General features: G+C 42.9%; 1 protein-coding gene across 2 annotated transcripts; it reads left to right on the top strand.

The window, feature by feature from the left end:
• Positions 1–32394: 32394 nt before the first annotated feature.
• On the top strand, positions 32395–71694 carry TP53BP2 (tumor protein p53 binding protein 2). Of its 2 annotated transcripts, XM_063444045.1 has the most exons (19): positions 32395–32523; positions 37023–37153; positions 50054–50201; positions 52853–52966; positions 54503–54582; positions 54990–55091; positions 55728–55902; positions 57219–57400; positions 57827–57991; positions 58733–58958; positions 60550–60657; positions 62554–62699; positions 62833–63259; positions 63975–64777; positions 65368–65505; positions 67094–67227; positions 68292–68458; positions 70039–70238; positions 71082–71693. In XM_063444045.1, the coding sequence occupies exons 2-19, from the start codon at positions 37127–37129 to the stop codon at positions 71121–71123; spliced, it is 3384 nt and encodes a 1127-aa protein (XP_063300115.1). In that variant the 5' UTR covers positions 32395–32523; positions 37023–37126; the 3' UTR covers positions 71124–71693. The 2 variants fall into 2 exon arrangements, with proteins under 2 accessions (XP_063300115.1, XP_063300116.1); XM_063444046.1 differs by lacking the exon at positions 60550–60657 and having other exon boundaries at positions 71082–71694.
• Positions 71695–72089: the final 395 nt, after the last annotated feature.

Raw genomic sequence — 72089 nt, 5'->3', positions numbered from 1 at the left:
AAAAGGATTTACCTATGGATTGTGTCATTGCTTCTAATGGCACTACGGTCTGTAAAAAAGACCTAGAAGTGTTTGAAAAAGCACTGCTAGCTACGAGCACTGTTCCTGCCGAAGTTGTGGAAGTTCTTGCCACCCCTACCCGGAACCTAGACAGATCGTCAGCCGTACCAGAAGCTGGTACTGGGAAATCCCGAGCTAATAAGGGATTCCATACTGAGGACTTTCACTATGGGGACTCGATGGATTCTGAGAGTGACTCTGGAGAGGCGGATTATTTCAATGAGGAACCTACTTACGCCCAGAGGTCGTTTTTAAAGGGGGAGGTACTGTCAGGGTACTCACCTGTTAGACAGACAGCCAGACGTGGTCGCTCCTGGAGTTCCCAACAGGGGACTTTAACCGGGGAACTTATCAGTCCTAGTCCTGATTTCTACCTCTGAGCCACAGCAGCTTTACACAGAGACTACTGAGTCCGGTCCTGTTCATCCTGGCATGGCTTATACACTGGGGGCTGCACCTTGACTTGGCTGTGTCTCACCTGACTCTCATCGGTCATCAGCAGGGTATTTAAACCCAGCCTCTTCCTGTGCTCAGTGTCAAGTCTTTGATCTTGTGATCCTGTTTCGTACCAGTGTTCCTGTTTCAACAGCTTTGTATTATTGACCCCGGCTTCTGACTCGTTGTTCCTGACCTCTGGCATCCTTTGACCTCGGCTATCCCTCGACTATCCTGCTGGTTCAGTCCTTGCCTGTACTGCCTATTGGTACTTTATCCTGCACAGCCCCCGTGCACAGACCCACAGGCCAGGTGAATTCTTACCTGACCACCTCGGCCTGTGGCTATCTGCAAGGGTGAGCAACATATCTGCGCTACAGACTCCCAACTCAGGTAAGACCCTGACAGTGTGCACCTATTCAGGCTGGGTAGAAGCATGTCCTACTCGTACACAGAAAGCAGGAGAAGTTGTGAGATTCCTGCTACGAGAAATAATACCCCGATATGGACTACCCTGCTCTATAGGATCGGACAATGGTCCAGCTTTTGTTCATCAATGCCTACAACAACTGACTCATATGCTTGGTATAAAGTGGAGGCTTCATACGGCATATAGACCCCAGAGTTCTGGTAAGGTAGAGAGAATGAATAGAACTATTAAGAACCAGTTGGCAAAAATGTGTCAGGAAACCCAACTTAAGTGGAACGTTCTTTTGCCCATAGCTCTGTTACGAATCCGCAGTACACCTACCAGAAGGATGGGCCTCTCTCCTTTTGAAATCATGTATGGGCAACTACCTCCCGTACTTGGTAACCACCTCCCGTACTTGGTAACTTAAGGGGGGATTTGACTCAGTTGGGAGAAGGAATTACTCGGCAGCAGGTTGTAGAGTTGGGTAAGACTATGGAGGAGGTACAGAAATGGGTACAAGATAGATTACCTGTGAATATTTATCCCCCTGTTCATAGTTATCATCCAGGAGACCAAGTGTGGATTAAAGAGTGGAATAATGTACCGTTAGGGCCCAAGTGGAGAGGTCCTTATGTTGTTCTTTTGTCTACCCCTACAGCGATAAAAGTGGCCGAAGTGACTCCGTGGATACATCACTCCAGGGTTAAACCAGCAGCAGTCGATTCTTGGCAAGTTACACCAGATCCAGAGAATCCCTGCAAGATCCGGTTAAAGCGCACGACTCGTCGGAGTGACGAGGAACCTTGTGGATTACAAATTTTATTGTTTCAAAGATTGGTAAGTGAGTGAGAAGGCCATAATAAAGCCTGTCCGCTCACCGACGTGTAGTTTAACCCCTTAAGGACCAAACTTCTGGAATAAAAGGGAATCATGACATGTCACACATGTCATGTGTCCTTAAGGGGTTAAAAGTCAGGGAAGTCTCGAAGGGACCCCTGTAAAGACGAGCAGAACTCCATTCCCTGCAGCCCTTACATCCTGGAAGCTGAGGTGCCATCGCACGGACGAAGACTGAGGATGCCGACGAAAGATGTGCTTATGATAATGTTTATTTATATGTATTTTTATATTCAGGAAGGTAGAGGTACCGACACTCCTAGCTGTGAGGTATGTTAAGACTACAAGAACAGGTAATCATATTTCCCAGACCCTAATTTGGCATTCGCAATATGAGTGTAAAGGTGATGTGTCTAGGTGTAGATACTTAAATGTAGAGTATAGTGTATGCCATTTAGGAGTAGGAGAACCTAAGTGCTTCAATCCAGAGTATCAACCCCGTACAATTTGGTTGACTCTCAGGAATGGAGATCCTCAGGGGACCCTAATAAATAAAACGATATTAGAAACCGTACATTCTTCGGGTGTTCTGCTATTTGATGCATGTAAAGCAATATCAAGTGGTAGAAAGCCGTGGAATGTATGTGAGGATCTTAGATGGGAGAGAACGTATGGGTCTAATGATAAATATATTTGTCCCAGTAGTAAAAATAAGTATGTGAGTCCTAGATGCCCAAATAGAGAATTTAATTTTTGCCCATATTGGTCTTGTGTGGGGTGGGCAACTTGGGGACAGACAGCAGACAAGGATATGATTGTGACTAAGTTGCCTACCAATCCATACTGTAAGTCTATGGAATGCAATCCAGTCCATATTCTTATAAACAATCCTGACCAGTTCTTAGATAGATATGGTAATTTATTTGGGTTTCAAATATACGGGACGGGTTTAGACCCTGGGACAGTATTGTTTATAGGGATAGAGACCGATACGGTAACCTCCCAAACTCATCAGGTATACCATTCCTTTTATGAAGAGATGAGTATAGATAATAAGATCCCCCATAACGCTAAAAACCTGTTCATTGATTTAGCTGAAAGTATTGCCGGTAGTCTTAATGTTACCAACTGCTATGTGTGTGGAGGTACTAACATTGGAGACCAATGGCCTTGGGAAGCAAAGGAGGTAATGTCCGGTTCTGAGGCAGTTGAACAATTAATATCTTCACAAGCCGATTATCAGATGAGTGTTAGAGGTAAATCCGAGTGGAGATTAAAAACCTCCATCATAGGTTATGTTTGCATAGCAAGGAAAGGAATGATGTATAATACTTCTATAGGAGAGTTAACTTGTCTAGGGCAAAAAGCTGATGATGATACAAAGAATACAACTTGGTGGTCGGCTTCAAATGTCTCAGAACCATCTAACCCGTTTGCTAGATATGCCGATTTAAAGGACGTGTGGTTTGATTTATCCATCACATCTAGTTGGAGAGCCCCAGCAAATTTGTACTGGATCTGTGGTAAGGCCTATTCGGAGTTGCCACAGGACTGGGAAGGGGCATGTGTGTTGGGTATGCTCAAACCATCCTTCTTCTTGTTACCTATTGAAACAGGTGAGACTTTGGGTGTTAAAGTGTATGATGTGAATCATAGGAAGAAAAGGGGACCCATAGAGATAGGCGCTTGGGAAGATGATGAATGGCCTCCCCAGCGGATTATAGATTATTATGGGCCAGCCACGTGGGCAGAGGATGGTACATTCGGATATAGAACCCCAATTTATATGCTCAACCGCATTATAAGGTTACAGGCGGTGGTTGAGATAATTACTAATGAGTCCTCACAAGCGCTCAATCTTCTAGCGAAGCATAATACCAGGATGAGGACAGCAGTATACCAAAATAGATTAGCCTTGGATTACCTATTGGCAGTAGAGGGAGGTGTATGTGGGAAGTTTAACCTGATCAATTGCTGTCTTCAAATAGATGACGAAGGGCAAGCAATAGCTGAGCTTACTAGCCATATGGTTAAACTAGCGCATGTGCCTACTCAGGTATGGAAAGGGTACAATCCAAGTAGTTGGTTTGGTAGCTGGTATGAGCAGTTTGGAGGGCTTAAGGCATTGGTAGGCGGAGTCCTACTGATTTTAATGTTGTGTCTACTCCTGCCATGTCTTATCCCTTTAGTAGTTAGGTCTGTGCAAAGCCTGATAGAAAATATAGCAGAAAGGAAGGCTGCAGCACAGATAATGGCTATATATAAATATGAGGCTCTAGATCAGGGAGAACCAATGCAGGAAGAGGAGTGTTGAGGGATTCACATCATAGGAAAAGTCTGGTCTGGTTCATGGTAGCCTGAGGTATATGCAAACTAAGGTTAAGTGATGCCTCAAGTAATTGTGAAATATCAAGAGGCATCAAAGGGGGGAATGTGGTGGAATCTCGGTAAAAATAAATTTAGTAGGCCGAGATTACCACGTGGCATGTGTACGTGCATATGCTGACGTATCGATCAGTTAGTTGCACGTGGCAAGATACGATCAGTAGTGTACGGAGCATGTGCGAGAATACAGGATGTAGTATTCCCCTCCTCCATTGTGCTGGACAAGCCATGCGGTCAAGCAGGAAGTTAATTCTTATTTGTATTGATTGGTCAAGAGAATGTGCGGGTGGAGCTTAATATGGGAGGAGTTATATGCCTATATAAGGAGCCTGCACTATTGTCCGGGGCTCAGAACTTGCTGTATTTTGGTGACATTAGTCCCTCTGAGTCCCGATCGGTGATCCAATAAAGAATCTCTTCCTTCCTGAAGAAACCTGTGTCCATCTCTCTGTGCTTGGCTTCCGTCAGTTTCTCCGGTATCAAAAGGATCTTAACATGTATAGCTTGGAGGAAAGACGAGACAGGGAGGATATGATAGAAACATTTAAATACATAAAGGGAATCAACACAGTAAAGGAGGAGACTATATTTAAAAGAAGAAAAACTACCACAACAAGAGGACATAGTCTTAAATTAGAGGGACAAAGGTTTAAAAATAATATCAGGAAGTATTACTTTACTGAGAGGGTAGTGAATGCATGGAATAGCCTTCCAGCTGAAGTGGTAGAGGTTAACACAGTGAGGGAGTTTAAGCATGCGTGGGATAGGCATTAAGCTATCCCAACTATAAGATAAGGCCAGGGACTAATGAAAGTATTTAGAAAATTGGGCAGACTAGATGGGCTGAATGGTTCTTATCTGTCGTCACATTCTATGTTTCTATGTTTGTGACTAAGTGGCTACTAAAAAAGACTGGACATGTATTTATATTCAATGTTTTATATATATTATTTAATTGTAATAATTAATATTTGATGTTATTATATAATATTTGATGTGAAATGAAATCCCTATTTCTTGATATGAAAAGGTAACCCCTTAAGGGGTTAAGGATGGAGGCAATTGTACAAGTTCCAATCAAAACAAAGCCTTGAATTTAAACTATATGTTTGTTCAACAATAATTTACCTCTGCACCAGGGCCGACCCGTCCATAGACCATGCTGGAGCCACGGCTCCAGGTAGCACTCTGCCAGGGGGTGGCATTTTGCCGCCCCTGTCATAATCTAAAACAGAATTTCTCAACCCTTGGCAGCGGTGCAGCACCACCGCACGGGTTTGGAACCTGTGTGAGGGTCCATCGAGTGACCCATGCCCTTAGGGCCATCCGATGGACATGTGCAATGAGGGGACCGGTCATGCGCTGCGGCGCTTTAACAGCACAACCGGGCCCCTTCCTATCCACACTGAGAGCTGGGAGGAAGTATCACTTCCTCCCAGCTCACACAGAGCCAGCTGCGCGGGAGGAGGAGGAGGGAGCAGCTAGGATGGGACCGGATACCAGCCACAGCCAGCAGAAGGTAAGAACCTACTGGGTGGCTTAATTTTTTTAATGTGTGTGATTGTGTGTTTGTGTATCTGTTTGTATGTGTGTAATGTGTGTGTATCTGTATGTAGTGTGTTTATCTGTTTGTACGAGTGTAATGTGTGTATCTGTGTATGGGTAGTGTGTAGTGTGTGTATCTGTGTGTAGTGTGTGTGTGTATCTGTGTAGTGTGTATCTGTATGTAGTGTGGGTATCTGTGTGCTTGTATGTGTGTAATGTTTGTAGTTTGTGTTTGTATGTGTGTCCCTGTGTATGTGTAGTGTGTGTATTGTGTGTATGAGTGTGTGTGTAGCGTGTATTTGTGTATGTGTGTCTGTATGTGTGTAGTGTGTAGTTTGTGTATACTGTATGTGTGTAGTGTGTAGTTTGTGTATACTGTGTATCTGTATGTGTGTGTATCTGTATGTGTGTGTATCTGTATGTGTCAGTGTCTGTACGTGTCTGTGTGTATGTCTGTATGTCTGTGTATCTGAAGGCGTATCAGTGTGTCTGTACATCTGTATGTGTGTCAGTATCTGCATGTGTGTCAGTTTTTGATACATATACTGACACACATACAGTTGCACTGATACACATGCAGATATACAGACACACAAACACTGACACACATACAGATACAGACACACAGATACAAACACTGACACACATGCATATACACAGACAGTGGTGTATCCTGGTTTTGTGCTGCCCTATTTACCCCCCCCACCCCCCCACCCCCCCCCAGCCTCCTTACCTTTGGGAATTCGGGGGGGGGGGGGGATTCTCTTTCTCCATGGGGGTCCAGTGGCTGCAGGGCGGGCGGCGCTGGCGGGCGAGGGAGCACTCCCCCTGAGCACTCCCCCTGAGCACTCTGTTCAGCTCCCTCGCGCGCAGCAGGGTGAGACTGGGAGCCGGAATATGACGTCATATTCCAGCTCCCAGCCTCACCTGCGGCGCGCGAGGGAGCTGAGCAGACCGCTCAGAGGAAGTGCTCCCTCGCCAGTCGCCCGCCAGCCCAGCATGTCAGTTAGCCGCAAGGCTAACAAGGCATTTGCCCTGGGCATTTGGGGGCAGCGTTTTTTGCCGCCCCCTGGAAAATGCCGCCCAAGGCAAATGCCTTGTTTGCCTCGCGGCTAAAACGTCCCTGTACACAGACACAGTGTATAGGTAAGTGTATAGGCTGCACTGCACACACAGACACACGCTACATCCCCAGCACACACAGACATATACTACATCCACAGGACACATAGAGACACTACCATTGCAGAAGCATATATGTTGTTGTTGTTTTTTTTTTTGGGGGGGGGGCGCATTTCATACTTGGATCCAGGCAGCACAATGTCTTGGGCCAGCCCTGCTCTGCACCCACACCTATTATATATAATTTTTATTTCACATCAAATATGTATATATGAAACAATTTAAGATGTATAAAATAAAAACAATCAAAAATAGAGAAATTAAGAAAGTTTGTTATTTTCCAAGTTCTGCATGGTATTTGAACCGTGAATGTCATAGTACTGTTAGCTTTTACTGCAATAAAATACAAATACGTGTGTTCAGGGATGTGTCACAAGTACAACAGTACCCTCCATGTACAGGTTCTATGGCATTTTGGAAAGTTACAGGGTGAAATAAAGAGCTTTCCCCCTTTTCAGTTTTTACACGCTAACATTTGTCAGATTGGTTTGCTGGGCCTATGTTGCCATTGAGTCCGTATGGCAGCCCAGGAATGAAAATTACCCCCATCATGGCATACCATTTGCAAAAGAAGACAACCCTGGGCAGGGCTGCCCTCAGGGCATGACAACCATAACGACTGTCATGGGCCCGGCGGTCCTGGGGGGCCCGGACTACTTTTTTCTTAAGGGGTTAAACTACAATAAATATGTTTTCATATTAGACAATGTATATATTGTTCTTATTCTAAATTACATTTTCGTTTAATATTAACAAATAACCTAAAATTTCTCAGAACAGCTCCACCCTGGCCACACCCCCACCCCACACCTAAAATTAAAGTGTCCCTCTTTGTCCATTTAAAATGTTGGGCGGTATGAGTAGTACTACTCACCCTCTCGGACAGTGGATCTATTCTCCTTTAATTCTTATTTTCCATATTGTCTCCCCTTCTTCTATTCACTGCTTTGCATTCATCCACACGTTTACATTGGTATTGATCTTTTAACCCATGCTTTCTTTTTTTATCTTGAATCCTTTTTTACTATTCATATTTTAAAGGGACACTCTAAGCACCATAAACATGTCAGCTTGTTATAGTTGTTATGGTGCTCTAAGGCTAATGGCATCATTAACTGGTTCAAGAGAAGGATTTAATCCCACGGGCCCTAGACAGGTTACTAGTTTCCCCCCTCAATTCTTCACATAGAAATGGTTAATGGGATCAAGCACATTTATGGCCACTGTCAAACCCCTGGGCCCTAGGTGGCCACCAAGGTTAGCTTTATGGTTAAAGGGACAGTATAGTCACCAAAACAACTTTAGATTATTGAAGCGATTTTGGTGCATAGATCATGCCCCTGCAGTCTCACTGATCAATTATCTGCCATTGAGGAGTTAAATCACTTTGTTTATGCAACTCAAGCCACAACTATCTGCATGTGACTTACACAGCCTTCCTAAACACTTCCTGTAAAAAGTCATCTAAAGTTTATACTTCTTATATTGAAAATTCTGTTTAATTTAAAATGTATTATCTCCTGCTCTGTTGATAGTTTGCTAAACCCTGCAGGAGCCCCCTGTATGTAATTAAAGTTCAATTTACAGAGCATGAGATTAAAAAAACTATAAAATAAAATACATCTGGTTGAAAATGAAACTTTTTTTTGTGTGTGTCAGTCACAGCCAGGGGAGGTGTAACTAGGCCTGCAAAAGCAGAACCAAAAGTTATTTAACTCCTCAGAGGCATGATCTGTACACAAAAACTGCTTCATTAAGCTGAAGTTGTTTTGTTGACTAGTGTCCCTTTAATCCGGCTCTCCCTGAATCTGTATCAAACCATTTTTAGTTGTTTGATACAAAACAAGGTTTCCCCAAGGCACATAAAGCCTGTTTTTCTGTCTCTCTATATTGCTATTGAAATGTTTATATTTCCAACCAACCCACTGTGCAGTGCTGTGTGCTAAAGGGTCATGCCCACCAAGGTATTAACTGTCTTTCACCTGAAGGAAACCATCTGCTCCAAACCCTTCTATGGGTAGCCCCAATGCCTACTCTACCCTGAAAGTGTCTACTACAGCATTTCTGTATATAAGAAAATAAACTCATAATAAATCATATCTCCTAAATAAGCTGCCTAAGGCTAAGCCAACCGTATATAAATGCCGTCTTTATTTTATAGATTTGATAGGCACTGCGCCTACCATTTATAGAATAATCTATGCGTTGGAAACTGGGTGAAGGAAGGGCGATATGGTCTATATAAAGATTCTCTGTCCTTGGGGAAATCCAGCAGCTAAGTTATAATGAGTAGCAGACTGAGGAGATGGCTGATGATTAGTGGATTGGAGCAGGACTTGCTCTGTTTATGCTCAATATATAGATAGGTGGAGAGAGTGAGACTGACAATGATCTCAGGTAGCACAGTACTAAGGATTCTACCATCGGAACATCTGATAGCAGCCAGTTGTCAAAAAAGGGGGTTAGTCACTAAACTGGAAACTGCGGAGGACCGGCAAATGAATTACACATTTTTGGCTAAAATTGCTTTTATGAAAAAATTCACCAACTCAGATTTTTATTACAGATTTCCTGTTCTGGCATAAATTAACAATTTCCTTGTCAGTTCTCCCTAATTAATAGTTTAAAAGATCACTTCAACCACCATGACCACTTAATTGATTCAGATTGAAACACTACACTGCACATCCTGAGATATTGGCAATTGTGTGCTGGTGCTGGGGACAAGTTGCACACATGACTTTGGCAGCCCAGAATTCTGTGCATCATTTCTGTCAGTCGTCAGCACTCACTGAGCGCAGCCGACAGATGTAACTGCTTGTTCCTTGAGTCAGAACCTGCCTGTCCTCCCTCCCATGCTGAATTTAGCCCTCCCCACCACCCTGCTGCAATATTAGTTTAATCACACCCTTCATACTCTTTCATTCTCTCTCTCCCCCCCTTCCCCTCCCTTTGTGGGCGCAGAGAGCAGGCATGCACACTGAGCCTCTAAAATCCTCCAATCAAAAGCACTGCCATTCAGCTTCTCCACGCTCTGCGTGAAGACGCTGAATTTTCCTCATAGAGATGCATTCATTCAATGCATCTCCATGTGGAGATGCTGATTGGCCAAGCCTGCGTTTGGCCCTGTCCCATCCCACCTCTTTGCTAATTTCAGCTAATCCAATGCTTTCCAATACATTCAATCCACTCACATATTCTGATGATGACAGCAAGGAGGTGGATCGGGGTGGGACCGGCACTGGAAATATGGTAAGTTGTATTACCTTTTGAGGGGTAGGACAAGCTATCTAAATGGTGATATTAACGCTATAGGGTCAGGAATACATGTTTATGTTCCTGATCCTATAGTGTTCCTTTAAAGGATCACTGTAGTGTCAGGAAAACAAAGCGATTTTCCTGACACTATAGTGCCCTGAGGGTGCCCCCACCCTCACAGTCCCCCTCCCGTGGCGCTGAAGGGGTTAAAACCCCTTCAGTTACTTACTTTAATCCAGCGCCGGGCTCCCTCGGCGCTGGTGACCTCTCTTCCCCCGCCGAAGTCAGCTCACTCGTCCAACGTCAGCTGAGCCGAATGCGCGGCAAGTGCTGCGCGAGCATTCAAAGTGTCCATAGGAAAGCATTTCTCAATGCTTTCCTATGGACGGTCTGCGCGATGGAGGCGAAATATGCCTGCAGCGTCGCAGATGCGCCTCTAGTGGCTGTCCGGAAAACAGCTACTAGAGGCTGGCTTAACCTCAAATGTAAATATAGCAGTTTCTCTGAAACTGCTATGTTTGCATCTGCAGGGTTAAAACCTGAGGGACCTGGCACCCAGACCACTTCATTGAGCTGAAGTGGTCTGGGTGACTATAGTGTCCCTTTAATGTCAACATTTTGTATTATTATTAAAATAAACATTAAAGGAACAATATAGCATTAGGAATACAAAACTTTTATTCACTAACTCACTCTCCTACTACTTAGTTTACAAATGTGGTTTAATGCTCTGTTTGCTTCAGTAAGCACGTTTCCTTTTCTCTTAATTAGAGATAAATTATATTGAAATGTCAAAATTGAGAAAGCAGAATTACAAAGTAATGGCTAAAGCGAGATATGAGACAGCTGTAACATTTTCAATTTGTCCATACTTCTGAACATTATGATTCCTCTGTAACATATTAAACAGGTTTCCATACATGTAAAATGAGTAAACATCCTAGGGCGTAGGAAGAACGATAGATACTTTACATGCAAATTGTTTCTAAATATAAATTCACCAAACTGCAAGTTTTTCCTGAAGTTTTGTCACAAAGTGTGCAATTTCAAAATGTACGTTCCTCAGGTGGAAATGTTATGACACGTTCGTATCTCTCAGAATACAAAAATGTCAGCCTAATTAATTGTTCTGACTAATTAGCACTTTCTTAGTAAGAGAACGTTTCAGAACAGATGGGAGATGACTAGAAATAATTAGATGAGATGATACGGTACGTACGGAGGGATACAGCGTGATTGTTTATTATTGGCAAGAATACAGGTTTGTGTATCAATATGCAGTCATTTTGTTTGGGGTGTGTTCGGGTGGGCCGATTTTGGCAGATTTGGTAGGAGCTGAACTGTTGGAGTTGAAAAAAACCATCAAACATTTTATTCTATGAAACAAATTCAATGGGTCTATGAGTAGTACTATCTGTCTGTCTGTCTGTCTGTCTGTCTGTCTGTCTGTCTGTCTATCTATCTATCTATCTGTCTGTCTATCTGTCTGTCTGTCTGACACTGTAGTTCTAAAATCATCACCATTTCGGTGGTCAATCCAAAATAATAATAATAATTTACTCACCGTTTTCAAGCACAGCACATGGCTCTTCGTGCCTGGCTCAAAACGATCTGCCTTCTTGGATGACTTCATCTGATTTGATAACTTCAGCCAATCCAATGCTTTCCCATACGAAAGCATTGGGAGGCTATTGCGCATGTGCATCAAAACACTGCGCCAATCAGCATCTTCTCACAGAAATGTATTGATATAATACATCTCTACGGGGAACGTTCTGTGTCTCCACGCAGAACGTGAAGACGCTGAACGGCAGTGCTATACATTGTGCAGCACAGCCCCAGGAAGCACCTCTAGTGGCTGTCTGAGGGGTGGCCACTAGAGGTGTTCCTAGGCAGACTGTTGGAAACAATGCCCTTTATAAAACCATACTTCCAAAGTGCCCTATTTAGGAGAGACCGTTCCTATTTTGAGCCTTAATTCCTCTGCCCTCTTTTCTATCCTAATGTCCCTTTTTTTCTAGAAGCTCAGAATTCCCTGTAAGTCCGAGTATATCAAAGCTCTTCAAAACAATACTATTTACAGTAACTACAATACATGTGTTTAGAAATGAGTCTGTGTAAATATGTACATTTTAGTTACATAATGTGTTATTAGTAAGTTACCTATTGTTTCTCAGAACCGCTCCTACCTGGCCACACCCCCACTCACCCATAAAATTAAAGTATTCCTCTTTGTCCATTTAAAATGTTAAGAGCTGTCATCATACTCTCTTCAGTCACAGAAAGAATTCTGACATTGAGTACACAGGTAAAAGAATGTGTTCTTGAATCTAAATTCCGGAATGCGTTCGTGGCGAAAACACAGTTTGGTTAAATTGTTCTAAAAACGTCGCTCTGCTTACAAGGATATTGAATAGCGTAGGTGGTTTACTAAAAAACACATTTTTGCTAGTCTCGGCTTCTTGTCTTTACACTCAGCTACGGACACTATAGTCACCAGAACTACTGTTGCTGCTCGCTTTTTAATGTAAACACTGCCTTTTCAGAGAAAAGGCAGTATTTACATGCTGTCTAGTAACACCTCTAGTGGCAGTTACTCAGACGATCACTAGAGGTGCTTCCTGGGTCAGTGCTGCACAGTGTGCAGCACCAACATTCAGCGTCTCCACAGTCTGCATGGAGGCACTGAACGTTCCCCCTAGAAATACATTGATTAACAGGCGTGGGGAAATATATGAGTTAAAAACACCTTTCCAAGTGATATAAGGGGTGCCGAGGACCTAAATAGTTTTTTAATTACTATAGTGTCAGGAATAAATGTTAGTATTCCTGACACAATAGTGTCTTTTAACAGTAAGGAATTGAGTGCACTAAAAGGAGATAAGTAAACACTTGCCTTTTACAATTTTTTTTAGAAGAATTTATTGAAAATAAATAGATCCATATTGATCCTCTCAGAGTCAGGTGCCACATATTCTGTATAGTGCCAATGGCAACATGAATTGTGAACTGGATTTCATTGACATTGTATTTGGCAGGGGTTCAGGAATGCATTTTGCTGCAGGGATACTTGCCTTCTCTCCCCAGACCAGCGCTCCTATCCTATTAGACATTCTTGAAGAATGCTACAGTTGGTGACGTACAATAAACAGGGTGCATTTTACAAACTTGTAGCAGAGAACACGTTACACAGACTAGGAGATACACCCACCCAAAACACTGCCGACATGCAAAATGTAGAGTATTTTGGAATTGGCACCCAGAGTCTTTTGTAAAAACTTTTTTATAGCATGTCTAATGATAGTAACTTAGCAAAAGTAAAGGAATAGTTCTATCTTATCTCTATCTGTTATACATATTATTCCCTAAAGCAGTGCTTCTTATTTTTGTAAGGAACCTCAATTATGTGTGTAGCATCATCTTGGCAACCCATTCAATATAATAAATAGATACATTAAGTTTTAAAACACCTTAACTTGATTCTACCTTGAACCAAAGTGGTCTTCACTGCACTGTGGAAGGCAATCCATAATCTGGGCAGTGCCTTGTGGGGGACAGCTATGGTCACCGTGATATGGGTGCAGCCCAAATTGTAGCCATCACTGGTGCTTCCCAAATTGGAGGATCCACCAAGAGAGTGGACAGACCCACCCAGAAAAGGAGTTGGACCTGAAGAATGGGCATGCCAGGTTGGTTTGAATGCACACTGGGCTGACTATCATTGGGGGCAGACCATGCGTAGAGTGCAGTTACAGTGCTCTGTTTATGGTCCTATGGGACTTAGAATAGTGTGAGCACATCCAGTGATGAGCTTGCACTATGCTTCCTAGCTACAGTTCCCAGGTGTCCCTAAAAGTGGACATAGAGAACAAATCCAGAAGAAGGAGAACAGACAGACAGATCCTTTTACTCCCGTGCTTCTCACCTAGAGGACAGGCGCCAACAGTACTGAATTTGCAGGGACAGTCATGCTTTTTGGGGTGCAGTCCTGCATTTTGAAATCTGCAGTAAGATTTTATAATGCAGGAGGGAACTGGGCACTACTAGTAGCCCTCGGCTTGAGGGAGCAAGCTGTCAGCGGAGCAAAAATAAAAAAAATTCATCCCTGCAGAGAGTAAAAGTTTCAAGAGAGAATAATGATATTCAATGTATTAGAAGGCAGTTCTGAGTAGATCTTAGGTGCACCAGTAGATATTAAACCAGTGGTGACCATATTGACAAAATCGTGATGAGATAGGGCTCATCACATTAAAGAAAACACACCAGACTTCATTTGATGCAGTAAACAAAATCTGCATCATTTAGACATGCCAGATCTCCGTGAATGCGCTGTCATTGCTGTGCATATCGATGAAGAAGGGTTTAGGGGATAAATGAGGTCACAGCTTCTTCAGCAGCCTCCATCTGTCAAACCCATATTATGCATGCTCTATGCGAGTAGGACCATCCACACAATGATCTGTAAAATGGTCATTCATTGGTACCTTGTTCCACCCGTCAAGAGTAGCCAGCCCTCCACTGGTTGTCTCCGACCAAGCATAATAATATTAAAGGGACACTATAGTCACCAGAACAACTTCAGCTTAATGAGAACTATAGCTCCCTGCAGCCTTTCTCATGTAAACACTGGATTTTCTGAGACAATACAGTGTTTACATTGACAGCTAGGAACACCTTCAGTTGCAGTCACTCAGAGTGAACCAGAGGGACTTCGGAGTTGATGGAAGCATAATATGCCTCCATCCACTCAGATCTGCTGTCAGCAGAGCACAGGGCAGCACTGTGCACACCATCCTGTGATTCAGTATCTCCTCCCTCTGCATGCAGACACTGAACTTTCCTCATAGAGATTCATTGATTCAATTAAGAGAGATGCTGATTGGCCAGGGCTGTGTTTGAATCATGCCGGCTCTGCCCCTGATCTGCCTCTTTGTCAGTCTCAGCCAATCCTATGGGGAAGCATTGTGATTGGATCAGGCTACCACATGTCAGCAGACTGCTTGTTTTTCTGAGTCTAACAGCATGCAGATCCAGAACTTCAGGCTTGAATACAGTAAGATTTTTACTATATTTATGGAGGCATGAGGGGCCATGGGGGGCTAGATGGGGGTGTTAACACTATAGGGTCAGGAATACATGTTTGTGTTCCTGACCCTATAGTGATCCTTTAACCCCTTAAGGACCAAACTTCTGGAATAAAAGGGAATCATGACATGTCACACATGTCATGGGTCCTTAAGGGGTTAAGTCATACATGTATTAAAAACGAGGCTGTTTTGGGAAACAAATTCGTGTATTGTTTCCCAAAATTACCTCATACAGGAACTAGTCTAAACTAGGGTAATAGATTTGCCTTAGCCATTACATATCTTCCGAAGAAGATAAATTCATACTCAACAAGAAAGGGTCCCATTGGATCTGTGTAGGATTTTAGGGACATTTAAGCAAAAGAAGCAGAGGAAGGTGTTTATTTATCTGTACGTTAGCATTCAGTATGTCCCAGAGCTATATTTCAGGAATGTCTTGAGTCCAGGATGTATGTCCCTATGTGTGGCAAGGTTTGGACTTAAAAGTAAAGAAAATAAGTAGAGTAGGGAGTGGATTGACAGTTATAGTTACCCAGTGGGTAGATTCTTGTGTTTCATTCTTTTTAAATATAAAACTGTAATCGAAGGTAACGCAAGTGATGTAGACTCCAGTTTTTGGGGAAAAAAAAACTTTTATGTAATTGTAGATAAAACTAACATTGATCTCTGTGTGCAAACTAATTTTATAATATAGCCTTTTACAGTGGGCTGGATTCTCTTAGCATAGATAGTAAGGGTGTACTCTGCTTACTGAATGGTAATTACTCATTGACGTCTATGGGAAAATTGTTATTCAGTAAATGCAGTAAAATCCATTATTTCCTAATTCAGAACACAGAGATAATGCATAGCAATGTATTAGTTTTTTTAAACAGAGAATTATTACACAGTATATTTAATTACTTAAATGACGAATTTTAAAATGGTAAACAGTATAATAATATCGACTGTTCTTAGTTCAGGAATAAAGTCCCAGATGACACGTCGTTTCGAGGTCGCCGTTCCCGTCTCCATTGTACAATTTGGGCAGCTGTCCAGAACCCGTCAAGTTTAGAACTGCGCATTAATTTGAGAGATGTAAATTGTTTCACTCCAAAACCAACAGAGCATTTACTACACATTCCAGTACCGTCATACGTTCAGTTACAGGAGTCGGATTGCAATTATAGTCTAATTCGTGTTTCTAAGCAATGAGATCTAAAAAAAAATCCTGGTGCAGAATTCTGCCAAAAAGGGAGACACACCAAAAACTGTGAGAAACCGATGACCTTCGCTCACACACATACTGCAACATACTGAATGAAGCACAAACACCGTAGGACCTCAAGGGCATTTTTATGTTTTCTGTTACTGTAAAACATGGCATTCTTTTAGAGGTGAGCTATATAACATATCATGTCTTCAGGTTTTGTCTTATTATTGAAAGGTTTTCAAACACAAAGTGGCAGTCATTGTAGACATTAAGGGGCCAAGCTCATTGTGTGAGCAGAACTCCGAAATGTCTATCATCAGTGACTCACAAGTAAATGTGGAGATTTAACCAGCAGACATGTGGACTTCTACTACCCAATAAAAATGCAGGCACTTAATAGGCAGGTAGCCCCATCGTCCCAGAAAAACCTTGTACTATTCCGCTAAGTACTTTGTATAAAAGAGCTTTAATAGCTAGATGTCAGCTTATGGTACGGGCCCTCTTTATCTTTTGTACTGGTCTGTGTATATTGTACTGTCTTTTTCCCCGATTTTACAGCGATGCGGAATATGATGGTGCTTCGTAATTACCAGTAAAAATAATAACAATCTGAGAGTTTACCTGGGAAACCTGCAATTAAACATCCATTCAAAGTGTCCAGGTAGGAACTCAAAGTCCCTCAAACAGCCATGAGCTGTGTCACGTCTAAACATTTGTTATGAAGGAACACAACTGCAGATTTCTTATAGTTTGAATATTTATTATAAAAAGTAAAAGGTATTGACTTTAATTCCAATTTACAGGTACTGTAGCTTTAAGTAGTAAACGATAACTGAAGTCCACAATTATATGCACTGTAGCTTTAAGTAGTAAACGATAACTGAAGTCCACAATTATATGCACTGTAGCTTTAAGTAGTAAACGATGACTGAAGCAGAAAGAGTCCTTTAGTAGTATTAATTAATTAGGTGATAAGAAGTTACAATAGCTGTTCCATAGACTTAAACTGAAGTAAGATAGATGCAGCTAACTGAGACAAAGTATGAGTTGAAGTTAGCTGTAACGAGGTTGTTTTAACGAAGGACTTTGGAGACAGGAAATAACAGCTTTGAGATGCAACGCTTATCACAGAGGTTTTACTTAGCTTCCGGCACATAGAACACTGGTTCCCGAGATCTCCTCAGAGGCGGTTTATCCTGAATGGTGAGAGTTCAGCTTTAGTCGTGGATGAGGGAAGGCGAAGGGAACTTGAAGTCTTCCAGTCCGGTCCGGTAACAGAGGGCTTTCACAACGATGTTGCAGCCGGTTCGTGAGTACGGAACGTAGTTCAATAATCCAGCGTCGATCAGCTGGTGCGGTCAGATTAAATAGGGAGACCGTGTCATGAAGAGGTGTGGCTAAGCTCCGTGGAACCAGGAAGTAAGAGGATATCATAATTAAGGCATGACAGTATCCCCTCCTTAATGAGCAACCTCTGGGTGCTATTGACTTGGCTTAGAAGGGAACGTTTGTGAAATTTGGAAATTAATTTGTCAGCATGAACGACAGAGGAGTTTTCCCATGTATCTTCATCAATTCCATATCCTTTCCATCTGATGAGGTATTGTAAGGAGCCACGATGGATCCTTGAATCCAGTATACTTTGAATTTCGTATTCTTCTTCACCCTGGACCAATATGGGATCAGGAGAAGTAGTGACATTTCTTTGGAAAGGGTCAGGATGATGAGGCTTCAACAAGGACACATGAAAAACAGGATGTAGCTTTAAAGTTGGTGGAAGTTTCAATTTAACAACATTACGGTTGATAACCGATATGATTGGAAAAGGACCAAGGAAAAGAGAACTTAACTTCTTTGATGGACGATTTGTAGAGATGTTCTTTGAGGAAAGCCAGACAAGATCACCGATTTTATAAGAAGGTGAAGGTTGTCTTTTTGTATCAAAAAACTTCTTTTGATTGGAGGAGGCCAATTCTAGATTCTCATGTAATTTCTTGAATAAAGAGGACATATGATTGGATCTTTGGCATTCAGAACAAGATTTGACATAAGATTCAATAGTTTGGTCTTGACGAGGCCACCAATAGTATCTCTTAGACAATTCAAGGGTCTTTTTTATACCTGGATGACCTGCCAGAGGAGAATCATGAATAAATTCGAGTACTTTAATTCTGAAAGAGGGAGGTACGTAAATCCGGTCTTTGAAATAGTAGAGACCGTTTTTCTTGGATAATTTAATTGATTTAGGAAGTTCGAGAGCATCTTCACTGAGATCTTTAATGTCATCAATAAGAGAAGATAAGATTCCAATGACTTTAGGCGAAGGAGGTTCAATTTTAGTGTCCTTATGGATCCTGGAAAGGGCATCAGCCTTTTTGTTTCTGGACCCAGGTCTAAAAACGATTTGGAAGTTGAACCGGGAAAAAAAGAGATTCCATCTTACTTGTCGAGCAGACAGTGTTTTATTGGAGTGAAGATATTCGAGATTTTTATGGTCAGTATAAATGATTAAAGAGTTCCGAGCGCCTTCAAGAAGGTGTCTCCAGGTTTCTAAAGCCACTTTGATACTTAATAATTCTTTTTCTCCTGTAGGATAATTCTTTTCGGCAGGAGATAATGATCGTGAGAAGAAGGCGACAGGATGAAGAGGTTCTTGAGGAGTTTTGTGTTGAGAAAGGACATAAAGATATGAAGGATTTGGAAGTTGAAGAATAGGAGCTGTTGTAAACTTTCTCTTTAATTCAGTGAAGGCAGTTTGAGCCTTCTCGTTCCAATTGAAGGGATGTTTTTTACTGTTAAGTTGATTGAGAGGGTGAGCTATCTCAGAGTAGTTTTTAATAAATTTTCTGTAGAAGTTGGCGAACCCTAGAAATCGCTGTAATTCTTTTACTGTAGAGGGAACAGGCCAGTTTATGATACAATCGACTTTTGAATTATCCATAGGGGCACCAGGTATGAGGTCTATAGGACAATCGTAGGAACGATGAGGTGGGAGCGTTTCAGCTTCTTTTTTACTGAATACGTCTGAAAAGTCTGAATAACAAGAAGGTATAGTTGGTTCTTTGGAGATCTGAAGAATAGGAATTTGCTGTAAACATGTTTCTTTACAATATTGTGAGTTAAAGGTGATAGAGAAAGGAGACCATGACATTTTAGGGTTGTGGTTCCTTAACCAGTTGATCCCTATTATAATGGGATAGAGAGGTGATGGAATAACATCAAATACTAGAAATTCAGTATGAATATGATTGGTGGTTACCTTTAGAGGGATGGTTTCATGAAGAATCGGTCCCGAGGAGATAAAGGAGCCGTCAATCACTTTAATAGGAACAGAAATGGCTTTTTGAACACAAGGAATTTTATTCTTTGTTACAAAGGTTGAATCGATGAATACTCCATTTGCACCAGAATCGATGAGAGCTTCAGTCACAATTCTCACCTTATCCCACTGTATTACAAGGGATATTGGTGTGAACGGAGTGGTCGATGTTGAGGGAAGTGCACTGAAGATCGCAGAGGTATAGGCTTGTCTACCGGCCTTTGTCCGTTTTAATAAGGGACAATCAGAGACCAGATGATCTTGAGAGGCACAATACATGCATAGGTTTAATTGACGTCTTCGGTTCTTTTCTGCAGGAGTGAGAGGGCTTCTTATTACCCCTATTTCCATAGGTTCACTTGGTAAGGAAGTCTTTTCTGGAGCTTTTGAGGGAGTAAAAGGTCTTCGGTCTTTAGAATGAAAAAGGGCTTTTTCTGCCTTTCTTTCTCTTAATCTTCTGTCAATGCTGATTGATAAGTGAATTAGAGCGTTCAAAGTAGTAGGGAGTTCTGTTCTAGACAGTTCATCTTTTACAGCTTCAGACAAACCAATTCGAAATTGGTTGCGCAATGTGATGTCATTCCATTGCGTTTCTACAGCCCATCTTTTAAATTCAGCAATGTAATCTTCAACAGGTCTATTTCTTTGCTGTAGTGTTCTGATTGTTAAATCAGCTGTAGCTTGTTTGTTAGGATCTTCATAGAGAAGAGACATGGCTTCAAAAAATTCATCCAGTGAGTCTAAGATGGGGTCGTCGTTTTCCAGAAAGGAATGGGCCCATGACATAGGTTCACCTCTTAGAAAGGAAATAACCGAACAAACTTTAGTTCTTTCTGTAGGATAAGATCGAGGTTTCAAAGCAATTAATAGTTTGCAGGTATTGAGGAACTCCCTGTATTTTGAACGATCTCCAGAGAACTTTTCTGGGTTACATACAGCAGGATCACTAGCCGAGTGCAGAACAGTATGAGGAGTATGAGTTTGTAGATCTCTGACATAAGTGAGAATTCTTTCGTTGGTAACTTGCAGGTCTTGCACACCTTGGGCTAGTGTATCAACTCTTAGATTCAGCGTAGTTATAGTAGAATCGAAATCTGCTGGATCCATTACAATGGCTGGATTATTCTGTCACGTCTAAACATTTGTTATGAAGGAACACAACTGCAGATTTCTTATAGTTTGAATATTTATTATAAAAAGTAAAAGGTATTGACTTTAATTCCAATTTACAGGTACTGTAGCTTTAAGTAGTAAACGATAACTGAAGTCCACAATTATATGCACTGTAGCTTTAAGTAGTAAACGATGACTGAAGCAGAAAGAGTCCTTTAGTAGTATTAATTAATTAGGTGATAAGAAGTTACAATAGCTGTTCCATAGACTTAAACTGAAGTAAGACAGATGCAGCTAACTGAGACAAAGTATGAGTTGAAGTTAGCTGTAACGAGGTTGTTTTAACAAAGGACTTTGGAGACAGGAAATAACAGCTTTGAGATGCAACGCTTATCACAGAGGTTTTACTTAGCTTCCGGCACATAGAACACTGGTTCCCGAGATCTCCTCAGAGGCGGTTTATCCTGAATGGTGAGAGTTCAGCTTTAGTCGTGGATGAGGGAAGGCGAAGGGAACTTGAAGTCTTCCAGTCCGGTCCGGTAACAGAGGGCTTTCACAACGATGTTGCAGCCGGTTCGTGAGTACGGAACGTAGTTCAATAATCCAGCGTCGATCAGCTGGTGCGGTCAGATTAAATAGGGAGACCGTGTCATGAAGAGGTGTGGCTAAGCTCCGTGGAACCAGGAAGTAAGAGGATATCATAATTAAGGCATGACAAGCTGGTAGACAGGTGCCTACTCTACTGACCCGTAAATCTAGCCCTGACAATGCATAGTCAATGACTTAGGTCAGGATTAGGTAACCTCTGGCACTCCAGATCGTGTTTACTACATCTCTCATAATGTTCTTTCAGTTATAATGCAGGCAAAGCATCAGGAGAGATGTAGTCCACTACACCCGGTGTGCCGAAGGTTGCCTACACCTGCCCTCTGTAATTCTAGGCACAAATTGGAGTAGATCCCTGAATCATCTGCTTATGTAGAGGGAAACCCTACTGACGTCAACTGTGTTATGAAATCTTTCCTAAAGGACTATTTGATATCCTGGTGCATATTCAAGAATATCTAAAAAAAAACAATAAATCTATTAACATTTACAGATTTATTTATTTGTCTTTTGACAATCCTTCAACTGACCCACCTAATAGTGTAGGTAGGAAACAAATATAATTGTCCAAAATACATTCACCATGTATAAAGAAAAACTTGTATGAGATGGAAGGGGTTGATAAATATATGGTATAATGAGATTAAAGGAATTTATCTCTAAAACAAATGGGTAGAAGAAAGAAAAAACAAAAAAACAAAAAACAAAACCTACAATGTGTAGAGCTCTAAGATAGCCCTGCTTTGCGCCTGGGTGGTACAATCCCCTTTTTATACACCAACGCTCACACTGTACACTTTTAACAAGCGCCAGCACACTTTTATTGCAATTTTCTGTATTTCAAGAAATATGCTGGTATTTTTGGGAAAGCAGTTAATAAGATTCCAGCAAAAGTATGTCTGGGAATAATGCCACATATAGTGAATTCCATTGCCTGGCTACCGTCTGTACATAGAGATGGAGCTGAGAGTGGACATATCATATATAGAGGGGAACAGAGCCAGTCTGTTGTGTCATCAGGACTCCTGCATATTGTTGGAAAGATGTAGTGCCCTTGTTTGAAAAGGAGATTTTTTTTTTCAGACTTGTTACGACTCTCCAGCAACCTGTGTTGCTGAAACTGGAAAATGCATTGATTTGTATATTCACAATGTGCACATTAGGAAATTACAAACAACTGACCAGAGTATCTCTGTTTTTCCATATTTTGGAAAGTTATTTTATTTTTTTTGTTCTTCAAGTTATGTATGTTTGTTTTTATTTGTATGGATTTTACTACATGTTTAAGTAGTATGTGTTTGTTCCGTTGGGAACTGTGTGTCCTGTCTGGTTTGTTCATGAATCCCAGTAACAGCGTTTTCGGAACAGTTGGCTGACTGCACTTGTGACAAACTCCCCTTCCCACGTGAGTTTGCCACGAGCTCCTGGAGGAGCCTGCTTGCCAGCCTCCTGCCCACAGACTATGGGCCCTGTAATATGCCCTGTAAAAGTCTCCGTTTGTGTATTTGGACCGAACAGCCGCATGAACAGGAGACCACCCGGGAGCTTGTTAAGCCTAATTGCTACTTTGTAATGTGTTCTAATTGTTCGTCTGGGTGGAAGCATTTCCTATGGACGACCACGAGGTGGCGGCCATCTTGTTCGCTGAACGCAGGCAGCGGTGTTTGGTCGTCGAGTTCATGGAACTGAAAACAGATACAGAGACTCCCGAACACCGTTGGACTTTCCACATCAGGTGCGTTCAGCTCTACAACACTTATGAAGGCACTGTTCGGTGGAAACGTTCCCACAAACAAGGGAAACAAGCTCCTATGTTTGTTTGTTCGGTTTTAAACTACCAAACTAGACCAACTGCTAGCCCTGATTTGCGGTCGGTCAAATTAAGACTTCCATGAAATTCCCGTACCTCTGAACTGATCTGGGTGAATTTTGGATAAGTTGGTCACCCAGATCGGGACTATCAGGGGATGTAACTTTTGTGGGTTTTTTATGTATTTTTAAGGTATTTTGGGGATGTCTGTGAATTGTGTTTTTTGTGTCTGGAGATAATTGTGTTAGTTCAGTTCCTAACTCAATTATCTCTCAGGCACAGGGGAGGAGTTTGGGACTGGTAACTAGTCCCCTCTCAGGTCCAGGAGAGGGATTATCTTGTTTGTGTGGGAGTGTCATGGGCGTGCTTAACTGTGTTCAGAATTGTATAAAAGCAGGCCATCTGACCAGATTAAAATCATTTAATCTTGTACTCCCAGAACTATGTGTCATCTGGTTACTGGGAGGGGAAATGGCTAATCACCACTTCAGCTTGTTCCAGTGTGGAGAATTCAACAGGGGAAAGTCCTTGTAAGGACTAGAGTTCGCAGGAGTGAGTGGTGTCCAGTGCCTGGGGGTGGATAAAGCAAGTTCCCCATTCAGCTCCAGTAGGGAGCGGTTCCAGGACCCCAGTCAAGCCACGGTGACTGTGGGCAGAAGTGCTTCGGTTTGTCCCCTGTTCCAGCTAGGAAGCGGTCCTTGGTAGAGGTACCCAGCTGGGGTACAGGGAGCTCAGATACAGCACTGTTTCCTGATTCCCAGGACAAGTTTAGAAACAGCAAGGCCCGGAAGAGGAACAGAAGACGCAAAGGCAAAGGGGACGATTTCTGTCTGGAAGGAGAGAGCAGTAGCCTAGTCTGGTAGAAAAAGTTCTCAGAGACACAAGTCAAGCTTCCATCGCTCCATATATAATCCAACATTGGCATCCCATGTAGTGGGAGTGGAGGTAAAGGGTTATACCCAGGTGGAAAAAAAAACAGGGAACAATATCAAGGCAGCGGGACCAGAAAATCATGACTGTACCACTTAAATCAGGATGGTTGGGAGGCATGCTACTGACGCAAAATCACGCTTGTGACTGGGTAGCTTGACAGGTCTGCTGACTTAACTTCAGAAATAGTGACAATTATATTCTCTTAATAGTGAGCTGGACCTCCGAAGAATGTCTCTAGACACCTCTGCCAAAAATGCTCTTGTTTGGCCATTTGGAATGTTTGTAAATGTGTGTGGAATGTTCAGTGGACACATTGATACGATGTCTCTGCATGCAGATCCTGTACTAGCCGAGCATCCATCAATAGCTGGCCATGTCACAGGTCCCGCTCTATAGCTATTGTCATGCACTTTTTCGTGAGTCTTTATATGTGTGTTCCATGGATCATTGTTTGTCGAATGTGTTACTAGCACAGATTAACACTGTTTGTTTAAAAAAAGCTAATAAAGCCCTTTGAATACAAATATATATTTGCTAACACGGTTTATATTAAAGCACTGAATGAAAATATTTAGAGGTATTTGTGTGATCGCATATAACTTTACTTTTTGTTTTGTTTGTATACCAATACTAAGAGAGATGAGACCTAGCGCATCTTCTACTCAATACTGGTCAAAAACACAAAAGCAGCACGGGTGTAAAAATACTGACATGTTTATTTACTCAAATAAATAACATACTCAAGTTATAAATAACTATAACAGATCGTGGCTGCGTGTGGGCAGTAAAGAGAGAACCCTCCTAGTATTTCAGATCTTATTCGTTTGGCCGAAGAATAAGTAGTGAAACATGGAAAATATTGCAACATGGAATATATTGGCAAGCACTGTGGTTCTGAGGACCATAAATGGGCATTTCAGTGGACCCTAACTAGCTGGAGCAGGCACATCTTATTCAATATTCATTAAGCCCCAGGCAAAAGCCCACAATGTTATTTTGCTAGTTATTCTGGCACTGGGATGTGTCTAAATAAGGTATTTTGGGAAAATGGTGTTCTTAAAGAATAGGTCACCAAGCTAACTTATGAATTCTGCACCTAGCTAATGCCTTGTGCAGAAAATGGGTGGAACTGGCATGGAGCTTGGCATGAATGCACCCCAGGTGTCCAGCTGTACTAAGGCTTGCAAATTTGTACAGCCCTTTAGAATTGCTATGCCATGGGCTCAATGCTTTGAGTGTAGCCTGCGCAGCGTGAATGAAACATAGAAACATAGAATGTGACGGCAGATAAGAACCATTCGGCCCATCTAGTCTGCCCAATTTTCTAAATACTTTCATTAGTCTCTGGCCTTAGCTTATAGTTAGGATAGCCTTATGCCTATCCCACGCATGCTTAAACTCCTTTACTGTGTTAACCTCTACCACTTCAGCTGGAAGGCTATTCCATGCATCCACTACCCTCTCAGTAAAGTAATACTTCCTGATATTATTTTTAATGTGTCTAATGATGTGCTCTGTTCTTGCTGAGACAAGTCTAGGACTGCAGGACAGGGCTCCAAATTTGGGGCGGTTTGGAGTTATTAAAATGTCCATTTCAAGCAACCTTAAAGAAATAGGCACACAGCAATATTGATGTATATGGAACACTGTAGGTCAATGACACGTGTGACCTTTTAACATCGTTAATGCACTTTTCTGTCATTAACTTTCAAGCTGAGATGTAATCGGAAAACCTGTGAAGTCACCATAATCTTTGTTATCAACTTCGCAATGTTAGTTAATCGAGTTCCAGTTTTTAAACGTTTTAAGACTTATGGTGACATCACCAGCAGAAAAGCAGTCTGAAAATGTAGGATTGTGATAAAAGTTCTGATAATGCTATTGATGGCACAACAATAATGTATTGTGGTAAACCCCTAATCATACTGTGTGCAACATTATACCTTCTTCTACATTCCTGATAGCATGTATTGTTTACTTAAGAGTCTGTTTGTTTAATTTATCTAAATTGAGAACCTCAATATAAACCTTAGCAGGTATGTGGGTATTTGCAAGTTATGACAATGAACTCTGTACATCTGATTTATACTTGGAAGGCTGCACCCAGCCATATGACTAGATTTAATGGGATAGCCTGTTTGCTGAACATGGGAGAGACATAATCGCCAAATTACCTTGATTAAGTGCCATGAAAGATGATGACATATTTTGCTTTTGAAGATCATATCTAACAAAGAATGTATTAGGATTCTTCTGTCACTTATATAAATTCCATCCCAGGTTACGTATCAGTGGGCTGAGGTGCAAAGCTGAAACAAAAAACGTCCCCCGGACTAATTGAATAAAATTGACACTCACTTATACTGCGGAAGTGATAATTCCGCATTATTCTATGGTCTTTCCTGAACCTGCATCCTGCACCAATAGATCAACTTAAATTGCAGGGGGAAAAGTGCACTAACAACGAGAATAATTATAGAATTTTGGGGAAGATGGCTGCTTCCAATGAGTTAAAGCTTTGGGAAAGGAATAGATACGTTTTAAGATCACTCCATGTTTGTGGATGGTTTTGCCTCAATCAGTGTCAGTTATCCTGTCTACTCGTTACAATTATAATTAATAAAATACCAACTTTCCACAATGGGTTTACAAGACACACAAATACTGTATTTACTTAAATTCAATCTTTATTTTGCTTTATTGGCAAAATAAGGTCACCAAAATGTGAATGCGGATTAGATTCGAGTATGAATGGAACATTAGATTTCAGTGCTAACAAAAAGTAAAGCGCAATAAAGACAAACTGAGCGTATGTCCTACTCTCTCATGCTAACCTAGTTGCTCCTCACTTAACGACCTGTTTTGATTACGACCGCTCAGAGATATGACGAACATACAACTCCCCAGGGCTAAATTTGTTGGGTCAAAAATCTCCAGAATGAAATTCGCACTCTCATCGCTGCGACTGGGATGCAAGACTTGGTTTCTGTGTACAATAAAACTGTACCTCGCAGCAGTTGTATCTTCTTGTACAAACGCGCATTACATTCACCAGCTGGTTGCCAGAGGGAGCACTGACAGTCTCCCTTCCGATTTCCCAGCAGCTTCCCCGGCAAACAGACTCCTGCTCTGCCTCGCAGATGCAGGCTCCGCTCCCACGCCATAAGCTCCACCCATGCAAGCAAGCTCCACCTCCCACCATCAAGCTCCACCCCCACGTTAAACAAAAGACTTTGCTGCATAAACTGGCTACCTGACCTCCCAGCAACAGCCTCCAGTGCCAGGTAGGCTTGATATACTCAGCCTTGTGTGTGTGTGTGTGTCTGCTTGTAAGAAAGTTTGTGTGTGTGTCAGTGAGCTTGTGAGTGTGTGAGCTTGTCTGTATTGAACTTGTGTGTGTGTGTGTCAGTGAGCTTGTCTATAATGAGCTTATGACAACTCACCATCACCAGACCACCAGGGCACAGCGCCCCTCACACACACACAGCACCCCTGACACAAAGCACCGCAGCACACACACATCACCTTCACATACACACACACACACATAGCACCCCTCACACAAAAACACCGTACCCGTCACAAACACACAAAGCAGTTGATGGCTGCGTTGCCTAGCGTTTGCAGTTCGGATAGTGAGAGTCTGTTATTCCAGGTGGCATTCGTCTTCTGTTTTTTCGTAGCTTTACGGGTGGGGGAGCTCGTAGCCTCCAATCGCCGTTCGGTTTCCCCGTTATTGTTATCGGATGTGCGTTGGTCGGATAGTTTTGTGGACTTACATATTCTCAGGTCGAAGACGGATCAGGACGGTAGAAGCAGGTGGCTACGGGTGGGTAGTACTGTGGGTGAGTTTTGTCGGTCTCGCTATTGGTACACGCAAATGGGTCCCCGCTTACTCGTTTTCAGTTCGCGTCGGTGCTTGGGAAAGCGTTGGTGTCTTGTGGGTGAGATCCTATGGGTTTCTTTCCTCAATCCTTTAGAATTGGGGCTGCAACGCAAGCTAGCGTCTTGGGTTTTGAAGTTTCGCCTGTGCAGTGTTTAGGTAGATAGTCATCCAGGAGATTTCAGCTGTACGTTCGGCCTCATTTGTTGTGATTTGTTTCAGGGTGTGCCCCCCCATTATGTGTGGATATTGGGACACTCGATTATCTTTTGGGCAGATCGACGGGCAGAGTCACGCTCCTATGGACGGAACCTGGGGATTCCAGCGGATTTAGCGAGGGTTCACTGGATGGGTATTCGGGGGTTTTCCTGGAAGCAAGTTTACCCGGAGTGCGTTGCCCTTAGCAGGTTTGTGTCAGGGGCTATCACCATTCTTATCCACGCGGGGGGTAATGATTTAGGTAGGGTTAGGACCGTGAATTTAGTGCACTCTGTCAAGCATGACCTGGCATTGTTTTTTGAGTATACTTTGATATGGTCTGAGATTGTTCCCCGACCGTGCTGGCAAGCCTAGCCGCATGCCAAGCGCTTAAAAAGGAGCAGACGCAAGTTCAACGTCACCATTTCTAGGTTTGTGCCTCGACTTGGTGGTGTGTCGGCATGACACGTGGAGCTGGAGGGGGACAATCGAAACTAAATGAGGGCGGACAGAGTGCACCTTAATTAAATTGGTTTAGATATTTTTAATTTGGGCCTACAAGCAGGAATAGAAGAGGCGTGTCTGCAGGGGGCGCGATGCCAGAAAATGGGAATTAGAGTCGGATAGTTTTGTGGACTTACATATTCACAGGTCGAAGACGGATCAGGACGGTAGAGGCATGTGGCTCCGGGTGGGTAGTACTGGGGGTGAGTTTTGTCCTGTTCGGGTGTTTCATCGTTATATGGCGGTTAGACCTTCGGTCTCGCTATTGGTACACGCAATTAATTAAATTAAATTGGTTTAGATATTTTTTATTTGGGTCTACAAGTTGTGTTTATTTGGGTCTACAAGTGACGGCTGCAACAAGAAGGCGGGCAGTGACCGCAAGAAGCGGTCACGTGTCCCGTCTGAATCTAAGAGCACGCCGCGGGTCTCGGGCACGCTCTTAAAGAAACAGTGGAAGCCTAAATTGGCAAAAGGCTCCCATTGGCCCCTGTCATGCCACACTCCCCATACACTTACCTTTTGTGGGTGTGGATATGACAGGAGCCAATCACATTAATTTAGAAGGTATTTATACTCACCTTTTTCCCTTAATCCTTGCCCTATCTTGGTTTCTGTTGCAGTTCCCGTTAGCGCTTGTGGTGTTCAGTTGTGTTCCTTCGTATTGACCTTGACTTTGTTTCTGACTACGTTATCTCTATATCCTTATCTGTTCTGTTTGCCGGCTTGCTGTTTACCAGACCCCGGTTAGTCCTCGTTTACGCTGTCTCTTTTGTACCCTTGACCTCGGATCGTTCCTGACTCTGTCTCCTCTCATATACGTCGAGTCCGGCCATTCTAAGGTCCGGTAGACGTATCTCTCCTTTGTGTTGTCTTTTGTTAGGTTGAATCCTGCGAGCAGGGAACAGCAAACCGATCACCAAAGTCAAGGAACTGACACTGCCTTCTGGGAGAGGCAGTGTTTTATACCTGGCTAATGAGGCCATCAGCTACAGGTGTGCTGAAAATGTTGGAACAGCCACAGAATAACGTCCAGCCCCCAGTGCTGGATACAAGGCAAGATACAAACTTCAGGCTGTATGGTGGCTCAGAGGAGAAACAGCAGGCCCAGTACTAAAAGTACCCAGGTTCAAATCCCTTATTGGGCACTTCTGGGGCTACCTTGTCTGGCAGTCTGGATGTTGCGGTGAGAACCGTGACACTATGGCCAGCATCCCGTTGTTCTTCCGGCTGCATTCTCCTCACAGGGCATGCCAGTTCTGGATGAGCATTTGGCTGGTTTGCGTAACACTTGGGAGCAGGTTCAGCGTTCTTTGGTGGATTCCGCTGCTCGCCAGAAGTCTCAGGCTGACAAGCATCGCAGAGCGGCTCCTTCTTATGTTGTGGGCGACAGGGTTTGGCTTTCCACGCGGAATATTCGCCTCTGGGTGCCTTCTATGAAATTGGCTCCCCGCTTCATTGGTCCTTATCGTATTCTGCATAAGGTTAATCCTGTTTCATATGCCTTGGGTCTTCCTAAGAATCTGCGTATTCCTTATGTCTTTCACACCTCATTGTTGAAGCCTTACGTACCCAACCGCTATACCCGCCATACTCCCCCTCCCCCTCCTGTCTATGTGGAGGGTCATGAGGAATTCGAAGTTTCTGCTGTTCTTGACTCTCGTTTCCTTAGGAGTCGACTTCAGTACTTGGTGCATTGGAAGGGCTATGGGCCTGAGGAGCACAGTTGGATTTCAGCTGATGCTGTTCACGCTCCCCGCCTTGTGCGTTCTTTCCATTCTCGTTTTCCTGCCAGACCTGGCCTACCCCCCCCGGAGGGCGTGTCCTCAGGGGGGGCTACTGTAGCGTTACTTACCTTATCCAGGGGCCGGCTGCGGTCCTCTCTTCGAGCCGCGCGTGGTCCTGCTGCTGCACGAGCCGCGCGCGGCTCATCCGACGGCTGCAACAAGAAGGCGGGCAGTGACCGCGAGAAGCGGTCACGTGTCCCGCCTGAATCTAAGAGCGCGCCGCGGGTCTCGGGCGCGCTCTTAAAGAAACAGTGGGAGCCTAAATTGGCAAAAGGCTCCCATTGGCCCCTGTCATGCCACACTCCCCATATACTTACCTTTTGGGGTTGTGGATATGACAGGAGCCAATCACATTAATTTAGAAGGTATTTATACTCACCTTTTTCCCTTAATCCTTGCCCTATCGTGGTTTCTGTTGCAGTTCCCGTTAGCGTTTGTGGTGTTCAGTTGTGTTCCTTCGTATTGACCTTGGCTTTGTTTCTGACTACGTTATCTCTTTATCCTTATCTGTTCTGTTTGCCGGCTTGCTGTTTACTGTGTACCAGACCCCGGCTAGTCCTCATTTACGCTGTCTCTTTTGTACCCTTGACCTCGGATCGTTCCTGACTCTGTCTCCTCTCATATACGTCGAGTCTGGCCATTCTAAGGTCCGGTAGACGTATCTCTCCTCTGTGTTGTCTTTTGTTACGTTGAATCCTGCGAGTTGGGGTATATTTTCGTTACAACAAGCAGGAATAGAACAGGCGCTGTCTGGGGGGGGCGTGCGATGCCAGAAAATGGGAATTAGGGCCGGCATCGCGGTGGCGGAGTTCCTGGCCAGTGCAAGTAATTCACAAGAGAAGGCTTTTGGGGAGTCGCAGCCTGCTAGGGCTGATGGCAGAAGGCAGGCTGTACGAACTCTGGAAATACACGGTTTTATCTGTCTGTTGGGTAGTCACCCCAACAGCTGACAGGCGGTGATAATGCTGACGGTGTTTAAAAGTTGAATCAATAAAGCTGTGGCCGTTGCCCTTATCCAATACTCAGGCATCATGTCATTACTGGGGGTATCGGGTAGGTTATCTGGTCAGCAGTCATGTATGTTCCATGATGTAGACACAGCTCTCTGACTGAAGCACTGACAGAGTCACCACCGATACCCGACTCAGATTAAGGTGATACAATGTACCTGCGTGATATAGATGCTGTGCTGCGCATGTATCTATCGCACACCAAGGATATATGGTACTGGCGGTGGGAACCTGGTGTTATAAAGGTCAATAAAGAGAGAATTACAGGGAATTTCCAACGCTAGGCAGAAGTAGTGCGGCTGAATGGGTGACTGTTTCCAACTCGGCTACTTTGGCCTTAGTTTGACATTCCCTGTAATCTGCACTGTGACAAGTGGGCGGGGATTAATAATGTGGGTTGGACCCAGAGGGCGGGGCTTTGCGGCAGTGGGTGTGGCCATTCTCACTGTAGTAACTGATGGCTGTACTGTAATCTGCACTGTGACAAGTGGGCGGGGATTAATAATGTGGGTTGGACCCAGAGGGCGGGGCTTTGCGGCAGTGGGTGTGGCCATTCTCACTGTAGTAACTGATGGCTGTGTATTTCAGATGTTGGGAACGCCCCCCGGGGGGCACTGCAGGGATAGCATGGCTGGTGATTTATAATTATTTATAGAGTTTGTAATTAAACAATGGAGATGAGGATTTACCCTGTGAGCCCCAGAGGGTCTGGCTGGCGTGGAAGGTGAATGGGTTAATGCCATGGAGACTGCTTGTTGCCATGGTAACAGCCGGCCTGTACACAGGGAGAGTCACGTGGTTCTGGGAGTGACGTGTCGGCGCCGTGACGTCACGCGGGGGGAGGGGCGAACGGGCGGCTCAGTATCGGCCTCTTCACCTCCGGCAGACAGCTCCCTCACTACCCGCTACACAAAGCGACATCACCGGGGAGACCGCGGGACCCGGAGCCAGGGAACTGCACTCACAGGTCGGTAACCGTGGGGAGAGAGAGCAGCCACAGACCGTGAGCCCTCACCTCCCCCCTCCAAACACACAGTGAGCCAGAGACCCCCCCCCCCAAACACACAGTGAGCCAGAGACCCCCCCCCCCCCAAACACACAGTGAGCCAGCCCCCCCAAACACACAGTGAGCCAGAGACCCCCCCCCCAAACACACAGTGAGCCAGAGACCCCCCCCCCAAACACACAGTGAGCCAGAGACCCCCCCCCAAACACACAGTGAGCCAGAGACCCCCCCCCAAACACACAGTGAGCCAGAGACCCCCCCAAACACACAGTGAGCCAGAGACCCCCCCAAACACACAGTGAGCCAGCCCCCCCCCAAACACACAGTGAGCCAGCCCCCCCCCAAACACACAGTGAGCCAGCCCCCCCCCAAACACACAGTGAGCCAGCCCCCCCCCAAACACACAGTGAGCCAGCCCCCCCCAAACACACAGTGGGCCAGCCCCCCCCAAACACACAGTGAGCCAGCCCCCCCCAAACACACAGTGAGCCAGCCCCCCCCAAACACACAGTGAGCCAGCCCCCCCCAAACACACAGTGAGCCAACCCCCCCCCAAACACACAGTGAGCCAGCCCCCCCCAAACACACAGTGAGCCAGCCCCCCCCAAACACACAGTGAGCCAGCCCCCCCCCAAACACACAGTGAGCCAGCCCCCCCCCCCCAAACACACAGTGAGCCAGCCCCCCCCCCAAACACACAGTGAGCCAGCCCCCCCCCCAAACACACAGTGAGCCAGCCCCCCCCCAAACACACAGTGAGCCAGCCCCCCCCAAACACACAGTGAGCCAGCCCCCCCCAAACACACAGTGAGCCAGCCCCCCCCAAACACACAGTGAGCCAGCCCCCCCCCAAACACACAGTGAGCCAGCCCCCCCCCCAAACACACAGTGAGCCAGCCCCCCCCCCAAACACACAGTGAGCCAGCCCCCCCCCAAACACACAGTGAGCCAGCCCCCCCCAAACACACAGTGAGCCAGCCCCCCCCAAACACACAGTGAGCCAGCCCCCCCCAAACACACAGTGAGCCAGCCCCCCCCAAACACACAGTGAGCCGGAGACCCCCACCCCCAAACACACAGTGAGCCGGAGACCCCCACCCCCAAACACACAGTGAGCCGGAGACCCCCACCCCCAAACACACAGTGAGCCGGAGACCCCCACCCCCAAACACACAGTGAGCCGGAGACCCCCACCCCCAAACACACAGTGAGCCGGAGACCCCCACCCCCAAACACACAGTGAGCCGGAGACCCCCACCCCCAAACACACAGTGAGCCGGAGACCCCCACCCCCAAACACACAGTGAGCCGGAGACCCCCACCCCCAAACACACAGTGAGCCGGAGACCCCCACCCCCAAACACACAGTGAGCCGGAGACCCCCACCCCCAAACACACAGTGAGCCGGAGACCCCCACCCCCAAACACACAGTGAGCCGGAGACCCCCACCCCCAAACACACAGTGAGCCGGAGACCCCCACCCCCAAACACACAGTGAGCCGGAGACCCCCACCCCCAAACACACAGTGAGCCGGAGACCCCCACCCCCAAACACACAGTGAGCCGGAGACCCCCACCCCCAAACACACAGTGAGCCGGAGACCCCCACCCCCAAACACACAGTGAGCCGGAGACCCCCACCCCCAAACACACAGTGAGCCGGAGACCCCCACCCCCAAACACACAGTGAGCCGGAGACCCCCACCCCCAAACACACAGTGAGCCGGAGACCCCCACCCCCAAACACACAGTGAGCCGGAGACCCCCACCCCCAAACACACAGTGAGCCGGAGACCCCCACCCCCAAACACACAGTGAGCCGGAGACCCCCACCCCCAAACACACAGTGAGCCGGAGACCCCCACCCCCAAACACACAGTGAGCCGGAGACCCCCACCCCCAAACACACAGTGAGCCGGAGACCCCCACCCCCAAACACACAGTGAGCCGGAGACCCCCACCCCCAAACACACAGTGAGCCGGAGACCCCCACCCCCAAACACACAGTGAGCCGGAGACCCCCACCCCCAAACACACAGTGAGCCGGAGACCCCCACCCCCAAACACACAGTGAGCCGGAGACCCCCACCCCCAAACACACAGTGAGCCGGAGACCCCCACCCCCAAACACACAGTGAGCCGGAGACCCCCACCCCCAAACACACAGTGAGCCGGAGACCCCCACCCCCAAACACACAGTGAGCCGGAGACCCCCACCCCCAAACACACAGTGAGCCGGAGACCCCCACCCCCAAACACACAGTGAGCCGGAGACCCCCACCCCCAAACACACAGTGAGCCGGAGACCCCCCCCCACCCCCAAACACACAGTGAGCCGGAGACCCCCCCCCACCCCCAAACACACAGTGAGCCGGAGACCCCCCCCCACCCCCAAACACACAGTGAGCCGGAGACCCCCCCCCCCCCCAAACACACAGTGAGCCGGAGACCCCCCCCCACCCCCAAACACACAGTGAGCCGGAGACCCCCCCCCACCCCCAAACACACAGTGAGCCGGAGACCCCCACCCCCAAACACACAGTGAGCCGGAGACCCCCCCCCACCCCCAAACACACAGTGAGCCGGAGACCCCCACCCCCAAACACACAGTGAGCCGGAGACCCCCACCCCCAAACACACAGTGAGCCGGAGACCCCCACCCCCAAACACACAGTGAGCCGGAGACCCCCACCCCCAAACACACAGTGAGCCGGAGACCCCCACCCCCAAACACACAGTGAGCCGGAGACCCCCACCCCCAAACACACAGTGAGCCGGAGACCCCCACCCCCAAACACACAGTGAGCCGGAGACCCCCACCCCCAAACACACAGTGAGCCGGAGACCCCCACCCCCAAACACACAGTGAGCCGGAGACCCCCACCCCCAAACACACAGTGAGCCGGAGACCCCCACCCCCAAACACACAGTGAGCCGGAGACCCCCACCCCCAAACACACAGTGAGCCGGAGACCCCCACCCCCAAACACACAGTGAGCCGGAGACCCCCACCCCCAAACACACAGTGAGCCGGAGACCCCCACCCCCAAACACACAGTGAGCCGGAGACCCCCACCCCCAAACACACAGTGAGCCGGAGACCCCCCCCCCCCCCAAACACACAGTGAGCCGGAGACCCCCCCCCCCCCAAACACACAGTGAGCCGGAGACCCCCCCCCCCCAAACACACAGTGAGCCGGAGACCCCCCCCCCCCCCAAACACACAGTGAGCCGGAGACCCCCCCCCCCCCCAAACACACAGTGAGCCGGAGACCCCCCCCCCCCCCCCAAACACACAGTGAGCCGGAGACCCCCCCCCCCCAAACACACAGTGAGCCGGAGACCCCCCCCCCCCCAAACACACAGTGAGCCGGAGACCCCCCCCCCCCCCCCAAACACACAGTGAGCCGGAGACCCCCCCCCCCCCAAACACACAGTGAGCCGGAGACCCCCCACAAACACACAATGAGCCAGGGATCCCCTCGCAAATACACAGTGAGTCCGAGATCTCTTGGGACACACCACCTAACACACGGATATTGAGCCTGGGACCCCTCAAACTCACTGAGCATGAGACTCCCCTCATGAAAAAAAACATGCAAACTGAACCTTATACTTCAACCTCCCCCAAAGCCTGAGACCACCAGGGACTCTCCCTGCCCCCACCAATGGAGCCTGCTATCACCATGAACTCACTGTACAACACATACACTCTGAGGCTGACACATCCAGAGTCACCCCCATGCACACACTGAACATAAAACATCCAGAGACAACCCCATCCATGCAATCTCCAATGACCACACACAGTATGAGATCTTCAGGGACATATACACACACTGAGTGTGAACAGGGTCTCTCTTATATTGGCAGAAACATCAACATGCTCATGCAGTGCATACAGAAACCCAAACGCCTACCTAGTCAGTGAGAGGTGCACCCTAGAAGGAGTAGGGCAGTGAAATCACTTTTGAAAGGTGTCCAGAGGCTCCTGGCTGTTAACCCCTTAAGGACACATGACGTGTGAGACACGTCATGATTCCCTTTTATTCCAAAAGTTTGGTCCTTAAGGGGTTAAAAGGGGACATTGCGAGTTAAGGAAATGTAGGAATAGACAATGTCTAAGGTGATAAAACCATAAAAGTGATATGTCTCACAGTATGCACAGGTAATTGTAAGGTGGCTAGTGGCCACATAGATACGAACACGTGTGACAGTACCCAGCTTGAGTGAGTGAATAAACAAGTAACATGTTTGCTTATTAATATGTCACTAACCCCAGGAAGTCCATAGATGCAGTTAGATCAGAGAGCTGGTTTGTCATTAAGGACAGCTATTCAGGGGACAGTGCATTATCCGTGGGGAGGGGCTCAGATAGACAGGTGTACACAGGGAGCAATAAATAGACACAGGGGGTTGCTGGCAGACATAAGTCCCTCTAATTATTCTGCATTTACAGGTTCCATCTCCCATCAATGACTGTTTAATCTTGCTCAGACTGAACAACCTGGTCTGACCCCTTCCACCACCAGACACTGCCACAGGCTGACACCCACTGCTTAAATGCGGTACGGACCCAAAATGATGCCGGTAAGCTCCCCTTTATTATCTATTGTCACTGTATGTTCAGTGGATTTAATAACTGCTGTACTCTACCGTTCATAAAGTTATAGTTAAGGCTTCTATGATGTTACCAGCATTTCATCATTTCATTGATTCTAGGTCTTGACTTGCCTGGTTCACTCATAATACCCATAATACATAATACCTACAGGCAGAATTTGTAGTCAGCACAAATATCCTCATTTATGTGAGAATTGTACATTTTTATTTGTTTTTTTATTTTGTTTTTAAAAAAATGTTTGTTTTTTTTGGATTGTCTTTAAAAGGTTAAAATGTACACACTGTGTAACAGTTCGCATGACAGAAATTCCATCTGCTGAGGGGGAAATGGGGTTTTTAAATACCAACCTGTGTCACAGCCTAAAAAGTTTAGTTGTTAGGCTTTTTTTCCCCCCTTCTTCCTCCAGTGTTTTGATAATTGTGTAACATTACATTTTGTTCTTTCCTTTAGTTACCCAGCCATTTAGTCTGTTTGGCTACTCTGTAAATGGTTAATGATTAGCTGGTTTCTTTACTAGCCATAACAAATCCAGTTGTATTTTGCTTGCCTGTTTTAGAATCTTTTCATGATTACAGATTACCGATTTAACAAGCGTTCTGATTTTACATTTACATGGGCCGTTTTTAGTGATGACTTTGGCTCTTGAGTGCCAGAGTGAACAGTCCACTTGTGTTTGAAGGGTTAAATGTGAGAGGCCAGTCTGCTCCCAGGTAATGTGAACCTGGTGTTCTGTGTCCCTCCAGGCACTTGCTGTAATAATCCGGAGCAGCAGAGATGTCTGTTAAACAAACTTGAACGCCCTTTGTGTTCTGGTTCTCTGATTATTTCGGATATTTCTCTGCTGGTGGAATCACATTCCTGAATAATGATTCACTGCTGATAAACTTGGATAAATACTACATTCCTGACTAATATTTCCAGCCTCTGGGTCTGCTACCTGCTGCTGTCATGTGTTCCTGGCGCAGGGTATTTCTGTCGAGTGCTGTCATAGGGTGGGGATTAGCGATTTATACAATGTGGGGCCAAACTGTGATGTCATTTAACAGAGGTTTTTAAGCCAACTCTGTGCATAATATGCCGAAAGACTCTGTGCTCAGTAATTGTTTAAAGCAAAAGGTTTTCTGATTCCAAACTTAACGTTTGCTTCTGACATCTACTCTTTTGTCTAAATGTTTGCGTGCCACCCCTACCCCCATTGTGTACAACTTAATTGAAATGACTTATTTTCAAGTTCATAAAATTACTCCAATTTGCCCCAAAATACTTATACATTCTTGACTGCGGCTTTCCAAAGAATTCGTACGAAATTTACTTTTTAGACCACTGTTAAGAGGGGCAGGGCTGAAGGCCATGAATTATACAAAATAATTCAGTATTGGCTTGATTTCATCCCGTAACCCATTACTGTTAAGGACAATCGTACAGTGTCCGATACAACAGGTAAATGATGGTCACTCTAACTGTTGTGGCTGAGTATCAATGCTTGCTTCTGTCTGAAGGCTGTTATTGGCAATTTGGAGATCAAATAAGTGCTAATTGTATCATAGATAATAAAGTGTTTCTCTAATTCAGGTGTTAAATGACTTGTCAGAGGTCGGTATTACATTGTATCTTAATTGGTTTGGACCAGTAGGTGGTTCGTTAAGGTTTTAGATGATTTTATTACTGCAATATCCAGGTGTAAAATAGTCATTTGTTAAATCTATGGTAGGGATTGATAAACATGTTAGTTCCTGGGTTCTCACTTTCTTGAAATGGATCCTGACTGCCATTGTATGGAAATCTACTTCTGATAACTCTGTTTAAGCAGAACAAATTAGCAGAACAAAGGCCCTTTCAAATGAATGCTGCTAAATCCTGAAAGGTCTGTTCTTTGCTAAATCCTGCTGAAAGGGAGATCTTCCATCTGAAATTGCCATTGTTTAGAATTGTTTCTCTTTTCAGAGTGTGGGGACATTGTGTTTGTTATTTTACCCCTGGAGTCTTTTCCAATGAGATTTTAAAACTTCCTCGTTATGTTGTCTGATACATAGTGACATAAAGCATCTAAGATTTTACTTCTTTAGCCGGAGCTAAAAAGTAAAAGGTGCAAAACAGACCTAACAATAAAATTATTTTGCAAAATTGTAGCCTTGCCCCGAGTTGGCACAGAATAAAAGAAGGTAGCTCCCCAGAACATGAAACCTTTAAACCATAATCTCTGGATCCTGTGTAACTGTGCTATCTAAACTAAATGTAGAATCCTTCATTCACTGGACATACATTAGGATTACAAGGCTTTCAGTTATGTATTTTATATCTTCTGCTAGCAAGATTGATCTCAAATATTTCTTTATATTAAATACCTTGCATTGTGGAAGTCCATAAGGTGTACCCCAAAATCTTGCAGCAGGGATCATGGTCTGTTTTAACAGAAGGAACCAGGTATTACACACAGATAAAATGTGCTCGTGTTCATTCTGGTCTGTGATGGGATATGTTGCAAACACCGATGATGTTTAACTTCGGTCCTTTAGATTGCAAGCTCTTAGCCCACTCTTCCCGTCATACGTGCTTTGTTAGAAATAAACGTTTGTCTTGTGTACCTGTTGTACAACACTACTGAATATGTTGGTGCTATATAAATAATTGTTTGTTAAAGAATTAGATTTCAGTTGATGCTCAGCCAATTTATTTCCCCTATACATTGTGAGAGACAAATCCACTTTTCTTGCTTGTTTTGTTCACACTGGGGGTTGTCTTTACTGCATTACAGCCAAGGTCTTTGGTAGCAGTGAATGTGTTCGCCCTAATCACCAATGATCAATGTGACATGATTGTCAGGATCTGTATAATGTGGGTGAAAAATGAATTTTAGTGCGTGTTAGAAGTGTGTTTTTATTTTATTTAGCACAAAGCATCTGTATTATGAGTTTACTGGGGGAGGCCTGGAAACACATTGATATACAATACCCATGTGTACCAAAATGTATGTTAAATTCCAAAAATATAAAAAGATGAAAAATTAGAATGTTCGTTTTCATGTTTGTTTTTTTTTTGTTTCCCCCCCCCCCTTCCAAAAGAAATGTGCATATTATATATTATTGTCTACAAGTTGCTGCCCAGTCAATTCTGAAATAATGAGAAGCTTACTTCCAAAACACATTACTATGTAAACCGCCCTATCCTTTTGAGCTGGGCTCTCACCAACTCTTGAACGTATGTTGTTGAATTAGCTTGGATGCAGCACTGCGGGACATGTAGACATTTTATAAACATTAACAATTGCCAGTGTATTCAGAACAGTATATTTCAGGGTTTTTTTTTTATTTGTGAACTCTGCTCGAATCTTACAAATGTATTTACTTTGCTTTATGAAGATGTAATATTTATCCTTTGCAATGCTGAACATTTTAAATTTTTGTCTAGTTTTTTCCTGGTGTAACCCTCGAGAGAGGTGTAGAATGTCTCTAGCAATGTGTATTGATACACAGTGTATCTAGCCCTCCGGCTGTCAGCCGTGTTAGACATTTTCCCCAGAGCATGAGCCGCTTGCAGTGTTTGTACAGTAAGTATCTTGAAAGAAGCAGATTAAGTATACTGTAACAGGAGATGTGTTGTGGTTTCAGGAATATCCTTATCTCCGGACCACTGTGGTATCCAGTCTTGTTCTGTTTTCTCTCTCCATTATCTGATCCCATTGTGTTTAAAGCAAATTCTTGCTCAGCCAGAGCCCCTAAGCTAATTAATCACACCCCTTCTCCCTAACCAACCGTATCAAAGTGAATTTAGTGAATGTCAACTACTCCACAACAATAGCTGCAGTTTTAAAGGTTTTGCATAATGTCTTTATTAAGATGGGTTTTAAAGGAAATGCCTCACCGGGAAGTTTAAAAACAAAACAAAACAATGGCTGCCAGAAAACAGACAACCAGGTGTATTTTATTTTATTTTAGTCTTTGGATATTTAAATGCACAGTTTTGAAGGCACAATGTGTGTTTGCAGCTACTGCTCCTGCCACCAATTAAATGCTTCTCATAGAGGCTTGATTTTATTTTCCCTACGAAAATGAAATCGGGATATAAAAAATCCTACAACATTTCCCCCGAAGAATCGGGCCTTAGTGGTGTGTCCTGCAGGTAAGCAGAATCCATGAATGATAAGGCCAGCGAATGGCTGTGTTTGGCCAGTCTAACAGCAATGCAGCCGAAAATGTATTACAGTTAGATTTACGGGAAACTAAATAGCTTCACGTGCAGCATGCAATGTTTCTACTTGGATAAATGATTGCATGTTCTAAAGTCTTTATTCCCAGAGGTGCAGACATAGGCAGTTAGTTTTCCATCCACAAAAGAGACAATTCTAGTCTTCATTCGATTTACAAGAATGTTGTGTTGGGAAATGCCTCTGCTGTAAATGTGAGTTACTTAGATCCAGGTGTTAGCCTAAAATATTTTAGTTGTATGTATGTATGTATGTCTTGGTGGGAAACCACGTACATTTTATAATTTCTTTTAAACGCTTTAGAAAATGGCAGTGAAATTAGCTATATACTCTATTTAATTTACTTTATTTTACTTCTAATAGCATGATGTTTAACAGTTGCTGACCGTAAACATGGTTTAAATGTATTTGCTTCCATTTGCCCAGTATTTGGAGAGTTGTCATTTACCAGGCGCTTTGTATGTAGTTTGTGCAAAGGTTTTAGACCTGCTATTGAGACACTATGACATCGAATGATTCCATTTAGACCACCCCTAGTCTTAGACTTTGGGACATCCAGAAAACTTGCCATTGTTTCATGCATCATGGAGCAAATCCAAAGATCTGAGAGCCACGGCTACTAGAAATGTTTGCTAATAGATGTGGCTATTTAGAGGATCCTAAAAATATATTTGTTTCCTGTTGTGTGGCTTTCAGATTGTAGATTCTGTTTGTTGAATAGGAAATAAAAGCTCTTAGCTGGCATGCATGAATAACTTGGGATTCCCTGGTACAATAGTGATGCTTTATCTTAACCGGAAATGCTGAGTTAATTATTGGACTCTTTCAACATGGCTTTAATAATGTCCATTTTTATTTTCTATATATATTTTTTTTCATTGGAACGGTTAAAATTAGTGCCTCTCCCTCTCCCGAAACATAAGTTTCCCTTTACAATACATGTCATTTTTGTAACAGATCCCCCTATATTCCGACTGAGTATATCCGTTTATAAGTCTCCCGAATCCCAAGCGCTGCAGTGATTACAGCTCCCAAGTACCCAAATATCAGCTTTGACTTGATGATGGGTAAAACAAGTCTATTTGGTTCAAGTATTCCTGCTCCAACTCACACTCTATGGTTACCAGGTGGGTGAGGTCTCGTCCCAGCTCAATAGCTCCTGGGAACAGCAGCATCTTTTGCCGGTAACCATAAATAGCCCAGAACTGCGACTCCTCCGGACTATCACAGTCATCGTCCTCAAAGGTCTTCCACAACAGGCTGGGGCCATTGTAGCCCTCTTCTTCTGGCTGAATGCCCTCTGCCAACCAAGTTTCTCGCTACCACCATAGCGCCCGCTACGAGTCGTCCAGCATCATCTCTCTCTTGACCAGGAACTCAAGGTGCCTTACCCACTGCTTCAAAGGTTGCTTTCCCAGGATCACCATCCGTTGGGTCACTTGTGTTTGCCAGTGGTGCGCTGTACTTTGAAGCTTCTTTTTAGTTCCATGCGATCGACGCCCAAACACAGTTACCTGCATTCCCACGAACAAGATGGCCACCAACACAGTTCCCACGTGTTCGTGCATTTGAACGGCGGCCACCCATCCGCACAATTAGAACACACGATAATTGAAGTGTCAGGAGAGGTTGCCAAGCCCAGAGGTGGTCTGCAGTTCGTGAGTTTGTTTGTTTGGTTTCCGAACAGTACAAATAAATACCACAACCAAGTCTTTTTACCAGCCTTTTTCTATAGCCCATAGTCAGTGGACAGGAGGCTAGCCTTCATATTCCTCCAGGAGCCCGTGGCAAACATCCAGGCAAGGGGGCTTTTGTCACAATCTTGTTATTGTTTTTTTCCCACCTCTCATATAGGGCCTTTTTATCTGGAGCTATGGGATGTGTTTCTCCTTCTATCGCTTAAGAGAATTCTATAAAGTTCATTTTTTTTGATATGTTCTAAAATATAAATACATGTTACTTTGCAAAGTAGCATTGGTCATTTTCCTTCTAATATACTCGGTGAGGAAGCCAATTCGGAATCTATTGGTAACCAAAAGCTGTAATTCCTTCCTATTTAGATTTTAAATTAAACCTCCACGTAGGCCCCAGGTAAGATGTTCTTCTTACAAGTAACAGAATAAACTAATGTCCCAATTAAAGCTTGCTTAAAATGGTCACTTCACCTAAAAATTTATCTGTATTTGATTAACAATATTTTTACCATGTGAACGTTAAAGAGCTATGGTAACCATTTCTGAGGTGGTCCGTCCTTCCTCCCCCTCAAACCTCTTCTCTTGAACCCTTTGCACAGAATTAACATTAGAAAGCTTGGAACTTTGTTCTGAGCCGGCTGATGCTGCCAGAGGTGGAGTTTACAAGTCTGCCAGCGAAGGGGTTAATCTAATCATGTGCAGTATTTAAAAGCACCACGACCACTTCAAATCACTAAAAAATAATAATCAAATAAAAGAAAACTTTATAGTTGGTAAAAATGGAAGATATGACCACTTTTATTGTGAAGGTGGCCATCTTGGCAGTACATGATACTTTTTAAATGAGTACCTCTTTCCATATATTTTCTTTTCACTTTAACTGTGGAAAGACAATTCTTAAATATATAAAACCTAAAAAAAAAACTGCTTGTAGATTATGCCAACGGCCAGCTGCAAGTTGAGTTTTCTTGAGTCCAATGACTCAGTATGCCCAAGGAAAATTAACGGAAGTGCAGGTTATTTGCAGGTAAATTTCATTTTTTTTTTTAATTTACGGTATTTATTTTTTTTATATATATTTTTTAAATTCTTTATTTTTGCTCTGTTGGTCATCCACATACATAAGATATACAATCCGAGAACCCAGTACACAATGAGCAAATAAGATATTGTCATTTTACATAATGTAAATAAACCTCCTGTCATGACACTGTTTCTATACATAGTAACTGATATGTATAGTGTATGGGCTCCAATCCTGAAGATGTCCCCCCGATGTTTAATAATAGAGTAAAATACAACAATAGTAACATTGAGAAAGAACAAGTCTCGATGCCTAGCTTAAAAATACCAGTGAGCAGGAAAGCAATAGCAAAGCACATGGTGTCCCCTCCATATCATCCTCAATATTTTCCTCCCGTTAGTTGATAACATGGAGAGTATAAACCCACTATTGTTGTAGGCCCCACTTAAAAGAGCACTATAGTGCCATGAAAGCAAGCCTGTTTTTGTTTTCCTGGCACTATAGGGCTATTAGGTCATTGAGCTGAAGTGGTCTGGGTGCCTATAGTGGTCCTTTAATAACTGTCCGGCACCACAGACAGAAAGAGGAAGAAATGAGTCAGAAGACAGATATGGAAGGGTGGGGGGTGGGGGTGGGGGGGGGGGTGACGCTGCAGATGGCCCAAGAAGTGGGGCGGGACGGCTCGGACAAGAGAGCCCCAAAATTGCCTATAGGCAAACTCTCCACAAAGAGATCAAGGATGCAATACATTTCTAATGAGAGACTGTTTAATGTTGGTAAAATCAATCTACTAAGACTTCTTAGAGTAGTAATATATTTGTTTTCCTCTTTGTCGGGGAACACTGTGTTGCCAAATCCATGTGGACTGTACACTGACTGGAAAACTTAAAACAATGCCTTTTCTGTAAGGTACAATGAAAAGGATAGAATCTGCTGCTTTTACGGCTGTACAAACAATATATATTTTTTGTCCCCATTCTTTGTTTCCTTATTCATTACAACTAACTTACATCATTACTTGTTAACGGGCGCCAAGTGGGTTTAACTCTTTGAGATGCACGAGGTTAAAAAAAAAAAAAAAAAGTGATTCTTCGAGCAAAAGTGTTGGTTACTGCGTGGTATTTATGTGAGTTTTACCTCTGGCAGCATCATTAAATAAATACCTCCTATATATGCAGCGTTGCACACCGAAACGGTGCAAATACAGACTCCTTCAAGTCACTGGAGTATCCCTTTAAGATACAAATCTGTATCACAGGCATGGTTATTTAAAACCAGCATTGTCTTTTTTTAGGTTGTGGAAACAAAATTACAGACTTTGCATGCAGGCATCCTTGGAATAGATTTATTAAAGTGTTTTTTATTTTTATTTTTCTAAAGTGTTGACAGCAACCATGGGAACATTTACATTATTTGCACCATTTTTTAACATCGAGTTTGTATTTGTTCCTGCATTGTGTAACGCTCCCCAGAATTTCATTTATTTATCCGTGGCCAAAATATTATGCAATGGTTTACTCTTTTACAATGCGGATATAAAACGGCAGGAAATTAAAAACACAGCCATGGTGACCGGACCAAGAGTTGAAGACCAGCTCAGCAGGTTCAGTCATTGAATTGTCTATTTGGAAGCCGCACAGCAGTAGCCTTTTGCTTTTAAAAAAAAATCCACTTTACACCTAATTATTTTTATATCTTATTTTGACTTACTGCTTCTTTAAGGGTGTATAAGTTTTTCCTGATGTCATGTGTGCAGCTGTTTGCACCCATATAACAGGGGAAACCAGTTTTTTTTTTTAATCTGCTCCAATTGTATAGCACACATTGGCTTTATGATGACAGACTGACCTGATTTTTAAAGGGAAGTTCCTTCAATCTAATTTATTAGTTTCTAGAACTATATACGTCACAATCTTTTACAGATTCGTTTGGTGTGAATTTCCATGTTTTTTTTATTTATATATTCATATTTTATTAGACTGATGATAATTGTTCTCCTCTGGGCTAGTACTTGCCTCCTGACCAGTAAATAAATGTGATGTGTTAGGCGAGGATGTCACTGGGGTAAAAATCTCGCTGTACTCCAATTTGGTGTGTGTTCCTGAATTGTCTGCCGTTTTACACATTATGTAATAATTTCCTAATCGTTCTGATACAAAGTCTGTAATAGTGTTTTGTAGAGTGATTTGGAATTTGATTTGTTACTGCATGCCTTGCATCACTTCAGATTGGGAGCAGGGTACATGACCTACTGTTAACCATTTATTTAACTGATAAGACAACACATTTTATTCCAAATTACCAATACACAGTGTGCTATTTCTATAGATCTCCGCACTGTCATACAGCGTCTATTGCTGTGTTGCATTGATTAACACTCCTTACCCCACCACACTAGGTATTAAGGCTGTGGTTCGAGATATGCTTGTACATAATGTGTTACTATGAGTTTCACTGTTGTGTTGCAGCTGTATATACTGTGCGTGAATATAGCAAAGCAAGTCCTACTCATACACACGTAACACGTCCTGGACAGAAACCAGCATTTTTTCCAAAGCTGTAGTTTGAGACACAATGCAAAATTGAAGGTAATAGGCAAAGATGTATGCATTGGTGCAATTCAGTGTTTGTCCGTTGAAGTGATTGCAAACTATGGACAATGGGTATTTTCCTCCTATTATTGCACTAAAGGAATACTTCCCATAGATTGTAGACCTGTTTAACTAGGGCTCTCCCATCGTTATGATCATGTTAGTGACGTCTGTTTTTATTGAATTTGCTTGCGTGTCTTGTTCTTCCAATGTACAGCGCTGCTGAATATGTTGGTGCTTAATACACAATTATATGATCAGTAGGGATTATATACTTTCCAAGTGCTACTTTTGAGCCTTGCTTTTGCAAAGCCCAGACAAATTTGCATCCGGCAGGTACCCAGTGAATCCAATATTAGGAGTAATCACTTTCTGATCTGGGTGTAGTAGACATTACATATTACATCCCCCTGGTGTTAAAGGAGATGATTCACTTGTTGTTTACAGAACATGTGTGGGATTATAAATTGTTAAATCTCTTTTGATTTGACACATTAAGACTGTGATAAAGGAGGCGGCTTAGCTATGATCCACACACCTAAATCCAAACCTGGTCCCTACATATGCATTAAACATTAACTCTTTAGGTGCTCTGCTGCACCCACAATCACCATATGGCTTTTTTTGTTTTTGTAGAAATTATCAATTTTTAATCTCCTGATCGTTTCAAAAGAGGTGTAGGGCAAGTCACTGGTTTTAAATGGACCGTTTTACATTAGCAAGAATTACAATGTTTACACACCTCACTACTTATCCTCAATCCTATTGGCAAATCAAACGTAGTTTTAAAAAAAAAAATCTTAACGCACGTTAACCTTTTTTGCTATAATCTAAATTCTAGAACATTGTGCTTCTGCCAATATATAAACAAACCCAACGTGTATAGCTAACTGAGAGGACCAGAAAGGCTTGTATCCTGTGTGTCATGAAGTTATCACTTCTTCCAGTCACTGCCCTTAAAACCACACAATGCGCTCATCTGTTTGTTTTTCCTGTGTGGATTTTGCTTTAGTCAGATTTGTGGACAGAATATGTTTGGAAAACCTGTTCCTGAAAGCTGCTATTCTGAATACTTCAAAGCATTATATTTAGTTTAAAAATATATATGAATTGTTCACCCATTTCCCTGGATTTACAGGAGTATAGGACAAAAAAAGACCATAATGGGATGTGGAGGGGATGGATAAAGTTTAATATTCTAGGCTAGAAATAGGCCAGAATATAGAGGGCATGAATGAACTCTTCTGTTGGATAGAACGATAGAGAATAAATCCTGCGCAGACAAAGGAACACGTAACAGACTCTTCGCAGAGTACGTGCACTTTTACACGAAACCTCAATCCGGTAACTGACATTTATCTCCATATAACTAATCCCAGTTCCAACATTCAGATACTCTTTCCATTACCTGGTCAGTGCAAACTTCCATGTTTTTATTTTATTTATACATTAATGGGGCACTCCAGACTCTTAAAGCACATTGGCTTGCTAAAAAACTGTGTGTGAAGAACGTGTCCTATTTTTTTCATTTTGCAAAAAGTGCAGATTTCAATAGAAATTGACATGTTCCTAAATGAACCTGGTTACACCCCCGGGCTTTCAATCAGACATCAGAGCCTGTTACTTCCTTGTTTGGTTAGCTTAGGCCTTACACAAACTAAATTCAAGAGGCAGCAATTGCTCAGGGCACCTACCTTGTAAAGACTTATCATTGAACTGCATTGGGGACAGCTACAGAAAGTCTGGGCAGGGTTAGAACGCAAGGGTTTGTAAAGGTAGCAGGCAAGAGTTGTATAGCTTTTTCAAGCTGTTTTTAGATATAACCCCCTTGAAAAAAAAAACATTATTAAATGCACTCCTGTTTTCATTTTGGGGTATATCTACTAAACAGTGATTTTTATTTATTTATATTTGGCAGGATTGTTTAAACCTACCATCCTGCCAACGAGGAGTTAGCACTTTAATTTAACCATTATTGGTGATTTCAACCCCTTAAATGGCTTTTTTAAAGGACTAAAACTCTTTTCTGGCAAATAACCAATACCAAAAAATACGCAGAATAAAATATTTGTGATTGCAGAACGAACTCTACAAAGACCTCCTGTGTTTTGACGATATTTACAAGCAACATTAACAATTCTACGTTGAACAATGAACTAAAACATAACTAGCAAAACTGAGAACATAAAAATAACCATGCATGCAAAACCTTGAACTGTGGTGGTTATGGTGCTTAGTGCCTCTTAAGAACCACACACACACACACACACACACACACACACACACACTGCCATGTCCATATGGAATATAATAGGTTAAACACCCACATTAATACACTAGGCTGTCTGTAACCTTCAGCCTGTAATGTAATCACATCGTGCAAACACAGCTTTTTTTTTTTTTTTCCCACTCCCTCATTAACATCATGATATTGACCTGTTGAGCTCAGAATTGTGAAAAGAAAAAAACATTTAATCACAAGTCAGATCCTGTTTTACCTCTCTAACATTTCTGGCTATGGGGGCGTTGAAGCAGAAATAAATAGTTTCTGAGATTTGGATTATGATCACGTTGATAGCTGTTGCACTTTACTGGCTGAAAGGCACAAAATATTCTTATATATTGGTAGCTACTGATGCCAAATTGTAATTCAGGCCCGATAGAATCTCGAATATTTGTTAGCTGCAATCTGTGTTGTTTACAGTGACATCCTGAATCCTTGAAAATAATGTTTTAGCCTTAAAGTACCCATTATCTCCCGTCAAACAAGTTATTTGTGTACGAGGGGAAAAACAGAACCAAAAAAAAACCCAGTACAATTATCCGGAAATGGTAATCAATAGTTATTGCATATAACCATGCCTACCACCAGATCACTATACAGGCGAGTCACAAATGTTCCATTTACCATAAATTCCCAGTGATTTCAATGGTGCGTTGAATAAGATCTCTCTGGCTAAACGGTCAGGGGACATTACAAAGCAGCCCAGCGATGTGACTCATTCCTGCATCCTTAAGCCTTTTGATATGGTGTACGGCAATTGTCTTCCAGAACAAAGATTTATACAGTCACTGCAAAATCACTATTTATCAGATTGTCCAATCCAGACTGTGGATATATTGTGGGTCAGGCTTTGAGTCTATTGCCCAGATCGGCATTATTTAATTACTCTTTTTGTTCACTTAAAAATAAGAAAATAAATAAAATTGTTATCTTTAATAACTTTGACCATATGTACAGTAAAAATTGCTTGAAAATAACCTGTTCACCCAAGTTGAAATGTTCATATTTGGCTTTTTGTATCGTTTTTTTTTTTTTTGCTATATTAAATGGTTTCCTTTTTGTTTTGCAGATGTTTCTCACGGTTTATCTCAGTAACAATGAGCAGCATTTTACCGAGGTGCCAGTAACTCCGGAGACCACATGCAGAGACGTGGTTGAACTGTGCAAGGAGCCAGGAGAGTCAGACTGCCATTTAGCGGAAGTTTGGCGCGGTTCAGGTATGAAACCTGGATAATATAGGTGAATAGGGTATAGGTGAACAGGTGATGCAGAACACGAAAGGAGAGATTTATTAAAGTGATTTGAAAAGTCTATATTTAAATGTTAAACTGCACTTTTGTGGGGCAGTCTGTGTTTCCCTCAATCTATTATTGACTGAACAGATATATCTTCAGCTCTAGTTTAGCACCAGTAATTCTAAGAAGAATAAATCTTTCATTAAGGTCTAAAATCCTTACTAGCAATGTGTAGTTCTCTATGACACAGCGCCAGGTAGTTAAGTTGAGTAGTGCGTTATTTGCCGTCACACCAAGATACATGATTGGGACAGCGGGAGCTCCTAGCGTGCAGGCCTGCCGTGTTGTTACCCTATACAATTCATAGATAATCTAAGCAAGGGGTTTCCATTTCTAAGCTAACTTTGTGCTCATCCGGTTCATCTCCCTTTTATACATTTTATTAAGTTTGCTGCAAACTTTTTTTACATCCTGCAAATAAACAGCTTCTGCTTCATGTAGCTCTCTGTTTTTGTGCTTATAGGGCAATGAGTGATGGCAGCATAGTATCCAATGTTTTAAAGAAATCCAAGATTAGATTGATAAACTTAAGTAGTTCCATTCATGAAGATACAAGAATGAAAGTACTCTGAATTCAGGTTCTTAAGGGAACTGTAGGTGTACCTGCACAGTTGTGTGGTTGCCTCATCCTTGACAATTTCGAGTACATTCAAGTAATCCCCCAAGCAGCAGATAATAATGTATATAATTATGTAGCCTCTGCCTTGCCTTACCTCAACTCCTTGACGTCAGTGGACCAGGAGGCGGAGGTCTTTGTGAGTTGAAATGATCTGTCTTAAAGAAGCAGCAACACTTAATTTTGCTTTACATACCTCTGTTTATGTAAGTAAAATCTATTGACGGAGCAATCCGATTGTGTATGCCCCCTACTCCACACACTTCTAGTTATTACTAGCAAGACATTGTGCACCCCAATAAAGCATATTCCTAACTATTATTAGGAAGAATGAGAATGCTGTGTTTGGCAGAGAGATGTCCATTCCATAGAGTAGGAGACTCTGTACTATTTCAGATAATTAATCCCTGGCTTTAAAGATGGCTTTAACCACTTCAGTGCAGTTAGACTGATAGAACTCCAATGGGTTAAATTTCTTATATGACTTGGCAAACACCAGGAGTCTGGTCACCTGCAAAGATTACTGTTGGATCCTAAATATTCCTATGAACTAGTCTGTATAGCAATCTCACTTTCATCGTATTAATGTATTCCAAAAAACATTTTCAATGTAAGTATATGTGCAGTCTTTGCTATAGGTTGGCAGTTTTTAATTGGTTGATACTGAGCAAACAGTTTAATTGCTTTGGCCGTGAGGTCTGGCATGTTACAAGTTTAAGTGTGTTGAGGGAATCTCTGCAACTTCATCGCAAGCCTGAAATACGTTCTAGCCTTTCTGTGAGTCCATATTCAAGGTGGGACTTTCCTGCAGCCTGTGCTACACCGATACGTGCCTTTTAACCCTTTGATGTATTTGTTTAGTGATAGAGGTGTATTCTATGTCCGAAACAAACTGGAACATTTTGTGTGAATTTTCACAGCTCGCGGGTAACGCTGTTTTGTGCAGATGAAGGTGCTGAGTTGTGATGGCGTGTTTTCCTGAACCATGTAACGAGTTTATTCACAGATCCAGATGCAGCTCGGCCTCCTGGCACTAGTTGTATCAATGGGGGATTTTGTTTTGTTGATGTCATTCACTGTACACAATGCCCGCTTGTAAACTGAAAGGTTCTTCCATGAATTATTGAGCTTGAATTGTCCATGTGTAATGTAGGTCACAGTTATTAGTCCATTCATGATAGATTTATTATTTTTAAAAGTCTTGTTATTAAACAATATCAAAGCAGTAAACGTTTAGTTAACCTAGACTTCATTATTGTAGATTAACAAGTGCATCCATATTTACATACTTAAGACCTTAAGAATTTTTTATTCAGAATAAAAGCACCTTCAATTCAATTTGTGGATGGAGTTTGGCCACATGGCAAAGTCACCATAAAGTTGGCGTTTACGCTTTTCGTGCCTCAAAGGCACTTCAGAGCGACTTATTGAGGCACGAAACGCGTAAGCCATCTTTATGGTGTCTTCCCTGTTGCTGAGTCCCAGCCACAAATCCTTTTTATTTTTTACATTGCGTTTGACTTTTTGTATGTTTGTCCATTTCTACAGTGCTGCTTATTATTTTGTCATATTTGTGATTTATCAAAAAATGCTTTAAATGGAAAACTGTTGAAAAAGGCATCTAGTTGATGCATACTAGTTAATGCATGTAGGGACACGCTTTGCAAAATCACCAGACTGTTATCTGGCATTCCTGACAGCACAAATTCAGAGTGGGCTTTAATAAAACAGATGTATCTTACTGTTCTTTTGGCTACACGTTGGCTTTTTTCTGTAAAGTTTATTACATTAAACATTTGGTTTGAATTTTATTTCCTAAAGTGTGCTTTTACTTTTTCTATTTACTTTTTAGATTTTTTTTTAGAATTATTATTTTTTTTTTAAGTGAAGGCATTGACCTGTGTCTGGCTATCTCCTTTTTATTTATTGTTTAAATATCCTTTTAATATTTTTTCAGAGCGTCCTGTGGCTGATAATGAACGGATGTATGATGTTCTACACAAATATGGGGCGCAGAAAAATGAAGCACGCTTTTACCTGCGACACGAACGTTCTCAGTCTAGGGAATCGGGTTAGTGTTGGCTTTCCTGACGTGCAAATACCGTGAGCCAAGCAGTGTGTGCCAGTCATCCCTAATCTGTATCCTGGCCAAAGACCTACGTTGGTCTCCTTAAAGATAGTAATGCATCATGGGGGTTGTAGTTTTACAATAGGTGTTTTTGCCATGAGTCTGTGATTTCTGGGTAGTTGGGAATGAGTGCACAAGTAACATTTCTTTGAGTAACACCTCTCTGGTCTGAATGACCCTCAGCAGTAAAGCAAATAAAGTATTTGGTTCACTCATCCCAGTTCTAAAATGTTGGCCTATACTGTTCCTGTAAAGTCTTGTTGTTTCACTGGCTTATATCGATGTGCGAGTCTCTGAACTGTGAAAATCGCACTGGAGTCACTATGCCACGAGTCACTTGTTAAATGATCAAATGAGAGGAACAAAAGTCAGCAGCACTCATTGGAGTAAACCATGAACATGCCCTGTAGCATTGATTTCTAATCTAAATATCCTACATGTTGGGTTAGTAGTCACTACCCTATAACAGTGCATATTCTTATTTGTCTTAAATGTCTGTTTAGCTCTAATGCTTGATCATTTGATGCAATACAGTTTCGCTTGTAACACCCCACACCAATTTATGGAATTTGTATTGACTTATAAAACAGTCTGGCTCCTGAACGCAGGATGATGGGGATTTTAGTTGCCAGTCAGTTTGCGAGCTTACAATGTGCTGATTCCTTGCTGAATGTAATGCTGCAGATTTTATCTAAAGAGCTGTTGAACACAGTGAGTCAATGAGCCGTACATACTGGGCTTGTTACATTCAGAAAGCTACAAAGATTTTAAGCTCTTTTGTTTTTAGGTTTAATGGGCGTGAATAGGTATTTATATAACCAAGTAGGTAGCAGGTGGTTTATGTTAGAAATGATGTTAAGGAATGCAGAACATCCTCATTCACAGTGTTGGTTATCTATTTTATTCTTTTAATGTGTAAACGTGATGCCTGTTTCTAAATGTTTAAACTAAAAATGGCCATCAGTCCATGAGGCTGGGTGAATGCTGGCGAATGTTATATGTTGCTAAATGGATTTACAGAGTTTAAACATAGTGTTTTTATTGTCTTGATTTACCTTACCCTTTATTAATGGTGTGTTTGAGATGCAACATATAGATATGCTGTCTGTCTTGAATGCACGTTGTAATAACCTTTCCATATGCCATTCGTCACGAACGGTTGCTTTAGTTATGCCCATTTTTACACAGTCTGTGATGCTCTGCCAGATTGCTATCATTGTTGAGCACGGTACAGAGGTTGTAGTGTGTATTTATTTTTTTAACTTTTTCTACTGTTCTATAAACCAGTTATAAACCCTAAAACCTGTTAAAGGGACATAACACTCAGCTTTCCAAATTTCTGACTGTATACGACTATATATTTGCAGAGTGAGGAAATGGTTAATCTAGAAATTGGCTATGGGTTCTTACATCTGTGGATTTTGAAATCCATTCCTTTCTTGGTTCTCAACCAACCGTTGATGTTCTTTTCCATTTTAGTAAATTCACAGAGAGTTAACGACCCAAATATAAAAAGAAATGGAGTGCAAGTCCCAGCTGATCGCCGGATTGAGAACGGGGTAGGTTATTTCAATGAAATGTATCTATACGCTGACAGCTGTTACTAGAGCACAGGAGCATCATATCTATCTATAATCTATGTAGCCCAGGTCGATGGTTTAATAGCTATTGCCCCTCTCGCATGACAAACTGGAGGGGGGGGAACCTCCCAAAATGTTATTTTAATCTGTTTGGGGGGAAAAAAATGTACTTTTGATTACTATTGTATATATTATCTGTTTACGGAGGTGATGGGGTGTCTTTAAACACTCTTTTTATAGATGCTGGTGTACATAAAAATGTAAAACCTTTAAAATACTTGACCAAACCGCAACGCTGAAAACAATGAAAAGCCAGTGTCTAATCTACTAAAGCAGAGTGGCCTTTTATTTTTTCCAAATCAAGTTTCCATTTCTGTTTAATTCAGGTAAATGGTCCAAGGATGGACATGACTTTAGCAGAATTACAAGAAATGGCAGCCCGACAGCAGCAGCAGATTGAGGCGCAACAACAAATGCTGTCCACCAAGGTACAACTTGATTATACATAGGAGAATCTAGGATTCTGTGTGGAGAATGTACCAGTTTGTTGTCCATCCATCCGTGCCTTGTGTTCATGCACAGCGCTTCAGAAAAATATCTACCATCAGCCTATGTTCCTTTTCTGTAAGGAAGTAGAGCAGTTTGCTCCTCCAATCACAGTTCTCCTATACCTTTCTGTAGGAGAAATATGTTAATGATAATTGTATGTAAGCAATGTGAATGTATCATTAGACCTGCACGCAATCTGTAAGCTATTGGTGAAATCTGTGCCAATGAACGGAAGTTGACAGGGTATTATTTTAGTTTTGGACATGCAAATTACTATAGCCTTCATGGTGGTGCATGCAGCACTTGTGTTGGATTGAGCTCATCCAGTGGCATAATGAAACGGTGGTGGAGCCTGCGTCCAGCGGGAAAGTGTATTTTCTACTTACCTCTGCTGCACTCCTCTCCTTAGTACGCCATTCAATAGCGTACAGTAGGCTAGGGATTAAGGAACTGTAAGTTACTTTTTAATTTCTGGAGATCTGCAGCTTGTTTCAACCTCTTGGAATTCATGTTTTTTTGTTGTTGACATTCTGCCTGACTCTTCTGAACACATATATTCATTACTGTGCATATAGGAGCAACGCCTAAAATACCTGAAGCAGCAGGGCCACAGACCGCAGCAGCAAGCCAGTGAGCAGGAGAAACTAAAGAGACTGCGAGAGATTGCAGAGAACCAAGAGGCCAAGCTCAAGAAAGTTCGAGCACTCAAAGGTCACGTGGAACAGAAAAGGCTCAGCAATGGGAAACTAGGTGAGAATTAGAGAAGGGCCTGACTTTTTGTAAAGACCACCCCTTCCCTCACGTGTATTGGTGATTTTAATAATAATTGTACCTCATGGCTGGCTGAATGTCATGATACAACAAAGGTCTTGTCTGCAGAGGTTATACCTTGAGTTAAAGAAACACTAGTCACCAGAACAACTTCAGCTTAATGTAGTTGATCCTCTGTGTATAGTATGTCCTTACCTTGCTGCCTAGCAACACCTCTAGTGGTTGTCACTCAGACGGCCATTAGAGGTGCTTCCTGGGTCAGTGCTGCACAAGGAGGCGCTGAACGCGCCCCATAGAGGTACATTGAGTCAGTGCATCTCTATGAGGAGATGCTGATTGGTGCAATGTGGTGTTTTGCCCTGCATACACAATAGCCTCCTAATGCTTTCCGATGGGACAACATTGACTTGGCTGAGATCGATTAATATCAGCCGTGCAGGTGGGGCTAACCGTGGTGAGATTGGAGCAGCATGGGAGAAAAGGTAAGAAATTCTCACCTTTTTAAATGCAGGCAAGGGGAGCCAGGGGCCTTAAACATTGTTTTTAAAACTAGTGTCAAAAACACCCTTTTTTTGTATTCCTCACACTATAGTGTTCCTTTAAGACTGTTTGTTTAAAACCAGCTCTTCCTGCCAACTCTGCTTGGAGTTGGTTCTTGTTGAGTTTTGGCCGTGTTATTTTGATCACTTAATGGAGCACTGTGAAGAATTTCTATACGTAATGTAATTACTTTCCTCTTATCTCAATTGTATCTGCTTATCTTATTATTAAATATTTAATCAATATATTTCATAAAAGCAGAATTTAACTCTTTATATAGTTCTGTTTCTTTAAAATGTCATTTTTCGGGGTTAAACTGCAGTATGTTACACAAAAGCTAGTTTGTGTCTTTAGTAATCTGACTAAAGGGGATCAAACCCCACATTTTAACCCTTTGTTTTGTGAACCCCCTCCCCCCCAATGTAAGATCTGCTGTAGGGACTGTACATCAGATACAATTCCTAGTGGGTTTTAATAATGTTCTTTGTATGTAATTATTAAAATCCCACTTGTTAACTTGTTTGCAGCTTAGTAAATTGCTAATAGCTTTTTATGGAAAGCCCCACGTAGTTACATCTTTTCTGTGATAAATTTAGGTTTCTCTCAGTTGGTTTGTGTTGTGTCCAGTGGGCGATGTTGCTTTGTGGGAGGGATCCTGTCTCCGTGAAATGTATTGCTCCTTCCCTGGATCACCAGTGTTTGTTTACTGAATGTGTCTGTTTACTTCATTCCTCCTCACTCGCTGCTTCTGCCAGTGGAGGAAATCGAACAGATGAACAACTTGTTCCAGCAAAAGCAGAAGGAGCTGGTGGTGGCTGTATCCAAAGTGGAGGAGCTTAGCCGGCAGCTGGAGATGCTGAAGAATGGCCGAATTGAGGGTTACCATGACAACCAGTCAGCCGTTGCTGAGTTAGATCGATTATACAAAGAGCTGCAGGTAAATGGCATACAACCTCCGGCTTCTTGTGTTCCATAACCGGCGCTGTCACCAAACTCTGAATCCATAGTTATTTTTTGTTGTTTTGTATTATAACTCCTATTATTTAGATTGCATTTTCAGGAGAGAAAGTATCTTGTAATGCTCAGACAGTCTTTATGCTGGCTGAGCATCCTGGGTCATGTAGTGCTATAGGTCACCCATCGCTGATGCAGTATGATCAATGAAGCAATACAGCCGCTGCAGACATAACTTGGGTTCTTTAAAAACGTGTCCTTTTGCAGGCAGCCCCCGTGAAAGGCTTCCTTGATTTCTGTGACTGCTAGTCTACCCACTGCGTGCAGATTAGCATGCAAGGCTTTGCTTAGTGTGTCTTTTGGAGCCTTGTCTCTTAAGCATTTGTTCTGTTTTTCTGTCTGCATTCAGCTGAGGAACAAACTGAACCAAGAGCAGAATGCCAAGCTGCAGCAGCAGAGAGAGAGCCTGAACAAGCGAAACTCTGAGGTGGCGGCGATGGACAAACGCGTGAGCGAGCTGAGAGATCGTCTATGGAAGAAAAAGGCTGCACTGCAGCAGAAGGAGAACGTACCAGTAAGTGATACTCCACAGGTTTCTGCGATCGATTGGTGAGCTAGAGCCGAGGAGGATTTTTTGCTCTTTTAACAGTTTTCGTTTAGCACATTACTTCACCATATTAACACCTCTAAATAGTACAATAGACGCAGCATATAGATGAGTTTATGTGTATTTTCACTTGGTCCAGGTGAATAAATAGCTGGAATGCTCAAACTGGCAAATTATAGCGTGCAGAAGGTTGAAACCCTATGATTTTGTTGCTAAAACAGGCTGTAGGTTTCCCAATTTAAATCCGATGAGGTCAGTTGTTTTGAGGCTCCATCACCTTTGCAATCCCACATTTCCTGGAAATGATGTAATATGGGTAGTTGCTGCTGTGACTTTGTACAAACTTTGAGGTTTATATTCCAGTAAAAGAGGCCCAAAACCTGTTCCTTGCTTTTGACAGTGCTCCACCCCAAAATATTTCTAATTCAGTCTGTAGTTTGTACATTTACATGTTCCTTTAATATTTGTCACTGAAATGTGTGAACTATATATTTAATATTGGTCATCCTGTTTTCTATATTAAACTAAAAATGGACCATATTCCATTTTAGTCTACTCAGGTTCTTTATAGTTTACATTTACATTTAAACTTGGATACATATTGATGCATTGATAAAAAGAAAATTGTGTTTTGCTCGTTGGTAGTGGCATTTCTGAATGCTTCCCTATGTTTAGTGTTGAAAAGCTTGAAACCTTTCTTCTATTTAGATTTCGTCTGATGGGAATCTACCTCAGCAGGTAGCGGGTTCCACCAGCAGGGTGGCAGCGGTGGGTCCATATATCCAGTCTGCCACCATGCCACGTCTTCCCTCCAGACCGGAGCTGCTTGTTAAACCAGCCTTATTGGAAGGACCGGCAACTACACAAGTGCCAGATGTGCCACTGAAGTCACAAACCCTGCCCAACATGAGGGTTCAGGGGAAGGGGCCAGCTGGTAATTACTTGCTTCTTTCTAATTTTAACCTTCTTCAATGTTACTTTATTATTATTCTTGGCATTAATCAACATAACTGGATACTAGCTTATAACATTACGAGCATTACTGAGCTGCAACTCTTTAGAGTGTAGATTATAGCTGGCGGTCAGGTTCTGAAACGTGTTGAGTTGGCTTCCTGTGTGTAGATGTGTCATGCCGGCGTTTTCCCATCTTGTTAGGGTAAGTTCTGAAGTTAGTATCTTTTAAGGAGGACATGGGTGCCAAACAGAGGATGAAATTTCCTTGTAAGTGACAAAGCTTTATTCCGTCAGATGGCAAAAATGTGTCTTGTTGTAGTCAGCTGTTGTGTATTTGTTTTGGATCCATAGGAGCTGTGGTATGTTAAATGGGTAGAAGTATGAATTTTGTAAGGATGCCCACCAGGACGGTTTTGTGCTGAATATTGGAGACCGTATTCGAGCTATGGAAGAAGCTACATAACATTTTTTACATCTGGTACTCCCAAGCCTCTCAGTTTATGGGTAGATTTCATTTTTCCCCAAATGTGGGCATTGCTCAATGTTTGGAATTTAGCCAGGACTGTGTTGGGGACTGGTATTGGAAGTGTGCGGAAGACATATAGGATTTATGGCAGTATGGACATTTTCATGGAATGGGTGTTAATATTAATGTTAGCCCAGCTTGCGAGTGTCTGCTCTATTTTGTGGAGCAGAGTGTGATTATTGCAGTTTATGGCTGTGTGTATATTGGCTGTAATTTGGTTTCCTCAAAGGTATGGCCTGAGTTTAACAGTGTTGGTTTTGTGGTAGGACATTTTTTTCAACTTGTTTCAAAAGGCTAAGGAGGTTAGGAAGAGCGTGACTAGAATATCATTGGCCAATAGTGCCAATTTGTGTTTGCCTCTCTGAGTAGGGACTTATTTTATACAAAATACAGATTAGGAAACCGTGCACACACACACAAAAATTGTTTTAAGGTTACAAGGCTACTTAAAATCACCTATCTTGGCAAACAAATAGGAATTCAGTTGTGTATTTTGCTATACGTGGATTGGGATGGATTTGCTGTGTTGAGTCTTTCCCGTGAGTGGAGACTAGAACGGGGATCTCTGGTTCTAATCCTGTATTAGTCACTAGGTATAGTAAGCGTAATCTTGTGCCATTTAGCCTGTGTCTCATTGTGGTGCTATGTGCCTTTTGGTTGCCTCAGTGTTGGTCCAACTTCCATGATACCATCATGGGAGTGGGGGGAGGGGGGGTGATTGTCTGTCTGGATCGTGGTCTGCCCGGGCGGTGCTGATATCTGTGCTGATTACGTCTTGAGTTATGTAGAGCTTTGCTTACATGTGACCACTCTAACCGAATATTAGGACACACCCCACCTGCTTCTTTCTCCTTTTTAAACAAATAGCATGTTAAAGTATTTTAAGAAAATGATACTTGGCACTATATTAGGATATAGTTGGGTCTTGTTTGAGTTGTAAGAAGCTGTCCATTAATGTAGTTGCTTTAAGGAGGAAACTTTTTTTTTTGCAATTAGAATTGCGTCTATATTTGTATTAATTGTTTCTGTTAATTGTGTTTATCAGGCACTGGGGTCTACAGTATTCAGCCAGAGCCAACTGGGATAGATTGGAGCAATGTAAATGGAGACAGCCAAGGGACAGAGAAAAGCTCTGTGACAGCTGCGGCTCTCGGTGAGTGGAGCAGTGTGTAGCCTGAAGCAGAACTGGGGTAGTGGAGCAGTGTGTGGCCTGTGGCGGCACTGGATTAGTGGAGCGGCGTTTGCTACTCTGGGACTGGGTCGGTGGAGCGGTGTTTGCTACTCTGGGGCTGGGTCGGTGGAGCGGTGTTTGCTACTCTGGGGCTGGGTCGGTGGAGCGGTGTTTGCTACTCTGGGGCTGGGTCGGTGGAGCGGTGTTTGCTACTCTGGGGCTGGGTCGGTGGAGCGGTGTTTGCTACTCTGGGGCTGGGTCGGTGGAGCGGTGTTTGCTACTCTGGGGCTGGGTCGGTGGAGCGGTGTTTGCTACTCTGGGGCTGGGTCGGTGGAGCGGTGTTTGCAACTCTGGGGCTGGGTCGGTGGAGCGGTGTTTGCAACTCTGGGGCTGGGTCGGTGGAGCGGTGTTTGCTACTCTGGGGCTGGGTCGGTGGAGCGGTGTTTGCTACTCTGGGGCTGGGTCGGTGGAGCGGTGTTTGCTACTCTGGGGCTGGGTCGGTGGAGCGGTGTTTGCTACTCTGGGGCTGGGTCGGTGGAGCGGTGTTTGCTACTCTGGGGCTGGGTCGGTGGAGCGGTGTTTTTGTTCTCTGGGGCTGGGTCGGTGGAGCGGTGTTTGCTACTCTGGGGCTGGGTCGGTGGAGCGGTGTTTGCTACTCTGGGGCTGGGTCGGTGGAGCGGTGTTTGCTACTCTGGGGCTGGGTCGATGGAGCGGTGTTTGCTACTCTGGGGCTGGGTCGGTGGAGCGGTGTTTGCTACTGTGGGGCTGGGTCGGTGGAGCGGTGTTTGCTACTGTGGGGCTGGGTCGGTGGAGCGGTGTTTGCTACTGTGGGGCTGGGTCGGTGGAGCGGTGTTTGCTACTGTGGGGCTGGGTCGGTGGAGCGGCGTTTGCTACTGTGGGGCTGGGTCGGTGGAGCGGCGTTTGCTACTGTGGGGCTGGGTCGGTGGAGCGGCGTTTGCTACTGTGGGGCTGGGTCGGTGGAGCGGCGTTTGCTACTGTGGGGCTGGGTCGGTGGAGCGGCGTTTGCTACTGTGGGGCTGGGTCGGTGGAGCGGCGTTTGCTACTGTGGGGCTGGGTCGGTGGAGCGGCGTTTGCTACTGTGGGGCTGGGTCGGTGGAGCGGCGTTTGCTACTGTGGGGCTGGGTCGGTGGAGCGGCGTTTGCTACTGTGGGGCTGGGTCGGTGGAGCGGCGTTTGCTACTGTGGGGCTGGGTCGGTGGAGCGGCGTTTGCTACTGTGGGGCTGGGTCGGTGGAGCGGCGTTTGCTACTCTGGGGCTGGGTCGGTGGAGCGGCGTTTGCTACTCTGGGGCTGGGTCAGTAGAAGACTAGATTCGAGATGGTCAAGGAGTTGGCATAAACCAAGGTTTGGAAATACTGGTGGACCAGGTGACCGGAAAAGAAACCATGTAACGCTACAGAGATGTTTTTTTTTTTTTTTTAGTTGACTGCTTATTTTGGGAGCTCCCTTTTGGACATTATTATGGAAGAATAAATAAATAAATAATTCATTTGTATGCAGAAATGTTTGCATAATTACCAAGTGCTCTCCTTTCATTAATTCAGCATATACAGGGGAGATTAATGATATGCCAATGCAGCATTGATACTCATAAATTGCTGAGTTTCCATGCTGACTATGAAGCCTTTTTTTTTTTTTTTTACACTCTTGGTCACATGATTATAAATATTCACTTATACGAAAGCCAGAGGGGCAAGCACTGTATTGCTGGGCAGGAATTCTGCAGTTGGTTAGATGATGGCTTCCTTTACCTCTCCGCTGTATTCATTCATAATGGAAGGGACCCTAGCTCTAGTTAAAGTAGTTGTTTCTTTTGTTCTGAACTTTGTCACAAGTGATTTCTGCACTTTGTTTTATAGTGGACACAGACCTATCTGTAAGGGAGAAGGACAAGAAGACCAGGCCTTCTTCAATGTTTGATTCAGTTGAGCAGCCCCCGGTGCCTCCTAACTTTGGAACTTTACGAAAGAATCAGAGTAGTGAGGATCTCTTACGGGATGCCCAGGTATGTTAATTCCTTAGTGATCCAACTCCTGTGAATGTATTCAGCAATCATTTTATTGCAAAAAAAAAAGTACAAATTTTGGGACATTTTTAGTATAAGTAGATAACTTTTTTCCAATGTTTTCTCTTTTTAGGCTGTCAATAGAAATGCGGGGAAGGTACCACCACCAGTACCCTCCAAACCAAAACAGGTCAATTTACCTTACTATGGCCAGCCCCTTTCTGTGGACCAAAACTCCCAGAAATCCTCTTCATCTTCTTCTTCGTCATCATCTTTGGCTTCTACAGGGAGCAAACAGAAAATAGCACAGCAAAGAATTCCTCTTCCTCCAAACCATGAACAACCCCCACCTGCCAAAACTGATAACCCACCTGCTGTAGCAGTTCGTCCTTTTACTCCACAACCGGCCAAAGAGCCACCACCTCCACCATTACGGAAACCTCAGATGGTGGCTGCAAGTTCCATTTACTCAATGTATACACAGCATCAAAAACCTGGCAAGAGTTACAGTGTACAAGGTGCCCTTAGCCGTGCTCAGACTCGGCCACCATTACCTAGTGGTAAGTTGGTAGTTTTATGAACTTTGTATTTTGTAAAGACTTGCCGCCTTGCATTAATGTTCAAGATTTATACTGCTGCATAGATATTGCATTTATGACACATGGACTCTATAGCTGACAGTCTAATTGGATGCCTTATTCATGGCTCCAGAGCTTTATTTTCCTTACAATGTGTGGTTGTGCCTGGCAGCATTACAGCTATGAAAAAATGTCTTACCAAGTTGAGCTTCCGAAATCAGTGGTGAATACTCGGGGTGACAGCTGTGTACATTATGTGATTTGTGTGAGACGCCTGTATGTGTTAGTGGACACTTTTCCTACAGTCTATCAATTTTATGTACTAGATTTTATAACTATTCATTCCTTCCCCTTCCTTCCTTTCCCTTTCTACATTTCCCTTCCTTTTTATTTTTTTTTTTTATTTGAGTCCTTAAAGGTCTATTTAAAAAATTGTGCTACAGTTCCTATAAGCCACTTCCATGCAGGTAAATGGTAATATCTTCTGGCATTGACTACAGTTTAGTTTACTGTAGGCTTGTTTGATAGGAATATTATACGTTTGCTTGTAGTATTTATTTATTTTATTTTTATAATTCAACAAGTTGTGTCCATTATCTTCCATATTTTGGTTTATAGTGATAAGACAAGACTGTCATAATGTGTCTGTATTTTTTGTGCAATATTCAAGCAGCTCTAAAATATTCCCTTTTTTTAGTTTATGGCAAACCAGTGATTGGTGGATCCCAGAATCAGTCTTCCTACAGTCATCCAGCAGATAACACTTTCACTGATGGATCAGCTAAATCCAGCAGCCCTGATCCAGAATCCGAATCCACTAATTCTGGCATTGAGAATCAAGAGACTGAGCGAATTCCTCGGCCACTAAGTCCAACCAAACTCCTTCCATTTTTGTCCAATCCATACCGAAACCAGAGTGATGCAGACTTAGAGGCGCTGAGAAAGAAACTTTACAATGCCCCTAGACCTTTAAAAAAACGCAGCTCTATCACTGAGCCTGAAGGACCAAATGGGCCAAACTTTCAGAAAATTTTGTATCAGAGGACTACTCTTGCTGCTATGGAGACGATTGGTGCTCCTAAACAGTCCCCCGTAGTGTCCATATCGGAAAGCTTGGCAGAGGGCCAGATTGAGCAGATTACTGTAAGTCCAGAGGTGGACATATCCTCCGACACCACATCATCTCTCCAGGTTCTTGATTTCGATCCAAATGATGTCATTAGTGTATCCACAGAGGAAATAGAACTTCCTTCTCCAGTCTTGGGTCCAGACAGCATACCTGAGGGTATACCAAATGATCTTCCCCCTCCCCCTCCTCCACCCCCTCCTGTTGAAGAAGCACCGTCCCCAGAAGAGCAACAGTCAACCGAAAGCTATATTGAAGAGTACCCGCCTTATCCCCCACCTCCTTACCCAACAATTGGAGAACCGGAGAGCCATACTGAAGATTCATTTAATATGCGCCCTCCAGAGATTACAGGCCAGTTCTCTCTTCCTCCCGTAAGTATGAAACCACAAACCATTATCTCCTTAATATTTAAACTGGTTCCTTTACGTAGTGGGACTATGTAGAGCATTGCACTTTATTTGTATATATTAGGCATAAAAGATTTAAGCTGAAAGTGGAGGGATGTATGCAGGGTTTTATCCACCTTCTCCTGCTCCTGCCATGCTGAGTCTGACTGCATTGCCTGTCTCACAGCTATACGCTGTGCTTTGTGGAATGCTGTGTGGGTGTAGTTCCAGGACCCACTTGAGGGCCCGAGCTGATTATGTAGGCGGGTGTATTGTGAGGGGCGAGCTGTTACTGTCAACAGGTGTAGCACGAGCTGACTGACTGTAGAAGGTAGTGGGCATATATGCTGATAGCTTTACCTTGTTTACTATTGTTTATAGTCTGTTTTATTATATTGTGCACTCATTTTGTGATGATTTCTAATTCAACCTACACTGCCAGTGTGTTGATCCAGCTAAGAAGCAACAGCTGCATATAATAATTTCTTTCTATGTGTATGAAAACACCAATCTGTTTTTGTGGTAGTAAAGCTAAGCATGCCCCAAACTTAACCCAAATGTTTCACTCTTCGCAGGGTAAAAGAACAAACCTCCGGAAAAATGGATCAGAGCGTATTGCACATGCAATGCGAGTCAAATTTAACCCCCTGGCGTTGCTTCTTGATTCCTCTCTGGAGGGGGAGTTTGACCTTGTACAAAGAATAATATATGAAGTAAGTAGAGTTTTAAGTTCCATGTCCCTTGTAGCTTGATCCCTTGCCAGTGGGCGTTGATGTCTTACGAGATGATAAACTGCTTTCTGTAGACTCAACCCTTTACTCCCTGAATTGCGTATAAATGTTCTTGCTTTCATTTACCTTGCAAAACAAAATTTGCTCCATACATTTATTTATACTACAGCACTAATTACAAACCTGTAGACCAGGCATCGGCAACCTTTGGCACTCCAGATGTTTTGGATTACACCGCCCATGATGCTTTGCCAGCATTATGGGTGTTAAGAGCATTATGGGAGATATAGTCCAAAACATCTGGAGTGCAGAAGGTTGCCTATCCCTGCTCTAGAGCAATGGATTTCTCTGCCAGGAGTCACTGGTCACTGATTTAATGTCTACAAGTTTGCTGGAAATGTCAGTTACACTAAAAAGTAAAGGATGTTTGTAATGGGTTATACCATTCCTACACTGGAGGAGGTGGGGGCAGTGAATGGGCGACTCAGAGATTATGGACCATTTTTAATAAGACTAGAGACCTCCTGTTCTGGAAGCTGATGAGTTTTCACTTTAAGTTTGAAGAATCATAATATGCTATGAGGTGGCATAAATTACGTGCCCTTTGTGTTTTGGTTGAAACGTTTTTAAAAAATTTTTTTACATGGCAATGTAAATCTTGTGTAGGCAACTGTATGTTCATTAATATACATATTTACTTGATCCAGGCATGTGAAATGTTTACAGATACAATTACATGTTTGATACATCCATCATTAAAAAGGTTTTTTTTACCTATTGCATTTGCAATTATTTGATGAATTACTAGTTTGGCAAATCTCCAAAAAAACTTGGCAGCGACAGGGCAAAGAGTCAGATACATTGATGGGTATACAGAAAGAAAGAACACCAAGACATTCAGAAAGCCGCTATCTACACGTCATTTGCAGGTTCACTTTCTCAGATTACATGAGATTTCTTTGAGAAAGTCATTGTGGCTCTGCTACATCAGCGCCCTATGCACCCTATAGCCAAGCCGACCTTGTTTAAACTAAAATGTTTCAGATTTTGAGTGAAATTTTTCTTTTAATGCAGGCTTGTCTGCAACTGAACCCTCTCCCCTCCACTGTATGTTCTCGAACTACAACTCCCATAGTTCAGAGTCGTTGGCTTGCAGACATTTTGGGAGTTGTAGTCCAACAATAGGTGCAGAGTAGTAAACCATCCAGCAGCCTGGTCCAATGTAGTCATTACAGATACATTTTTTTTTTTTTTTTATGTAACCTGCCTTAGTCTGTGTTAATCTTCCTCCTACTCCATGTGGTCTGCGAGTCTTTTAAAGCGTTCTGTAGCTTATTAGGAAACTTGTGTAAATCATGTCTTTATACAGATCCCCAGATTCCACAGGGCCAGGAAATCTGAAAACGTGAATGCTTCTAGTATGTAGATTACTTATCCTTAATATTTGAAGCTTTAATAGTATTTGCTAGGATAAATGTTAAGCTTCTTTTCTCTACATTGAATGTTTTTTTCACTGCTTTCTAAACCATTTTGATCCTATGAATTCACCTCCTGTAACTTCTTTCCTTAGGTTGAAGATCCTAGCCAGCCCAATGACGAAGGCATCACTGCCCTGCATAACGCAGTGTGCGCCGGACACACGGAGATCGTCAAGTTCCTGGTACAGTTTGGCGTGAATGTCAATGCAGCAGACAGCGATGGCTGGTAATTGATCATTTTTTTGTGTTAAAAAGGGAGAATGCAAGGCCGGCATCCTAAATGGCAGTTAATTTCCCAACATTTGTTATTGGCAATCTTTATAGTGTGTTCATGCAAAGTATATCTGTGTTTGCCAAACTTGTCTCTTTTTAAAGGAACACTATAGTCACCTAAATGACTTTAGCTAAATAAAGCAGTTTTAGTGTATAGATCATTCCCCTGCAATGTCACTGCTCAATTCACTGTCATTTAGGAGTTAAATCACTTTGTTTCTGTTTATGCAGCCCTAGCCACACCTCCCCTGGCTATGACTGACAGAGCCTGCATGAAAAAAAAAACTGGTTTCACTTTCAAACAGATGTAATTTACCTTAAATAATTGTATCTCAATCTCTAAATTGAACTTTAATCACATACAGGAGGCTCTTGCCGGGTCTACCAAGCTATTAACATAGCAGGGGATAAGAAAATCTTAATTAAACAGAACTTGCAATAAAGAAAGCCTAAATAGGGCTCTCTTTACAGGAAGTGTTTATGGAAGGCTGTGCAAGTCACATGCAGGGAGGTGTGACTAGGGTTCATAAACAAAGGGATTTAACTCCTAAATGGCAGAGGATTGAGCAGCGAGGCTGCAGGGGCATGTTCTATGCACCAAAACTGCTTCATTAAGCTAAAGTTGTTCAGGTGACTATAGTGTCCCTTTAAAGGGACACTCCAAGACCCAAAACTAGCTCATTACATTGCCTTCCCCTTTTGCATGTTAGAGAACGGGTTATGGAGCAAGAGTTGGCCGAGCAGTCCAGAAAGAGAGGCTCCTGATTGGTGTGTTATCTTTCTGGCCTCGGCAGCTAGGGCTATTTTTTTAAATTAATAATAGCCACAAGTGATGCTGATGGGAAATGCCAGAGTGGCAGTTCCTGGCATTCTAGTCGCTCTTTTGCCCATCTAGTGCTGAGTGTGCCACAGCAATAGTCATAGCGGTATTTCTATACAAATCGTGTAGGATTCCAGCCACGTATTGAAAGATTTGACTTGTTTTCAGAATCAATTAACCCGTTCTCTCCCACACAGGACCCCATTGCACTGCGCTGCTTCCTGTAACAACGTGCAGGTGTGCAAGTTCTTGGTAGAATCCGGTGCAGCGGTGTTTGCTACGACTTACAGCGACAGACAGACCGCTGCGGATAAATGTGAGGAGATGGAGGAAGGCTACAGTCAGTGCTCCCAATTTCTTTACGGTATGTTTGCCAGACCTTTTCTTAATTCTAAATTTATGTATTTATTTGTTTTTCAGGATTATTCACTAAAATGAGAATATTCAGAAATTCAAAGTTAATCTCAAATGTAAGACAAAAGTAACTGACCTGGAAGAATTACTTGCTTGGAGAATTTTTTTCTATTTCAGCTGTTTTGCCTTCTTTTCCTCCCACCCCCTTCTCAATAAATATACTATTTATACTGGCAGGTATATCTCACTGACTCTGCTAGAAGTTGGAAATTAGCCATTTGGCAAACAAACCCCACCCTAGGAATTCAGTAATATTCATGGAGATCTTAAAGTTATGATAACCAAATCTGGCAAAAACCCTTGGTTCTGGAATCTTGAAGAACAAGCTCTTCGCTATAAGTGTGTGCCTGATGACTGATCCTCTGCTCCTTGGCATTTCAAGTAGAACTTCCTATCCTGACATTTTGTTAGGTCAACTCGAACCGTTTTAGATACGGTTTGTACGACAAAAACAAAAATTTTCCTTCTTCATTTCCTGGTTACTGTTCCCACTTTGAACTGTCAACTTTTGGGACTGGGCTTTAGTGATTCTTATGCAAGGGCTTTATAAAGCCTGTTTAAAGTGTGATTAGGACAAAGTGTTGTGTTTTCATTAGAGAGCTGCTAATCGCACACCCTTTTATCCTGTTCATATTATATAGACCCTTTGGTTCTAGTATTACAAGTAAAAGTCCACCTAGTTCTGGGAAGGGAATTTGTGATCTCCTGCGTTGTATTAGCAGTATTTACTTCTATAAATGCTTCTCTATCATGGAGCAGTGAGTGCAGTGGTTTTGTTTTGGGATGGCATGAGATTCAGGCAGATTAGATACCTTGCGAGCGCTCTGTGCTTGGGACTGAATAATCTCAGGCATGCTGTATAGATTACTCCCAGCCTGCCTCCAGAGCTTCCTGTTCATGAACCAGTAAATGGGTTAATAAAACTGAGGCTCATTTCTTCTGAATTGATGTTGTATTCAGTCCTGTCTGCTTTCATTATGCACATTAAGGATTCTGATTTCTAACGTTTGGTTATAAGAACATTCTGTGTTAATTCTGTGTTAATCCTATTTTAAAGTCCTTTTGTGGCATTAAAGGCAAAAATACATTCTATTTTCTTTCATGTGTCTATGGAATACGTTTATATTTTACCCGAATGCTGCTCATGTTCATTTAATTTTCGTAATACTTATAGGTACAACGTAGGAATATGGTGAAGCATTTTTATTGTGATATTGAAAATAATAGCATTACACAAAGAGCACAATTACCACTGCTGGAATGTTTTTTTGTTCATTGTACAGATACCAGCATAGTTATCTTAATGAAGATTTAGACAATCCTGTCTGAGTGATCAATTTGATGGTTGTATTTGATAGATTTTTGTAGGATTCAAAGAAAGTGGCATAGATCTGGAGTTGCCGCAATGTAAATTGAAACTTCTTTTGCAGCCAGAATGTCTGCTTAATAAAATAAAAATGAAGGGTCCTTTATATAGCTGGACACCTTGCTGGATGGGATTAATACCAGCATCTCCTGTCCTCCCTGTAGGTGTGCAAGAGAAGATGGGGATCATGAACCGAGGAGTGATCTACGCCCTGTGGGATTACGAGCCAGAGAATGATGATGAGTTGACCCTGAAGGAAGGAGACTGTATGACTGTCCTGAGGAGGGAGGATGAAGATGAACAGGAATGGTGGTGGGCACGCTTACATGACAAAGAAGCATACGTTCCTCGCAACTTGCTCGGGGTATGTATTTGTAGAACCTGGTCAGGAACACATACTCAGAATAAATACCTGGCCAGAGTTGTGGATTGTGTGTAATTGTGTAAATCTTTTAACAGGGTTATTAGTTATTCTCTAAACTGCATTTTGGGTAAATTAAATCCAAATGGCAAAACACAGGCAAAATTAACAAACTTGAGATAATTTGCGGTTTGGAAGAATTTTTCCAAATTCTCTATTTTGCCTTAATTTTTTTTTCATTTGCATTTAATTCATGAAAATTTGGCTTTTGATGTTCTGAACGCTTTGCTCACTGGTTAACAGAAAAATGGAAATGCACTTAATTTTTACAAGCAGAGTTGGAAATCGATGCTCCCAATGATGCCTCAGACAGCAAAGGGTTTAAACTCTGTGTGCAGCATTCCATAGCAATGCAGAATACATATTGGTCCAGGCACTCAGAGATGGCAAAAGCAGCAACGTTTCGACCCTACCAGGTCTTTATCAATCTCGCATTTCATTGCACAACACTGCACATACATCCACCGGGCAAAATGAACACTTTTAATTACCTGAAGTGGTCATGGTGCTTGGAGGAACCCTTTAAGCCTTTTCTTTTGTCTGTGACCGATCTTTGGACTAACATACATTCATGAACATTGTCTTGTATTGAATTTGAAAACTCAATTGCAAAATGAGTAATAAGGTAGCTGATTTAAAACATAAACCTTACTCTTCTTTTTGAGTTTTAATTTGCTATGTAGTGAATCTTTTCCAAATAAATATAACTTGTTGTGCCATCTACGTTACATGTAATTTAGGAATTTGATACCGGTTTAAGATTTTTTTGTTTTTTTCTCTTTCCAGCTGTACCCAAGGATTAAACCAAGGCAAAGGACACTGGCTTAAATTCGATGACCTAAACCTTGTATGAAGTATTTTTTTAAAAGGACTATTGTATGGTCAGACAAATTCACCAGCTACATATCCATGTAACTTGAAAGCAATGGTCTCTAATTGTATTTTTAAAAACAAATGAAGGATTGCGATGTATGTAGATGGCTGCATGTACAAACTGAGGACTCTGTCAACGCATCTTCTCTGTGGTGGATAAAGAGATGTTGTTCGGCCCATTTCTTGGCAAGAATTTTGGACTTCTCTCGCATGCTGATCATGTGACTGACCCATTCATAATGCCGGCTTACCTGTTCACATAACGGTCTCCCAGTCTAGACGTTCTCTGCTATGAAAGAATAGCACAGTTCTTTAGAAAGCAAGTCTCCATGGATGTGATGTGTTTTGTAATATAAACTGAAAGGCTGATCGCATTATTTTCATTTTATTTTTTTATATTTTTTTGTGCATTTATTTTCTTACATTTTTTTCCCACTAATATAAAGTAGAACAATTTTGCAGAAAAATGTGTAGTTTTAGATATGTCCAGTATTTTACTAAAAACAAAAAAAAAAATGTGTTTTTTTTTTTTTTTGAGAATATGTAGTCTATATAACTAGATTCTTAAAAAAAAAAAAAAAAAAAGTAATAAAATAGTTTTGGATGATTTCTGAGGTGTCCATTTCAAGAGCTGTAATGAAAGATTTTTACACAATAAGCCCACGTTTTGTTCTCTATTTTATTTGTAGTACGGTAGTTCAGCAGTTTAGGTTACCACAGAAAACCTGTGTGTCTGTGCTTGTTTCCATTTCCTTAAACAGAGAACCTTCACCTTTGCTGTACCGCATGCCGTCACTAATTATTCTTATTTTTGTTGTGCAGTTCCATATATCAAAGCGTCAATAGATGCGGAGATAGGCATATTTAAGGCATTGACAAGCTTCTATAATATAAGAAGCATATAGCTTGTAAAATTACTAT

This window comes from Pelobates fuscus, chromosome 2, assembly GCF_036172605.1.
Source record: "Pelobates fuscus isolate aPelFus1 chromosome 2, aPelFus1.pri, whole genome shotgun sequence".
Classification (NCBI taxonomy): Eukaryota; Metazoa; Chordata; class Amphibia; order Anura; family Pelobatidae; genus Pelobates; species Pelobates fuscus.
Note: the sequence above shows the minus strand (reverse complement) of the source record. Positions and strands in the feature narration are given on the sequence as shown.

Bases quoted from the DNA above. Each gene is read 5' to 3' on its own strand.
- TP53BP2 (XM_063444045.1), top strand. From the start codon at position 37,127: ATGCGGTACGGACCCAAAATGATGCCG. The intron at 67,228-68,291 runs GTAATTGATCAT...TCTCCCACACAG, and splicing joins GCAGCAGACAGCGATGGCTG to GACCCCATTGCACTGCGCTG. The intron at 70,239-71,081 runs GTATGTATTTGT...TTCTCTTTCCAG, and splicing joins TTCCTCGCAACTTGCTCGGG to CTGTACCCAAGGATTAAACC.